Source organism: Benincasa hispida, chromosome 6 (assembly GCF_009727055.1).
Source record: "Benincasa hispida cultivar B227 chromosome 6, ASM972705v1, whole genome shotgun sequence".
NCBI classification, from domain to species: Eukaryota; Viridiplantae; Streptophyta; class Magnoliopsida; order Cucurbitales; family Cucurbitaceae; genus Benincasa; species Benincasa hispida.
The window spans coordinates 49,417,179-49,489,267 of NC_052354.1; the positions used below are offsets into that span (position 1 = coordinate 49,417,179).

Here is a 72,089-nt window from a genome sequence, read left to right on the forward strand (position 1 = left end):
GGCTACGCTTCTCGCCCTCATTGTGTTTTCTTTCGAATTTTGTTTCTTTTCCTTTAGAAGAAAATTTCACTGGAATTGCATGAATAACCATAGATTCTTTGGTGATCTTTTCCAGTGTCCTTGATTTCATTCTTGCCTTTTCTCACCTCAGGAACTAAAAAGGCCTTAGTTCCCCTATTGGCGATGCTCAACTCCATGTCATGGGTGCGAATCGTCAGCTCTTCGAATGTACGAGACTTTATCCCTTGCAGAATTAGAGTAGTTCCCAGTGCATGCCTTGTGTAACACCCGATCCTCCACATGATTACTTGGGTGGAGAGAAGAGCTTAGAGATCAACCTTGGAAGGGAAAAGCTTAACTAAGTACCTAAAACTATGCTACAGAGAAAGAAAAGTTTTTAAATGTTGAAGGCACAGTAGTTTGGAGTAAAAAATTTGGCTAAGTGTCCAAACTGTGCTATGAGAACAAGGGTTGGATTCATAGCGTAGGAGAGAATGGAGAATATTGGATGAGTTCAACACATAGTGTAGTAGAGAAAGTAGGTCATAGCATAATTGACTAAGTCATAACATGTTGGACGCATAGTAGGGCCATCCAAAGGAAGATTTTAGGCAACCTTTGGATGTTTAGGGGATATTCGAAGCTATGCTATGAGAGTATGCTATAAATCTTAGGAGTTATACTACAAACAAATGAGACTATGTAGTCAAAGCATGATGGGCGTATGGGGAAGCATGATGGGTGCATAGGGTATTCAAGGGAGAGATTTTGGCTAAATGTTGAACAACATAGGATAATACAAGTGGAGGAAAACCTAAAGAAATGAATATTGGACACATAAATGGGGTATTGGACACATGGTCACATAAATAGGTGCATGCTTCAGAAAAAGTAAGGCAAAGAGGACACATGCTATGCCTTTAAGTGTGAAGAAGAAAGCTATGCTTTGAGAATAAGATAGAAACCAAGGAAGAATGAAGAAAAGGAAGGTTGGATGCATAGGGCCAGGGTTGGCGCATAGGGGGCTTTGTGGATTCCATTTTGGGTCTATAAGTGATGGAATGAACACATGCGCAACGGAAGAAAAACGGATCTAAAGTACTCTAATTAGATTAATTATAAAGATAAGCATGCATGGAATCAAACAAGTAAAAGGGGAAAAGAATACAACCTTTGTAGTCTTTGAATCTTCTCCAAATCAGCTCCAATCTCCTCACGAACGGTTCGTAGACCATCACGAGAGTCTTCCCAACTATTCTCCGGCCTTAGAATAGGATGGTGGGATCCAGTGAGTGACTAATTTGGAGAGGAAAAAACTAAAACTTTGAGAGAAAATTGCAGTGAGATTATCACATAATCTCATCCAATTTCACTATGGCCAAGAGTTCTTCAAAAACATTGAACACTCTCTTTTAAAGACTATTACATGCAAATATGCAACTTTGAATTTGATGAGAATTTGACACTCAAAAATCTACTAACTCAAAGTGGGATTTAGTAAGACAGGTATTTTCAAATGAAGACAACATTTAGCCATGCAAAAGTTGGCATTTCCCACTCATAAATGTTGGATCCCTCCATTAACTTGGTCAAAGTTTGACTCTCGAAGTCCAAAGTCAACAAATTTGACTTTCAAAAGTCAAAAGTCAACTATTTGACTTCCATGGCATTTTTTACTTAGTCAACAAGTTGACTTTTAATTTAATTTTGACCAATTTCATCTAATTTCAAAATTAATTCTAATAATCAATTTTAAAATTAAATTAATATTAAATAATTAATTAAAAATTTTAATTAATTTAATTTAATATTAAATCCAACACTAATCCCAATTTATATGAATATCTATTCATAAACTTGATATTTAAATCTTATTTAAATATCTCATATTTTCTCTCTTTATGTTTAATTCACAATTAAACATTATGTTAAATATATCATTTGCTCCAAGTTTGTCATATTTTTTTAAGGTTTAGACCGATATGAGCTAGTAGGGGGACCTCATGGGCCTACAGATCATGGGCTCCAACGATTCGTAATTAACAGACTAAACTCTTTAACCTAATTAACCATCATTCGTTAACTACCAAGTCACTCCACTAAAGCCCAGTAGTTGCACTCCCTTCACTGTAGATATATTATATCCACTCGATATAACCATGATCATTAAGTCAACCTTTCACAAGTTGTTCGTAATAACGGTTGGGTCAAAAGTTGTTTTACCCTCGAGAGTACATCTTGCTCCTTCAGTCCCACTGATCCTTTAATGAGCAATTGGTTTGTGATCGAATCACTAAATCGAGTCCCTCTCAGGCCAGTGAGAGGATGGGGCCCCTTGTTCAAGACCCGAAGTTAGCACTTAAGGGAATAACCTCTCTACTATTCCTAAAAGTGGGTAGGAGTGAATTTCGTCTTGCACCCTATGTCCCTAGCTATCTACCCAATCTTACCCTTGAAATGGAGGCTTATTGAGTCAAAGCTGTTGAGCCAACCATCACCCATGCAAATCTAAGGATAATCTTGAATAAACAAGAGTTCATAGTTAGCTCAGGATTAAGGTCAAGTTACCTAGGTCATCGCTTTGAAATAGTCAGTCTTAAACAGTAAACATCGTTATAAAATAAGAGTGACTTAATTCTTGGTCCGATCTTATGCAAACTCATTGTATAGGATGCCTCCACTTCTTATGTCAATACATGAACAATATTAGGATCACTTCATTTGTAGCACTTTACAATAAATTGTAACAACTACAGAGTGGGCCGCATCCAATAGTGTTACCAGAATAAGGTACCTAGCCTTATTCGTATACTATAGACCATTTTGGCTATTTACTGAACTTGATCCACTCTTATGTCTCCACATAAAGTTCATGTACTCAAATAATAGGCATGGATCTTTTAGTTTATTGGATTTAGACTTTACAAGTGCAATTCACATATTCAATAACAGTTTTATTGAATAAACGTCAATACCATATTTATTAATAATAGAATATGTTTAATATTACAAACTGCGAGTTTTAGAACATACAACCCAACAATGAGGAGTAAGATGGAAGCACAAGATAAACTCTTAGAAAGAGTTACAGCAAGGAAGCCCAAGAACCTAGTTGGACACATACCTAGAAGGAAAAAGTGTAGAATGGGCACATACCCTAGTTATGAGCCAAAGGAAGAAGCTATGCTATGAGATGGGAGACAAGTTGGTAGCATATTTGGGGAATCATACGTCCAAAATAAGGAAGCCATGCGTTGACACACCACAAGGGCGCATAGGAGGAACTTGTTGGACGCATATAGAGTGGTTGATGAAGCAACCATGCACCCAATATAGATATCATACGTTGGTATGAGTATACTTGGAGAGCAAGGTCTGATTGACAACAAAATGGGGTACGTGACGCAACCAAGGAAGTTTTTGCCAAGCCAAGGATGAGGTGGACGCATAATAGGACATGCAAAGGCTCGAAATAAAATCTCAAAAGGTAGCATGTGTTGGACTATGCATAGTGAAGACACCTCAAGCTCACATGCAAGTAGGTGGTGGCATGGAAGTATGTAGTGGCTCAACGTGGTGAAGACACTCAAAAGGGGAGATGTCATGCGTTGATGGAAGCGACTCTCCGGTCGTTCCCTTTTTCTTATTTCACCTATTTTCCCTTGAAACCTGCATAGGAAGGGTGACGAGGACACTCTTGAGGGTTTATAAATACCCCGATAGAACTTTATTTCAGCTCACAACTCAAGTTCCCTCAAATGAGACTTAAAAGAAGAGAGTTGGTGAGAATTAGGGCTTCGGGGTGAGGCTATGTGTTGATGCCATGCATTGACTATAATACCATGCGATCAACTGAGTCTAAAGTGAGCTAAGAAGGTAGGCCATGCATCTAAGAGGATGGACCATATGCCCAACTGGTCTGTTGAGCCTACCATTCATCCAACTGATGCTCAAAAAGGCCATCATGCGTTCACAACTGTCCTGAGGCAACTTGAGGTATGTTTTCATGTTAGTTGGAGTTTAAATGCCAAGTTTAGGGCCAAGAAGGTATTCTAAGGTTATTATAGCCCTAAACACGAGTTTCTAAGCTAACATTGAGTTAGTGCAAGCCCGGGATTCTAGAAGAAACTAGGGGAAACTAGGGAACTTGTAGAAGAAAGGTGATCCCTACTAACGAACTGTGAGTGGTATTCTTTAAAGGATTCTTATGAGTTTTATAATTATAGATATATGTATAGCTTAGTAAGATGAGATGAGTACATGGCACAGGATAGTTAGAGGGTCGGAATACTTAGTTCCTGAGCCTATGGCATAAACGCACGAGATGATCAAGGGGTCGTTGGACCTAGTTCCTGAGCCTATAAAAAGAACCTCATATGGGTTGATCAAAGGACCGACGATTCTAGTTTCTGAGCCTATAGGAGGATAATCTATCCTCCTATGTGCACATAGTAATAAGATAAATCTGTTTAATTGTCTACCATGTGCGTAGGTTAAACAGGGAACGGGCTCATTCAAAATTAAGGTTTATGTAGTAACCTTGTTATGTGGATATGTGGTTTGAGCTTTTTGTCTCTTAGGGTTGAAAGAGATCCTGTAAGTTGTTTATCACTCACTGGGCTTCTTGAAGCTTTATTTCTTTTATGTTTTTCTCCTCAGGCAATGAAAGAGAGAAGTTCCAGAATGCTGCTAAGATTGGTCTGTCACACCATATCCACACTTCCGGACTTAAGTTTGTTATTATGAGTTCTTGTACATAAGAGTCTAGTATTGTTAAGTTTGAGTTGAGGGCTTTGCAAACTTTATATTGGTTGTAATAAAGTAAGTTAAGCTAAAGAGCGGTTGTTATATTTCGGTGGTTGTAAGTTTACTAAGCTAAACAGGTAAAAGATGGGCAGTAGGTATCACAAGAGGGTGGTATTTGCTATCCTCACACCTTCTTTCAGGTTTAAGAGGTAAGCTCAGGAGAGGGTGTGACACCTTGGGTGCACATCTTCAATGCAGATAATATAGTGAATCTATTTTTGTAATCCAAACTCAAAGCTTTCCATTGATTGATGTAGTCGATGACCGACTCTCCCTTCCGCTGTTTGGTACTTGTCAGCTCTATCATGCTGACAATACGCCTAGTGATATAAAAGTGTTGAGGAACTCTCTCTTTCCATCTGATCCCAGTTATCAATCACTTCTGGCTCTAGATTAGTATACTAATCAAAAGAATTTCCTTTCAAGGTACGAACAAACTACTTAACTAGCTGGTCTCCTCTGGTTCCTGCATTTTCGCAGGTTTCAATGAAGTGAGCAACATGTTATTTCAGATTGCCCTTTCTATCAAACAATGGAACTTTGGAGGTTGGTACCCAACTGGCATTCTCAGGTTTTTATTCTTTTGGTGTACGACATGGAGTACATAAAATAAGATTGTGACAGTCCTCCGCACTAAGCCCTTATGGAGTTTGTGATCATATTTTGGAGTTCTTAAACTGATAGGGAGGCGATAGAGCTGGATTGTTGTGGCTGACTTTCCTATAAAACAGTCTTTCCTTTGTCATTGGCTTTGGTAGTTGGAGTTTGACTCGTCTTAACAGTTTTTCGAGCCTGTATTTGATCTTTTAAGGCAGCGATTTCATGGTCTCATCCTCAAAAACTTTCATTAAAAGATTTATCTTCCTTTTCATCTCTCCCATGGCCGATTAACCTATTACGTAAGCCATCATGATAAACACTACATGAAAGTGTGATTCTTTCTTTGATCGATCAGAAGCAAGAGCAGAGTTATCAAACACGGGATTTTCTCTAATGATGATCCTCACTTTAGGAAATTTCATCAGTTGCTCCCATATTTTCTCCATGATGACAGAGACTTGTTCTTGCTCGCGCAGGATCCCTTTTGATTGATTTTGGGTGACAGGTCTCGTATAAGAGCCACTTGTAGTAGTTGGTTTTTGGATGCAACTTTCTTTGGTGTCATTTGTTGATTTTTTTTTATTTAGATAACGAGAGAGATATGAGAGGTAGAGATGTTCCACAGGATGTGCCAATTTGTTCGCACGAGGTTTCTGAACAAACTTGCTTCATAGAATTTGGATTTTCGTATTTGTATGAGTTTTAGTATTGAAGGAACCATGAAGCGAATGTGGAAGCGGGATCGTCCCAATTTTTATTTTCACATAATGAAAATTTACAGAACATATAATTATGCAAAGCCATAAATTTTACAGCATGCTTTTGAGAAAAAATGAATTAGGGAAGAAATACCACTTACCTTTAAAGAACAACTTCTTCACAAAATCCCTCCTCGATCTATCACGAACACTTCGATCTCCAAAAACTCAAATGACCACCACCAAGTGGAGCCTTCTGTATTCTCTTTTGGGTAGAGAATTGGCAAGAGGTGTGAGCTCTGCTTTTTTTTGGAAGAGGGGGGAGGAATTTGAGAGATAAAGAAAAAGTTTTTTTTTTTCCTTCTCTGTGTACTTGGGAGTTATTTCAGAGAAAACTCACAGGTAGACACTCTCTCCTGTGAAAAAGACAAAGAAAAAATAAAAAACCACTCTCATCCACTTTTTCCACACAATTGTTAGAGAGAAAAATAGGTCATAACTCCCTTAATTAATTTAATTCAAAATTAAATTAAATATAAATATATCAATATATATATATATATATATATATATATATATATGATAACTAACTTATTATATGTATATACAATTATATGTTATATTTAAATAATAACAACATTAACCTATAGTTTTTATATTGCATCAAATACAATATAACCTATACTTTTATTTCTCTCAATCATTCATGGTATTTAGTATAAATCACATTTATACTAAATTTAATTATATGAATCTCATCCATATTATTATTATCTTAATCATATTCAAATATTTAATTCCTCTCAAAATAAACTTTATGTTATAGTGTACCAAATACATTATATTAATTATATCACATATAATTAATTCTCCTAGTTAATTTGAACAGTTCAAACTAATCCAAAATTAATTCTCAATAATCAATGTTGAGCTATAGAGGGGACTTTATGGACCTATAGATTGAAGCTCCAATGGTACTTGAACAATTAATTAAACTCTTTTAATTAAATTATTTAACATCCATTAACTATCGGTCACTCCACTAAAGACCAACAACTACACTCTTCGCACTACAGATATATTTCTGTGTCCATTGGATATAATCAGTCAATAGTGTGATAACCCTCTACAAATTGCTCGTAAGTACAGCTGGGCCAAAATTACCGTTTTTCCCATGTAGTTACATCTAACTCCTTAAGTACCATTGATCCCTCTAATGAATAATAAGCCATAGTCTAACTATGACCAAATCTCTCTCGGGCCAAGAGAGGGTGTGGCCACATTGTTCAAGTCTCAAAATCAGCCTTTAAGGGAGCAATGTATCTACTTACCCCGACATCAGAGAAGAAGTGAATTTTGTTTTATGTAGCTGTGTTCCCAGTTCCCCAATCAGACGAATCCCCAAAATAGTTGGCATATTGAATTGGTGATTTGGCCACCCTCACCCATGCAAATCAAAAGACCGCCTTCATAGGCAGGAGCTCACAACTCACTCGAGATTCAGGTAATGTCACTTATGGTTATCTTGGTGAAATGTAAGTCTCTACTTTTAACGGCGTTATATAATAAGACTATTCATTTCATGGTCCGAGCTTATACAAACTCTTTGTATAGGAAACCATCGTTCACATGTCTCCACATGAATGATTATGATAAGATCATTTGTAGCACTTTACAACACTTGTAACATCTACAAAACGAATCGTATCCGTATTGACACCAGGATAAGGTACCTAGCCTTATCTATCTACTACTGATGTTTTAGGTTATCATTTAAACATGATCCACCTATATGGCTCTACATACATGTTTAAATTACATAAACTAACCTAGGAACTTTGTTTATTGGATTAAGTGTATGCTCATAAAATAAAAATTATTTTAATAATAACAATTTGTTTATATAGAGTTTACAAACTACAAGAATACAAGAGAGATATGGGACACCAATCCCAACAAGTATAGTAAGTACAATCTCTAATACATAATATCTTGATGCTTTCAAAATAAACTTTAATCTTTAAGCTGGTTTATTTTCTTGAACGATCGGCCTTTGGGCTTGTTGATCTTCTTGGCTAATCAGCCTTTAGGCTTGATGATTTTCTTGGATGATCGGTTTTAGGGCTTATTGATCTTCTTGGATGATCGGTCTTTGGGTTTGATGATCTTCTTGGATGATCGACCTTTGGGTTTGATGATCTTTTTGGAGGATTAGTGTCCGCATGAGGCTTCTGGAGAAATGTATTTCGTGGAGTTGAACTTGTGTTGATGTTGATGTTGATTTGATACTGATATGGTTCGAACTCTAGTACTTGATCCTTTGATTCTCTCTCGGTTGAATGTATATGCTTGATGTATGGAAGTGGAGCATGTGGATGTTCTCGAGTTGGAGTCTTGGAAGAATCCTTGTATCTTCAAAGGACATCAGTCTTCAAGTGTGGTCAGCTTCAGAAGTCAAGGAGTCTTCTGATTATAGAGAATTCTCTTTGGGCTCTCAGAAGTCTAATATTTCTGACCCCCACAAATGAAGAGAGCTCATTGTTGGGGTTGATGCCCTAAAGTCTCGTGTCCTGTCGTTTGTTAACAGTTTGTACGAACGCTTATGTTGTTAATATATGATATTTACTTCACATCTTGTATTATTGCTCATTTACTTGTTTTATTTGCTTTACCACAAACCAATAGACATAAAATCCCTAGTTATCTTTATGTGACTCAAGCATGTATGTGGTGACATACAAGTGGATCATGTCTTGAGTGATAACCAAAATGGTCTGTAGTATATAGACATAGGAGGGAAACCTTATCTTGGTAACGCTACGAATGCGACCCGCTTTGTGGAATGGTCACAAGTGTTGTGACTTGTCATAGATGGTCTGATCCTAATCATTCCTGTTGAAGACATGCGAGCAGGGACGTCCTATACAAAGAGTTTGTATAAGACCTGACCACGAAGTGTTAACGCTCGTTATACAACACCGTTCATGACAGAGACTTAACTTCACTAGGATGACCATAGATAACATGATCTCAATCCTGAATGAGTTAGAAACTCCTGCCATTGAGGGCGGTCCTTTGATTTGTGTGGGTGTGAGTGGCCAGTTCGCCGATTCAAACCTACCATTTTGGGGATTCCTCTAATTTGGAAGCTGGGAACTCAGCTACACAAGATGGAATTCACTCCTTCACCGAGGTAGGGGTAAGTAAGACAGATAGCTCCTTTAAGAGCTGATTCCAGGGCTTGAACGATGTGGCACCACACACCTTCTCTTGGCCCGAGAGGTGTTCACACATAGTTGGACTATGTTGTATTGTTCATTAGAGAAATCAATGGTACTTAAGGAGTGAGATGTAACTACAGGGGCATAACGGTAATTTGGCCCAGCTATACTTACGAGCATCTGTGAAGGATCATCGAAAAGAGTTGATAATATGGAAGATGCGATGAGTATGCGGTGAACGGGTTGAGAAGGGGTTCGGCTAACACTTCCTAGGATGCGTTCATGTTATGCGATCATACAACACACATACAATACCAAACCATCTCTTGACGTGAATGCTACGGCTTCTAATACTAGAACGCATGCGATATATGTGATGAGTCTATAGGACCTACACATAAGCCTCTATTCTCATCCATGTGATGACAAAATGACATACACACAAATAAGGCAACCATATTATATCATACCTATCTCTAGGCTGCATGCGATGCAAGTTGGCAAATAGAGCTTATCTCTAAGTCCTTATCTCTTGCTTATGCAGATCTAATCTTGATCTCTCGAGTATAGATTCTGACCTAGCTCTATCAAGTCTTAGATTCTTTCTTTACACTCTCCCTCGAGTAACTCTAATGGGGTGTTGGGCACAGCATAAAACAAGATAATCGAATGCGATGAAGATCCTAGGTCATGTTAGCTTAGTTCTTCTCAACCCATTCGATTAGTTTAACTACTCATGCGTGCTTTCAAGAGAATAAAAAGATGTAGATAAAGAACTTCCATTGTATAAATATAGAGTTAAAATACAAAATAACAATGCAAGATGAGAATAAAGAGCCTGGTAGCAATCTCTTGCTTCCCAAGGCTTTTACACTGTCTTTTCTACTCTGATCAAAAGATAGTCTCGCTCTCGCGAGAGTCGACCCTCTCTCTTCTTTTCCACACCTTCAGGATCTCTCTCAAGTTGCTCTGAGCGATCTTCTGGCGTCTCTTCCCTTCTCTTGCTCCGCCTTAAAACAAAAGAAAACTAAGAACAATGCTATTATAAGGGAAAATTCTCTAAGTGTTCGAACTTGCTGAACCAGCTTTTCTAAAGGTTGCCTTCGATATTTATAGAGCTTCGGGGTGAAAGGCAGCTTCTCTCTTATGATTGCACAGATGGGATGGCTTTAATTCTCTGATTGATGCAACGAATATTTGTCCCCGAAAAGCTGAGTGTACTTGTTATCGTTAACGGCTTGTCAACTTAATTCGGATTCGACCGTCATCAGCTTTCTATCCCATCGTGATTAATTATGTCTTTCACCCAGATGTGCCCACCAAGTTACGCCGGCTCTATGCGGCAATCCTTCTTGAACAGATGTTTGCGAGCATAAATCACCGAAAAGCCTTGCAGTAATGCTGCGCTCGACCATTGATTTATTGTGATTGCACCTTCCGCCTTGCGTCAACGCATATTCTGCATAAGAATACAAAAATTAACTGTTTCTATGCGATGAACGATGCGACCGCAATGTTATGAACTTAATGTTTTTTGGACGCAATCTAACATATTTTATCAACGCAAACCTTCATTGTTTAATAACTTAGCACTGTAATAACGTGCATTTCTGCCCATTATCACACCCCCAAATTTAAACAATACTTGTCCTCAAGCATAAGCTAAAGATTTCCTTTAAAAAGTCAACCACAAATCTCTTTTCCAAGATTTCTCAAGGATACTTCATTCAAATACTATACACCAAAATTTCCTTAAGTCTTATTCAAGTCTCTTCTTAAAATATTTCTAGGACCTAGGGACTGCAAGTTTAACATTCAAAAGGACTTTACTAGATTCCAGAACATCGCATGATTTATTTCAAAAAGAACTTTTTTCACTGGGGTGTTAAATGATCTTTATCCTTGCATATTTTTGACATTGTTATTTTTCTCTGACCTTGCGTTGATCCAAGTGCCTTGCCTTCGTTTTGGCTTGCCCCTAGGTTAATCATGCGGACATCCAACTACGAGCAAGGCGCTCTTTCTCAGACTAAACTCATACCTATTCAGCAGCGAAGTTGCAGTCATTTATTTATGCATTGATCCTGGCGACTTACTTTCATTTTAGCTTGCCCCCACGTGTGTCATGCGGACATCCAACTACGGGTAAGTGCCCTTCACAACTTAACTCTTATCAACATGGGTTTCCCCATTGCGTTGGCAGTGGAGTTGTTATTCTCAAAATTTTTCTCTTTTTTTTTTCATAAAGCTAAAATTAGCAAGATCAAAAATAAATACCTTACCCTCAAATTTGAAATGTGGCAATGTTTCCATTGCCAAAAGATTGAAAGAAGTCATGCGATGTTCTTAGAAAGCTTGGTAAAGGGTCAGTTTGAAAGAAAGCTAGCAGACCACTAACTTCTAGAAATATTTCATGAGGTGACTTTTCTAAGATTAAGTTGATTCTAGTATATACCAAAAAATAAAAGCATGTGTTTCATCATTGAAATCATAACTGACAAAGAGACAGTATGCGGTAACTTACTAAATTTATCGATGTTAAATGATTGCGGTAATCAAAGAGGATGCGGTGATAAAACTTTCAAAATTAAAATGCGATGCGATAGTGCAAAATTTGAAATAAACTCAAGGAAGAATACAACTCCCAAATTTGCGATATCACCCGCATTGTTTGTTGACACATCCTGCTTTGCGGTGATCTTCTTCTTTTGGATTGCGGTGACGGAATAAAGTAGTTGTGTCTTCATATAACGCCTCCACAATTGTTCGTCTCGATCGTTTGCAAGAAAAACATTGAGAGGGTCAAATATTAAAAAAACAAAGTTAACAAAATCGCTACACCACAATCATTTTTTTTTAAGATAGAGAACTGAAAATATAGTGAAATGAAAATACTAAGGAGTAGAGAAAAGTCGAAGATTTCATGATTCCAATGGGTACTTCATAAAACTTGCGTCCCTGATGAATTTCGATCGTTTGATAGTGCAAGGACCACCTACTTCTTTCTTATTCAGATTTTTTCAGTTCCATAGAGTCGACTTGGCGATGCCAGCCTTCTTCGTGATACACTTTTACTCGCTGCCCATTAAATTTGAATATGTTGGTTTTGTCATCATTAGATAATTTGACCGCGCCAAGCGGGAATACCTCTCTAACTATGAATGGTATGGACCAATGTGACTTTAATTTCCCAGGGAAGAGTCGTAGTCGTGAGTTAAATAGTAAGACCCTTTGCCCGACTTGGAGGTTCTTACCACATATGTGTTTATCGTACCAGCACTTTGCGCGCTCCTTGTAGATCTTTGCGTTCTCATATGCGTTAATCCTCCATTCCTCTAGCTCGACCAGTTGAAGTTTTCTCACTTCTTCTGCTTTCTTCAAGTCAAAGTTTAGCTTCTTCACCACCCATAGTGCTTTGTATTCCAGCTCCAGTGGCAAATGACATGCTTTACCAAATACCAATGCATACGGGGACATACCAATGGGTGTCTTATATGTAGTCCGGTATGCCCACAACGCATCGTCGAGCTTTGTTGCCCAATCCTTTCGCGAAGGCCTTACTACCTTCTCAAGTATTAGCTTAATCTCTCGATTGGACACTTCGATCTGACCATTCGTCTGTGGATGGTATGTGGTGGCCACTTTGTGGAGAGTGTTATATTTGCACAGATATTCCTTGACAGTATGATTGACAAAGTGGGACCCTTCATCACTTATTATGGCACGTGGGGTGCCGAAACGAGTGAAAATATTTTTCTTCAAGAATTTAGAGACTACCGCCGCATCGCTTGCGGTGCATATCACTGCTTCTACCCACTTGGATACGTAGTCGACGGCTAACAAAATATAAGTTTTACCATTCGATGGAAGGAATGGTCCCATGAAATCGATACCCCAGACCTCGAACAACTCTAGTTCCAAAATGGTGTTCATAGGCATCGCATGTTTCCATGAAATGTTACCTGTGCATTGGCACCGGTCACATTTCATCATGTAGTCAGCTGCATCCTTAAACAATGTTGGCCAATAGAATCCACTCTGCAAAACTTTAGCTACGGTGCGCTGTCCTCCAAAGTGCCCACCATATGGTGAGTCATGACATTGCAATAATATGTGTTGTTGAGCAGCATTCGGTACACATAATCGCAGAATCTGGTCTGCCCTCTTTTTATACAGTTTTGGCTCATCCCAAAAATATTATCTGCATTCATACTTGAGCCTCCTCTTTTGGTGGTCAGTATAATCCTCTGGAAATTGCTCGTAAACAAGATAATTTACCACATCTACGTACCATGGCAATTCTTCAATATGAAAAAGCTGCTCGTCTGGGAATGATCGCACTTCACTTTTGACTGATTGCGGTCAACTCTGGATTTTTCAATCTCGACAAATGATCCAACTTGGTTCTTCATCCTCTTGCAAACAATTTTTTCTATGTCAAATTCTGGAGGAGGAGAACCATCTGATCAACCTCGGCTTCACATCTTCTTTGTCATAAATATTTTATCGCCGAGTGATCAATGTGGATGAGTACTTTTGTTCCCAGCGAATACGCTCTAAATTTTCCAACGCAAAAATTACCGCAAGTAGCTCTTTTTCTATGGTGGTGTAGTTAGTTCTGAGCAGGATTAACATTCTTACTCGCATAAGATTGTTTTTCTCTTCTGTCTAGAGCTGCTCTCATCGCATACCGCTTGCATCGCACATTAATTCAAAAGGAAGTGTCCAATAAAGTGCGATTAACACGAGTGCGGTGTGTCAGTGCATTCATAATCCTGAATGCGTTGAGGCAATTGTCGTCAAAGTCAAATTTTCTGTCAGCCTCATCAACGCACTCAGCGGTCGTTTATTTTCGAAAAGTCCTTGACAAACGTCTGTAAAATCTGGCATGCCCAAGAAATTCTTATAGCCTTTACGCTTGTTGGAGTGAAAGTTTTCAATTAGTCTATTTTTGCTTTGTCCACTCCAACCTATCCCAAGATACCTTGTGCCCTACACAATGCCCTCCTTCACCACAAATGGCAATTTTTCCAATTAGAATCAAGGATTTGTTTCCTCACATCTTTCAGTATACTTCCTCCAGGTGGCAATACGACTTCGTATGTGTGCCCATAGACAGAGAATCGTCCATGAATATTTCAACAAAAGTCTCAAGATATTCTAAAAAGATGGCCATCATACACTTTGGAACTGTGCTCGGTGTATTGAGAGGTCGGAACGACAATGCACGAAAAAGCAAAAGTTCCATACGAACAGGTGAATGTGGTTTTGTCCTGATCTTCTGAAGCAATCATAATCTGGTTATACCTGACATACCCATCCAAAAAGCAGTAGAAGTCATTTTCGGCCAGACGATCCAGCATTTGGTCAATGAAAGGTAAAGGGAAACGATCTTTCTTCGTTGCCGCATTCAGCTTGCGGTAGTCCATGCAAATATGTCATCCGGTGATAGTCCTTTGCGGTATCAGCTCATCATTATCGTTGGGGACTACTATCATGCCGCCTTTTTTCGGCACGCACTGCACGAGGCTAACCCACATGCTGTCTGCTATCAGATAAATGATGCCCGCATCTAACCACTTGATTACCTCCTTTTTAACGACCTCTTTTATCGCAGGGTTGAATCTGCATTGATGTTCAATCGATGCCTTGTGGTTTTCTTCAAGACGAATTTGATGCATACAGTATGCGGGGTTAATTCCTCGAATGTCTGCGAGCGTCCAGCCAATCGCTCGCACATGTTTCCTCAGAATGCTCATCAACGAATTCTTTTGATCTTCATTAAGTTCAGAGGAAATAATTACTGGCAGCTTCTCATTCTGCCCCAAAAATGCATACTTTAAGTGGTTCAGCAAGGTCTTCAGTTCCATTATTGATGGTTCTTTTAAGAACGGTTGCTTTGTTTTTCTTTCTTCTTTTACTGTTGGCTCTTCTTCTTGGGTTGCGATCATCTCATCTTCCTTGTTTGTTTTTTTTTATGATCGCATTACATGCAGCAATGGATGCGCTTGCATCCTCTTCTTCATTCTCTTCGTCAAGATTTTTTTCTTCAATCAAATTCTGGTCATCGTTAGATTCATGCAGGTCTTCTTCATCGGGAAAATTCATGGCACGGATGATGTTGAACTTGAGCTTCTGTCCATTCACGCTCAAGGTGATCTCTCCTTTGTGCATATCAATCTAGGCACGACCTGTTGATAAAAATGGCCGCCCCAGTATATGGCACATCTTTGTCAGCTTCGTAATCTAAGACGATGAAGTCGGCTGGTAACATAAATTTGTCAATGGTGACCAGCACGTCCTTCACCTTCCCCTTGCACCAGAGATCTATCTGCTAGTTGGAGAGTCACGGTCTCGTGGGTGCAAATTGCCCCACATTCAGCTGCTTAAAGGTGACAGAGGCATCAAGTTGATGCTGGCTCCCAGGTCACACAATGCTTGCCCGATGTACAATCCTCCAATGGAGCAAGGTATAGTAAAACTCCCAGGATCGCTCACCTTTGGTGGGATTATTGATTTCGAACTCTGCGTCAAAGCCACCGTGGAAAACTTACCAGTGCCTCTTTTCTTGGTTACCATATCCTTCAGAAACTTTGCATAAGCAGGCATCTTCTCAATCGCTTCACTGAATGGAATATTAATATGCAAATGTTTTAACATAATCATAAAGCATTGGTATTGTACCTCGTCATTCTTTTTCTTTCTGAGTCTCTGTGGGAAAGGTGGCAACTGTACTCTCACGGTCCCCTTCACTGTTGGCCCTGAGGTGGACGCAACTTTTGGTTCTATTGCTTCTTTTTCTCCTTCTTCTTCTTGAGTCACTGCAATTTCAGGTTCCAAGGCAATAGAAGCAGTCCAGCTAGGCTTCTTCCTTTCTCACTCCACAAATTTTCCACTCCACAATGTCACGACTTGACATTGCTCTTTATCTGATCCCTCTGGGTTGCATGGGAATTCTGTTGAACTCGGCAGGGCCCCTTACGGTCTGTTCTTCAGCTCGCTCGTAATCTGACCCATCTGTAATTCCAAGTTGTGAATGGACGTCGCCTAGTTTTGAAGCACAGTTTCGTTCTTCTCGATATACTGCTGCAACAGACTTTCCAAGGAGGAAGATTTCGATGGTTGCGAACTACTGGTTTGACTGCTCGTCTGACCGTTATTTCACGGAAGAATCGGGGTGGCCCTTCTTTTTGCGCCACAGATTGGAAATTTTGCTGCTGATTCTTCCACGCAAAGTTGGGGTGGTTTCTCCAACCGGGGTTGTAGGTGTTAGAGAATGGATTATTTTTCACAAAATAAATAGACTGTGGGTTCTGTGGGCATTCTTCCATTGCGTGTCCGTCACTACAAGTCGCACACCTTGCGGTATTCTGATAAATTGCGTTTACTTGCCCACTATGCAGCGTTGGGCTGTTGATTGTGATTCCTTGAATTAGGTTCATCATTGTGGTCATCTGACTCTGAAGTGAAGCAATAGCACCATTGCTTGCATCGTTATCCTTTATTCTTAATCTCTTATTGCTCTTCTTTCAGTCCTCGTGATTTTTAAAGATGCGATCCAGAATGTCTTTAGCCTCATAATATGTTTTGTCTAGCAGACCACCAGTGGTTGCTGCATTGGCAGCGGTCTACGAAGTGAGATTTAAACTGTGATAAAATATTTCATTTGCAGGCAGTCTGGAAATCTGTTGTGTGGACAATCCCTGACCAGCCTCTTAAACCTCGCCCAGGCATCACTGAGCGATTCATCTATGTCTTGTTCAAAATTGGTTATTAGTTTCCTTCGTCTAGCATTCTCAGTAGGTGGGAAATATTTCTTCATAAACTTCTCTACGATCTGTTCCCAGGAAGTGATCTCTCCCGGCTCGAGGGAATACGCCCATTTTCTTACCTGATCACATAGAGAAAATGGAAACAGAGTTAGTCGAACTTCTTCGGTAGAGATATTCGGGAACACAAAAGTGTTGCAGATTTCTATAAAGCTACGGAGGTGGGCGTGCGGATCCTCACCATGCCGACCTCTGAATTGTCCTGCAGTCTGGATCATCTGCAGCATCATTAGTTTCATTTCGAATCGGCTTCCATCAAGGGCAGGCCTCATGATTCCTGGAGAGAAATCGTAGAGGTTTGGCGATGCATAGTTCTTAATGGGCCTATTACGATCGTTTGCCAGTAGGATTGGATTCTCCATGATGTTGTTTTCGTTTGGTGCTCCGTTTCCAGGCTGCTCCACCATATCGTCTTTATCTGGCTGTTGGTGGTGGTGGTTGTCTCTTAATCTCCTTCTGAACGTCCTCTCAATCTCCGGGTCATAATTCGCCAAAGATTGAGAGCTGTAAAGAAATCATATAAATTACCGTTAGCAAACTGATTTGCCGAAGTCCCCGGCAACGGCGCCAAAAACTTGATGCGTTATTTTATGAGGTGAAAATATGGAATGAGATGCGTTGATTGAATTGCGTTAAGCAACAAATTTTCTCAGTGTAATCCAAGTATAAACCTTACTGAGTTTCTTGGTAAGTCCAGGATCGAACTCAAGGACTTGGGAAAACGTTATGGGGTGGTAGTTTTCAGGAAGTCTTTGTGGTAACCGATAACTCAAATAGTTGTTTGGCGTTGTTGTTTGCGGTAATAAAATAAACGAATACGGTAGAGTTTCAAAAAGATTTGATAATACGGAAGATGTGATGAGTATGCGGTGAACGGGTTGAAAAGGGGTTCGGCTAACACTTCCTAGGATGCGTTCATGTTATGTGATCATGCAACACACATACAATAGCAAACAATCTCTCAATGCGAATGCTACAGCTTCTAATACTAGAACGCATGCGATATATGCGATGAGTCTATAGGACCTACACATAAACCTCTCTTCTTATCCATATGATGATAAAATGATACACAAATAAGGCGACCACATAATATCATACCTATCTCTAGGGTGCATGCGATGCAGGTTGGCAAATAGAGCTTATCTCTAAGTCCCTATCTCTTGCTTATGCAGATCTGATCTTGCTCTCTCGAGTCTAGATTCTAACTTAGCTCTCTCAAGTATTAGGTTCTTTCTTTAGACTCTCTCTTGAGTAGCTCTAAAGGAGTGTTGGACACAGCATAAAACAAGATAATCGCATGCGATGAAGATCCTAGGTCATGTTAGCTTAGTTCTTCTCAACCCATTCGATTAGTTTAACTACTCATGCGTGCTTTTAAGAGAATGAACAGATGTAGATAAAGAATTTCCATTGTATAAATATAGAGTTGAAATACAAAATAACAATGCAAGATGAGAATAAAGAGCCTGATAGCAATCTCTTGCTTCCCAAGGCTTTTACACTGTCTTTTCTACTCTGATCAAAAGATAGTCTCGCTCTCGCAAGAGTCAGCCCGCTCTCTGCTTTTTCACGCCTCCAGGTTCTCTCTCGAGTTGTCCTGAGCAATCTTCCGGCATCTCTTCCCTTCTCTCGCTCCGCCTTAAAACAAAAGAAAAACTAAGAACAAGGCTATTCTAAGGGAAAATTCTTTAAGTGTACGAACTTGCTGAACTAGCTTTTTTAATGGTTGCTTTCGATATTTATAGAGCATCGGGGTGAAAGGCGTCTTCTCTCTTATGATTGCACAGATGGGATGGCTTTATTTCTCTGACTAATGCGCCGAATATTTGTCACCGAAAAGCTGAGTGTACTTGTTATCGTTAGCGGCTTATCAACTTAATTCGAATTCGACCGTCATCAGCTTTCTATCCCATCGTGATTAATTATGCCTTTCACCCAAATGCGCCCACCAAGTTGCGCCGGCTCTATGCGGAAATCCTTCTTGAGCAGATGTTTGCGAGCACAAATCACTGCAAAGCCTTGCGGTAATGCTGCGCTCGACCATTGATTTCTAGTATGGCACTCTTTCCCTTGTTATTATCTTGTTCATAGCATGCCGATAATTAGTATTTGTTTGCATAACTGTTTGTATGAATGTATAATGTTGTATTTCGGTCACTGTGAAATCAGAGCGATCCGAACACGCTTATGGAACTCTTCGGTATGAGATCTTTCACTCCTCTATTTATAGAGTTCTCAGGTGGGCTTCGTGGGCTTCGTGGGCTTCGGCTTGGTTGGTCCATGGACTTGGTTTGGGCCTTATTTGACATTTTGATCAATTTATGCCTATTTTTGGGCTCAATTGGATTTTTAGCTCAAATAATAATATCAAATTTGACTGAATTAATTTGATTCAATCCAATGGTCATGAAGGAAACATATGGCATAATTGGAATTCGCTAATTTATGCTTTCGACTTTAATTTAGAACACATGTCAACTTCTAATTAGTCTCAAATTCAATTATTTGGAATTTTGTCATTAATTTAGTAAATGACGTGGTAATTTGCGATTGGTCCAAAATTTCTCATTCACCAAACTCATTTCTATTTATACTTTTGCTTTTATTACAGATAACAAAAATGGAATAAAAAAATAGTTAACAAAAATTAGTTGCAACTCTTTAACAGTTACTAACTGATTTTTTGTTTAATTTATTCTTGACATGTTCAACACTTAATTTTTTAAAAAAAAAACAAAAAAAAAACAAAATATTTATCAAACGGGACCTTGATATTTGAGATATTTTATTATTTGAAATTTGGAGTTTAAAACAAGTAGAAAAAAAATTCAAAAAACATAGAGTTGATAAAAGATTCAACTTGATTATTAAGCTCTAGAAACATTCATGTTGGTTATGAAACCTTAAAATGGTGAGGGTTTTGGTCCCTACTTTTAACATGTTATTAATAGAACCAATGGATTCATAATGTGACTACCTTCATATGAGTGGGTTTTTTTTTAGTTCAACGTATAAGAGTTGAAATTTAAGGTGTGTATGACTTAACCGATTGAGTTATATACACTGAAGTTGACATTTTCAAATGAGAGTTGTCAACCTGTAGCTAGTAGCTGAAAACAATCAAGTAGATCGTGTTGAATAAAATCAAGTCTAAATTGAAGACATGTCAATTTTTACTTTTTATGAATTAAGAAATTACAATCACTATCGAAAATCCTAGTTCCGACTCTCAAAGTTAGAACAAATAGATAGTTTTTGTACTAAAGATTTCAAGCCTTAGATTTGTTCCCTCAACAATCCTACTAACTCTTGAATGCTTGGAATAGACAGTGTTGTAATTTAGTTTCAAGAAAGTATTAATTTCACAGCTTATTTTTACAAAGGGAACAAAAATTTATTTTATTTTCTTTATTTCTTGAAAATGGCCATCCACCACAAAATTTGACTCATAATTGAAAGATGTGAGCATTTGAGAACATACCCTAAGGAAAAGTTTCGATCCCATCAATGCTTCAAATGGGCCATCATTGCAATTCTTGATAAAATGTCAAGAAAAAGCTTCCACAAAAAAGCTTGAGAGAGAGAGATCAGAGAGAGACTCATAATGTAACAAAAAGAATTCAACAAAAAAAATTTTAAAAAAATAAATAAATAAATAATAGAAAATTCATTATTGTCTGTTTGGCTTTGGCATAATATTCCTCCAATCTTTGGTAAGATTTTGATGTCAACGAGACATATATATATATATATATATTAAGATTTCAATTTTATACCAATGTTCCCCATATGAATATAGTTCGATGGTCAAAATTTTAAACTCGCTCTTCTATTGTTATGAGCATTATTCATCAATAGTTGATATATATTGAAGTTAGAAGTTTAAATTATTAAAGAATATCATAGATCGTGTGAATATGGAATTAAAGAAGAATAATTGAAAAATAATTGAAGTTGATATTGATGTCAATAAAATATTGACAATAGTGTTTAGTAATAATTTTAATTGGAGTTTCTTTTTAAGGACAATTGCAAATATAGACATTAGACCTAAAGTATTGACAGATATAACATAATGTAAAAAAAATTGCAAATATGACAAAATTTAAATAGTCTATCGCTTTTGGAGTTCTTCTTTTTTAGGGACAATTGCAAATATAGATATTAGACCCAAAATATTAGCATATATAACATAATATAAAAAAAATTGCAAATATGACCAAATTTAAATGGTCTATCAGTAATAGACCATATCACTAGTAAGAGTCTATCAATGATAGAAGTCTATCCGGATAGACTTGAGGGTCTATCAACGATAGAAGTCCATCGCGGATAGATTTGTCTAAATTTGCAATTTTTTTAAATGATGTTATACACTCGGTTATTATTCCTAAAAATGCTACCAATTGCAATTACTTTTTTTTAATCCATGTTTGAAAGTTTTATCGGGCTATTCCAAATATAATTCAAGCGGTTAAATAATATGCTATCAACTAAGATGTTAAAAATTTGAATTCTATCATCCCATATAGTATTTGAACTACAAAGGATCTTTTTAATAATTCATATGTATATGTATATACGTATGTACTTAAGAAAATGTGCTCACTATTTGATGTTAGAAAAGACACCATGTGAATATATTTACAAAATTTATAAAGAATATGGCGATAAAAATTAAAAATAATAAATCATAACCTAAGATAAAGTAGTGAGTGACTAAATTTAAAAATACAAAAGCACGTGGACTAAAAATGGGATAAAATCCAAAGTAGAGAGACAAATATGATATTTTATCCAAAAAAAAATTATTACCAAATTGGAAAAATCAACCTTAAAGTATGGTGGTAGTTACAATTATACCCTCAAACTTTCAATTATAAAAATGGAGTCCTTAAACTTGTACAAGTGATAAAATTTCACTTTTAAACTTACGTAATTGTAGAAATTATATATAAGTTTGAGAGTTTAAATTTTACCATTTGGGGTCCAATTTTTTAAGTCTTATAAGTTTTAGAGTTCAATTTTAATATTACGTAAATCTAAAGGCTTAAATTTTACCATTGAAAGTTTAAAGGTGTCATTGCAACTAACCCTGTTCTAAGAATTTTATAATTTGTTCAAAAAATTATTAAAATATTTATAGGTGGGCTCCATATTGAAATTTGAAAGAACTCTACTTGTGGAAGCTAAAAGTGTAAAAGGTAGACAAGCAAAAGAAGTTACTAGCAACCACAATGTTTCATATTTAAAGAGATATACCCTTCATATTTCAAACTATTGAAAATCAAATTAGCTTGAGATATAAGCAAAGGTTTATATTGGAAGACATATGACCCAAAAATGTGGGACAGTTAGACAAATAGAACAATTAAAAGGAAAGATATGTACCAAAGATATGGTAGAATTTGAATAAATCATCTATTCAAAACATGAACTATTATCATCTTCAACAAGTCAAGTTTATGTTCTTGAAAATAATAATTCAAATGGATAATATTAGTAAAATGCTAGGTCATGTCATGAGAATGATGATGATTTTATAAGTAACATTGCGTTAGGTTTAAATACCGGAGGTACAAGCCAAGACATCTAAGAAATTAAAATATTTTGATTGAGTTAATTGATTTTATGAGTTTGGTCAACTAGTGTTGGATTATTAGTTGTTTTATTTTAGAGCTTGGAGTTTAGGGTTTATTTTTATATAAGTTAAAATGTATTTAAATGTGATATTGTAGTGTGGCCAGTAGAGCAAATAAGCAACATGATATATTCCTAAAATCTAAATATTAATTGTCTCCCACTCTTAATTATTTTTATAATTGTATTAGGTTTCAACAATAAATAATTGTACATGATCGAACATATATCGATAAGGCAACTCGACAAAATGATAAGTATTTACTAACAGTCGAATATGAGGATCTAAGTTCAAAATGTATCAGCTAACTAGTAAACCATTTGAATTGATCTAAGGACACATTTATTGATTCGTAATGAAAATTGTCGCAATTGTAATATGTTTACATTCATTATCAATTGTAATGAACCTCGGTTGCAAAGAGAATGAGATTCTTTTGTTTGTGTTCGCTATATACCAATGCAATCATAATAAAAAATCTATATGTGATGTTTACTTCCATAGAGAAACGTAATGAGTAGGGTAAGTAATAAAAAGTTAGAAAAAAAAAAAAGAGTGTGGGTCACATGAAATAATCAAAGGTAATAAGATTGATGACCCTTCCTTCTATTACATTTGTTGATTACGGATTTCATAATGGGACCCATATTTCATTAGATTACAAAACAATAGTAGACAACAATAAACGTAATTAAATGTGATCCACTTTTCAAATTACCATTGATAGATTATGTTTACAAGAAAGTAAATATGGCTTAAATATGATAGATGAGTTGTTATGTGATAGGTAGAAACATATTATATATATGATGTACACACGAGTTTATAATGTATTTTCAAAAGAATTATAATTAAATTTTACTATTTTTTATCGCTATTATTTATAGATATTTTAAATTAATTAATAGACATAAATGATAAATACTGAAAGTAAGTATATAGTGAAAAATGAAGATTAAAAGTGTAAATAAAGCAAATTTTAAATTTCAACGATAAAACTGCAAAATTTTGAAACAGTAAAATTAAATTAAAATCATATTCAAAACTTAGGAACTATAAATATAACATTTTAAAGCATGGGAACTAAAAAAATGTATTTTTTTTTTTTCAAAAAAGAAATAAAAAATAAAACAAATTTTAGAACATAATTAGCAAATTCGGCTGTCATATGAAACGTGAAAAGTGGGCTTCTTTTATAAGAGCTGGCCCATCAGGACGAAGTCCACGTAGGCCTTTCGTTAACGCACGCCAACTAATTTCGGACAAACCGCACGTGATCACCACGTCTCTTTAATCTCTTCAATTAACCAACAAATCTCACACTTTTTTTCCATCTCTTTCCCCACTCTCTCTCGTGCGTGTTGCTTTCACTCGCCAATCCTTGGATTCTTAATTATTGGTCAGTGTTACTCACGCGCCTCTGTGTTGGTTTATTTTTTATTTAATTCATTCTCTGTTGCCAGCTGGAAAAGGAATATTTTGAGTCCGTCCCTGAATGTAAAGCCAAAACATTTCTATTTCCGTTTAAATAATTTCCCTTAATTGTTTTTAAATTTTACCCCAAAAAGAACCCTTATTTTTCCAATTTTTTATTTGTTATAACTATTAGTTGCTTCCTTTCTATTTTGATTTTTATAGTTTAAAAAATTGTCCTTTAATCCTTTAAATTTTTAAGAACGGTCTTAAATGAAAATTAAATCTTTATCTTGATCTCTCACCTCCGAATCTTATTCTATTTTGGTTTTTAAACTTTTAAAAACAATTGTTTAATCTCTGAATTTTTTTTAAAAAATATTTATTTTAGTCAATTCTATTGAGATTTTGTTAACTCTCTAATGAAATTGCATTTAGCATGTGTTGAACAAGGTGGAGGTGAACTAAAATGCTAACAACCAATGCGTCAAAATATTGAACAGCGAAAATCTTTAATACAATATGACTTTTGAGTTTTATATAAAATTATTTTACCACTTAATTCAAAATTAAAATCCTATATTTTTTTAGCATAACTAACTTATTTAACAATCTAATAATCTAAAAATACAAGGAATCTCATCATTTTGTTTAAGAATTAACATAATTTTAATTGCAAAGACCAAATTAAGAATTTTTTAAACGTTCGAGTATACGTTTTTAAAAGTTTAAAGACCATAATAAAACAAGTTTAAAGTCGAGGATCAAAATAAGATTTAACAAAGAGAAGTTATATTTAAATTTTTAAAGGAAAGAATCGGTGTTAGTTTTCTCTTCTTGTTGTTTAATATATCTATAATTTTAAATGTAGATGATTCTTTAATATGATTTCTCTTGTATCTTCTATTTTTCAAAATTAATTAGAGGTAAAAAAATAAGTATAAATATTGAAATGCATAGTTTTTTTCAGGAAAAAAAAAAAAAACCAAGAGAATTTTTTTTTCTATTTTTCAGTAAAATATATGTTTGAGACTTGGATACAAAATTCATGGATGAAAGGGTTTAAATCCTATTGCAATTATACTCTTTTATGGATCAAATTTTAGAGATTATATACCTAGAGAAAAAAAGAAAATTTTCGATCAATTTAAACATGATTCAAATAGATCGAAACTATTTGTTTAAAAAAAAATAGTATAAATGTATCCTTATCATCTCAGTTTTAATCATAATTTTTATATATATAATATAAACTTTTTAAAACTAACTCAAATTTAACTCAACTGTTAAAAGTCATATACTCTCAACTAAAAAATCAAATATTTAAATCCTCCACATCCGATGTTCCATCGATTGTTATAATAAAAAAGATTTTTTTTTTTTTTTTTTTAAAAAAAAAAGGACCATTAATTCATTTGCAAGCAATAATTGGTGTTTTAATTTAGCAAAAAAGAAAAGAAAAGAAAAAAGCTCTTTTTATAATTTTATAACTTTTAGTTTACATTGATTTTAAGGTTAATTGTTTGTACTTTTAAAATTTATTATTACCAATTTTTTTCTATTTATAATTTACCTAATGTCTTTACCATTGATTATAACCATCAAATATAACATATCCACACAAGACTACACACTTCAAAAACCATTCAAATTCATGTCTTTTAATCAATAGCCTCTTAAGAGACTCTCATATCATTAATTATAACAAAATTATATATCATATGTTTGACTTTCCACTTCCATATATCGCTTTTTATATTTTGAAATAATTGTTTTCTTAATTATTCAGGAGTAATTATTTTAAATGAAAAAATTGCTGAAAATATTTTTAAATATAGCAAAATTTTATTGTTTATAAGTAATAAACCGCGATAAATCTCTATCACCGAATAATAAACCGCGATAGACTTCTATCCCTTAGTGATAAAAGTCTATCGAATCTATCGTAGTCAAACACTAATAGACAATGTCATTTGCTATATTTGTAAATAGTTTTGCTCATTTTTATATCGTAAATGTGCTCATAACCCATTTTAATTGTTTAATAAATATTGAAAGTGCTTTTGTTAACTCTTGTACTTTCTAAGCATGGTTGAGTGAATAAATACACATTTTAAATTTAAAGATCATTAGTTTAATTTCCTATTTTCTACAATGGTTGAGTTAAAAAAAACCATAATAGACACAAATAGCAGTTTACCACAGTTTATCATAGTTTATTATAAATATACAATGAAAATTTGTTATATATATAAATATTTTTGTTCATTTTCCTATATTTAAAAATAGTCCGTGATTTTTAACTAATCAAAATTGATTTTAAAATTTGAACTTTTACAAACGTCAAAGCTGGTTATAGAAAAATATAAAATAATTTAGAATCTATTTTTTTTTCCAACAATCATTTGAAATGTGCTTTTAGTTGTTAACTAAAAATGATAGATACAAATAGTAGTCTATTGCACTATTACAGATAAACTATGATATTTTATTATTATTTATAAATATTTTCAGCAGTTTTGTCTTTATAAATATATCCTAAAAATCACTTCCAAACAAATTTTCAGAAAAAAAAAAAAAAAAAAAAGAAATACTTCCAAACATATCTTATTTTCGAAGGATCCAATAATTAAAGATATGAGAACTAAATTAAAATAGGAGAAGTAGAGGATCTTACTGACAAAAGTGGAACATTATAAAAATATGAGGAGTAAATTGAAAATAATAATAAAACACGAGGACTAGAATTGCAATTAAAATATTTTTATTTATTTTAATAATAGAGTGAGCATTGTATTTATTAAGGAATTGATACAATGTAATGTGTTAATGAAACGCATGCATTGTGATTCATATGTTGACCGAATAAATGTGGCTTCGTGCCTTCCAATTACACGCCCCCACTTATTCCCAAAAAAACATGGTCCCTCCTCTCCCTTTCTCTATTTTACGTTTTCCTTTTCTTTTTTTTTATTATCTTCTTTTTTTAAAATAAATATTTTTTTGCATATATTTATTCTATTTTATCTCCTATTATGATGACTAAATATATATTTTAGTCCTTAACGTTAATCTTATTTATTTTTTTAAAGCTTCTGTTTAGTTTGATTTCTGTTCAATTTTAGTTCAACGTATCTTCAATTATCTAAATTCAGTATATATATAAATATATATAATTAATATAAAAGTTTGTTAGGTGACAACGTATGATTTAATATTTGAGTGGACTAATTAAGTAGGTGCATCCAATTATTTTTTCTTTCATAATAAATCTTAGTTAAATTTAATAAAAAATCAAAATTAAATAATAATAATAATAATTTTCATAAGATATTACCATATTTCAAAATTTTATATAGAAAACGGTAACAATTCTCTTTTGTTGTTGTTGAGTAAATGAACTTAAACTTATGGAGATTTTTTAGAATTATTAATAATTACATTTGGACATTGAAATTTAAAAGATTAAAATTAACTTAAGGTTTGGTAGATATTGTTTTTAGATTTTAGTTTTTGAAAACTAAGCATGTAATTTTTTTATTTTTTTTTTATCTATTTCTTACTAATGTTTTCCAAAACTAAATTATTTTTTTTAAAAAAAAAGTAGTTTATAAAAGTCCGTGTTTGATTTTTAGAATTTGACTAAAAATTTAAACTTTTATATTTAAGAAATATGTAAATTATTATAAGAAATTGAAATAAAATATAATTAATTTTAAAAAATAAAAAATAAATAATGAGATGGTTACCGTAAAAAAAAAAAAAAAAAAAAAAAAGTTTAACCTCTCGTTGTCAATTGAGGTTAAAAGAACTAGTTGACATCAAAACTTATATGACATAATACTTTTTAAAATTTAAAAGGGAAAGAAAATCAAATAGAATAAAACTCAAAATTTCTACATATTTTCTGGTGGGCAGTTTATAAAGTTTTCACTGTTATGACATCTTATTCTAAAATTTTCTCACTTATTGAGTCTTATAATTTTTTCATAACTCATTGAAACATCGATCATCAATATAAATTTATTTATCGAAAGTTGGTTCGATCATATCAATTTTGCGTCAATCAAAAATCAAATCAAACTAATCAATTTTATAAAAAGAGATTCAAATTGATGACTATTAAAGAACAAAACAAATGCATTGATTTGTTATTTGATTCGATTTATTATTGGTTTGGTTTTCGATTTTTTATATTTTTTCCAAATTTTTATTTTTATTCCTATTTTTGTTCTAAATGACATTTTGCTATTTTCAAATTAAAATTGAGTCTATTTTTTTCCTTTTGTTTTTTTAGATTGAAATTGGATATTTTAATTTTTCTTCCACATTCCTAATTGGTTTTTTTTTCCTAAACAACAATTATATATGCACCATAATAATTAAATTACTAATAGGTATCTAATGTGGAGATTATTTGTAAGGGTATATATATATATGTGCTTGATTCAGTGATCCAGTTTTGCTTGATTTCTTCAATCAAATTCCGATATGAATCATTGTTTTCTTTTAATAACCAATATATCTAATTTTATATTAAAAAATAAACCAAACTAGTGAATCAGTTCTTTTTTTTTTGCACTCCCAAATGAAAAGAGATTAATACGAAACTTTCACCAACAAAAACTAAATTGAAAAACATAACTCTTAGGTCCCGTTTGATAATTCGTTTTTTATTTTTGTTTTTAAAAATTAAACCTATTTTTTTTTCATTTCTTACAATGATTTGCATTTTTTAATACAATGGTTGAATTCTTGACAAAAAACAAAAAAACAAAAAAACAAGTTTTTAAAAACTACTTTTTATAGTTTTCAAATTTTTGTTTGATTTTTCAAACAATTGATAAAAAGTAGATAATTAAAAAAAAAAAAACATTTAGAAGAGAAATAATGCCTATAAACTTAATTTAAAAAAAAAAAACAAAAAATAAAAAAAGGGCTCTTAGAGATTAAAATATACAAACTAAGCCTAATAATATTATGTGTTTGAAAATCTTATTTATTTATGTTTATGTCTTTGAAAACTGACTAGTATTCAACCATACAAAAAACAAACGAGTTTAATTTTTTATAAGTAATGTATTAAAAAAAGGCCAAATTCGTTCTCAATCTAAGACGGAAAGAATTTCTAGACACTATTAAACTTAAAAAAGAAAAAGGAAAAAAAAAAAAAAGGAAAAAGAATTTGGATGAAAATTTGTTCAACTTTGATGAAGAGTGAAGACCTTTAACTTAAAAAATTAAAAAATAATTAAAAAAAAAATTCTTCGGTTTGAGTCTTTATCGACGACATTAGATATTTTTTTGTAGGGTTCATTTTAAGATATTAAATGATGATAAAATAGTTAAAGAGTCTTTATCATAAATTTTCTAGATATTTATGTATACATTAATTTAAGGAACTGATGGAATGATTATATTTTAAGTTAATTTATGCATAAGCACAAATAGTAAAAGCTTGCTATCACGAGCTTAACTTAACGGTTAAACCATTTTTACTTTCTAAAAACGATTGTGTATTAGATTTTTCACCCTATATTTAATAATTTTAAAAAGATAGAAGTAAATAACAATTTGGTTAGCTCGTTAAAATGACTGAATTCAGGGTCAATATCTTATCCAATTGGATATTTTTTTAAAAAAAAAAAAAAAAAAATCCATTTTTTGGTCAAGAAAAATTTATATTATTTATTTTAATTTCTAAATTTTCATTATTGTTGGATAACAATTTTGGTTGAATTCATAATTATGGTTTTTACGAGAAATACTTAAATTCATAATCAAATTCTAAAACTAAAAATAAAATTTTAAAAGCGGACGACAGACCCACTCACGATCTACTAAAGGGCAAGTAGCTTGATTGGTTTTTTTTTTTTTTAATTTCAAAATTGGACTAGAAGTCTAACAAATCATAAAAATTTATGGATATAAATTGATAAAATTTGTTCAAATTTGAGGCTTAAATTGTAAACTAATAACTAGTAATTATATCGATTAAATCTCTAAAGGTTGAATCTATTTAAAACCAATTCCAAATCACCTCAACAAAATATTATTCTTTTTCTAAAATCTCATTGAAATAACAATGATATCACTACATAATTATTTTTTAAAACGTTAAGAAAAATAGAGAATAGAAGATAAATGAAAAAAAAAAAAGTCTGATGAATGAAACCTGCTATATTTATTTGATTGTAGCATTTTCCTATAACATTACAATAATCCTTACATTGAAAGAAGTTAATTCATCTTCGTCTCAGAGAATTATGCTTTAATAATTTCGTAACAAAAACCTAATAAAATATCTAAATTGATTAAACAAATTAGTTTTTTAATTCAAACACCTTCCACTTAAAAAGTTAAAATGTCGATTCATTTTCAAAGAATAACTTTATAAAAAACTCGAACGTTGATGAACAAAAGATCAAAAGTTTGAACGTTTACGAATCAAAATAGGATTAAAAAAAATAATTTAATTGTCTTTTTATTAGTTTATAGGATAAGATTTGATAATAGTGGAAGTGATTTTACATAACATAGGATATATAGAAAGAAAGGTAAGGGAATTTGCAACCTTGAACGTCTCTTTCTTTGTGTCTGTCTCAAAGGAAAAAAAGAAAAAGAAAAAGAAAAAGAAAAAAAAAGGGTTTCTTCATATCATGTGGATATGCCAGCTAAAAGGAAGGCTTTAGAGAGAGAGAGAAAAAAAACAATCCATGAGAGAGAAACTCATTTCTTTTACTTTTTTACCCCACAGTGCCAGTAGACTGGTCTCCAATAGACCAACATTTTTTTGACCTCCATTGTAATTATACTCTCTTTTCTTTTCTTTCCTCTTCTTCGGGTCGACATTGACGATTGAGTCTCCCGTTGTCCGAAGGTTTTGTTATTTTCCTACTAGTTTCCTTCTACGAAAGACCTATTTATGCTATGTCGTAAAAATAAAGATTTAAATTAGTAAGACTTCTTTAGATAACTATTTAGTTTTAAATTTTATATTTTTTAAAGTTAAATCTATAAACATCATTTTTTTCATATAATTTTAGTTTTTATAACATAGTGTTTTTAAAAAGATTGAATTAGTTAATTGTATTAGGTCTTAAAATAAACAAAAAAAATATTGACTAAATTGTTATAAAACTGAAAATATATAGATTAAATTGTTAAAAGTATAAAAACTAAATTACTACTTTGATGAAAGTTTCATGACCAAAAATTATTAATGGTTCACACCACTCTAGAAAAGGGACAATTTAGAAAGATTAAGTAAATCATAAAGCACTATAATGGGAAGGGAAAAAAAAACTATTCTGACCAAATTAAGGGACTACATTACAATAGCAATTTAATGTAAAAAGAAAAAAAAAACTATTGATTCAATATTGAGTATTTTCTGGGTGCTAAAGTGAGTGTAAGGTACTATTTACCGTTAAATTTAACCCCTTTGATTTGTACTCAGATTATTCCTTGTTCGTTCACTCCATTTTTTTGGCGCTTTTCCCCTTTTTTCTTCTTCTTTCTCCTTCTTTTTCTTTTGTTGATTTGTCTGAAGAAGAAGGAGGTGTGTTAATGTGTATTAGAGATTGACAGTGAAGCGAGTCTACTTTTTCTTTGTCTGCTTCTCTTCTCTGTCGCTTTTTCTTCATTATTTTTTACATCCCACATTCCGCAATTTTGTCTTTAATTTCAAACGTAACCCCCCAATTTCCCCATTCGTTATCGCTTGTTTGCTTTAAAGCAAAATCCATCCTCTTCAACCTCTAATCTCCGTGGGTTTTTGCTTAGACCCTTTTGAAATCCTTCCATTTCACCATGGCGGACGAACCCCAACTAGCAGATTTTCAAGCTTTTCTCTCAGATGGGGTTTCGTTTTCTTCAGTTTTCTTTCTGATTTGTTCGTTCGGGAGTGGATTTTGAAGCATTTCTGAGATGGGTTTTGTTGTTTGTCTTTGATCATCGCTGATTTAAACCCATTTGCCTTCTCTCTGTCTCACATTCCTCTGTTGCTTCTCTTTCTATTTTCTTAGTCGTTTTAGTTTGAAGCTCCTAACTCGGAAAATGAGGGATTTCCCATCTTGTTTTGGAGAAAATGGTGTACAAGTTGCTGATTTCTCTTCTTCAAATAATGGTAAGACTGCTCAAAACCTTGTCACTTGTGTTTATCAATGTCGATTACGAGGGCGTTCTTGTCTGATTAGTGTTACTTGGAGTAAAAATCTGATGGGTCAAGGGCTAAGTGTTGGCATTGATGATTCTTCAAATCATTGTCTCTGTAAGGTTGATATTAAGCCATGGTTGTTCTCTAAAAGAAGAGGGTCTAAAAGTTTAGAAGCTTATTCTTGTAAAATTGACATTTATTGGGACCTTTCTTCTGCAAAATTTGTATCTGGGCCTGAACCTCTGGAGGGTTATTATGTGGGAATTGTAGTGGATAAGCAAATGGTTCTTCTTCTTGGGGATTTAAGAAAAGAAGCTTTCAAAAAGTCCAATTCCTCCCCTGTGCCTTCTTCTGCTGTCTTCATTTCCAAGAAGGAGCACATTTTTGGGAAGAAGGTATTCTGTTCCAAAGCTCAGTTTTGTGACAATGGTCAGATTCATGATATTGCTATCGAGTGTGATACAAATGGCATCAGCGAACCGTGCCTGATTCTACGAGTCGATTCGAAGATGGTGTTGCAGGTGAAGAGGCTGCAATGGAAGTTCCGAGGGAATCACACCATCTTGGTTGAAGGGCTTGCAGTGGAAGTGTTTTGGGATGTTCATAGTTGGCTGTTTAGTTCATCACCAGGAAATGCTGTTTTTATGTTCAAAACATGTTTGTCTGCTGAAAAGTTGTGGGGAAATCAACCAGTTTGTGATCCTAATGCCTTGTCCTGGTCTTTCTCTCAGAGATTTTCAGACAGCAAATCACAAGGTCTTGGTTTCTCACTGATGTTATATGCCTGGAAGAATGAATAGAGTGGTTTGCAGATTATTCTTTTCTAATTTTTAACAAGAAAAAGAAACTCTTAGCGAGTGAGAGATTTTTATTATCCCTTTCCGCTTCGAATACATTCAATCCGATAAATGATCGTCAATTGTCTCCTCTTCCCTTTTCCCACCTTCTTGAGTAAACTGAGGCATTTGATTATATGAGAGAGGATTTTGTTATAGTTGGTTGTACATTCTTTCATCCAGTGTTTTATGCTTTGTTTGAACTTTATATTATTGTTGTCAAGTACATATCTAATATATGATCACTTATTTTAGCTTCTTGCTATTGAATTTGATCTTCCCAAATCATTACTTCTTAGATTTTCTCGGTCGATATAACCCAAGTCCCCCTTGATCACTCATAAACTTTGTTTCCACAGTTGAAATTTTAGAAAAGGAAAACAACCAGCTTCAACATTCAACTTTCTGTGCTAACATCGTTTGCTTTGCTGCTTTCAACGATTTCTTGGGCTTTTTCTTTTCTTTCTTTTGTTGTAGGAGCTTCTGCTGGCGCAGATAAGCAAGGACTTGCAGTTTGGTTAGTCATGCCAACTGTTGTAATTTATGCTTGCTTGTTCAGTGTGTTTAGGTTCACAACTTTTATAGCCATGGATGACCTCCAGAAATCCATGATTTTGTTGAAAGGTTGTACTTTCTCTGGAAAGTCCATCACCACACAAATCATCACATCGAATACGGTTTTTCGTGGATTGCTCGATGTAACTTTCTATAACTTTAGACTTGATCCTTTTGCCAGTTCTTTGGGTTCTCTTCGTCCACAAGTCTCAGGTAAGGCTTAAATCCATAAGTTAAATGTTCTTTTTGCTGTTTACATTACATTGTTGACGTTATTCTCAAACCTATGGAAGTTGTTTCTAAAAATTGTTTTATGATTTTATAATAGTTCAGTGAGAACTTGTTTTGTAGAAGAGTAGAAGTGTTTTCCTAGTTTCTATAAATATTTTCTTCAATTTTCTTGCGAAGTTGTTCTTTCCTCGAAATCACAAGTATGTTAATAGTTAATAACATTAACATACATTGCAGCCTTCCATGATGAAGCTGCCATCCGTTTCCGCTTGTGACCCATCTTTTCAACTGCCAGCTTGCTGTGCATATTTTAAGCTCGTCGATTGAAGTTTCCACATTGTTAAGTACTTGGGCAATTCATCCTTCCTTGTAAGTATTTTACGCATAGTATTATTACTCTTGTGAAGAAATTATGCTCTAACAGCAGTTCAAACTTTTTAAGTTTACCAGCGATCACTTAATATAGTATCGGAGCAAGAACTCTCGGCTTCAAACCTCTAGGACATCGTGATTAGTCCACACATGTAGGAGAGGTTGAAAGATATGCTCATAAGATCTTTGTTTAGTGGTAGTCTAACACATTCTACTGATTCTTTTTCCCTGCACTTTGGTGTTAAGGGGTTTTTTTGGTTGCTACACCAACACGGTTTCACCCAGTTTAGGATAAACAGCTCTAAACTCTATTTTAAAACAACCATTATACTTGTTGAAACCTGCAAGCTCGGGTTTCTCGTTTGATTCGAATGGGGTCGAATGTTCAAGGGTACATTGTATCTATGAGTGGTAATGGAATACCGGATATCTTTAGCTGAACGATTCAAAAACTTGAAGCATTCCATAATTTACAATGTTATTTCTATGTTGTTTCAGGTTTTTGATATATTTGAAATGCCTCGGGATGGTTAGTCGAGATGCACGTAAACTGACCTGAACACTCACGTATATATATTTGAAATGCTCAATTATGTAGTAAATTATTGTTATCATCGTGTTTTTGTTTGCCTTATGGGAATTTGAGTTCAGGATTCAGGCAAAGCAGTGGTGTAACTGTCTGATAGCAACAACTTACTGAGACTTGTTATGGGTTGAAGCAAAAATATTTTTAGAAGAGAGACAATGGAAGCTAAAGTTTGAGTAGAATACATCATATAAAATGGATTAAATAATAAGTTTAGTCCCTGAATTTTAAGGTCGTTGTTTGTGTCTATTTGGTCTCTGAACTTTCAAATGTGTCTAACAAGTTAGAAGGCTTTCAGTTTTGTGTCCACTATGTTTGGGAACCGTCAATTTTATGTCTAATAAGTCTTTAAAAAAATTAAATAAAACTAATTGATCTATTAGATATAAATTTATAATGGAACCCTAGGTTTACGATTTTATATCTAGTGGATCCATGAATTTTATAATTTGGAAGTTCATGATTAAATTTAATTTAACCTAAAAATTTCAATTATAATGAAGGGAAGGAACAAGAAATCTTATTTTACAGTTAGACTAACTTAAATAAATCTCTCTCATATAATATTTATGAGGATGTGTTTATGGTAAAGGAGTTATATATAGAACAATTATTATTTAGATGCGTTTGTAGTGAAAAAAAAAATGGTTATTCAATCTTTAAAGATTGTTTTAGAACTTTTCCATAAATATCAAATAAATGTCTATATCATTAGCATTTATAGTAGCTTTCCAACTCATATTTGTATGGACATATCAACATTTCAATAGGTCAATAAAATTGACATTGACATATGTGTTGGAAAAAACCTCTCATTTCTACTCAAGAAAAAGAAAGGCAATAAAATTGAAAACACAATAATTTATGTGGAAAATTCTCAATTCGGAGTTATGTGAAAAATTCGTATAACCACATCGAACAATTCTCTCTCGATCCCAATTACAATAACACTTTCTCAAAGATTTTATAATAATCACACTCTTTTCCCACTCTCAAACTAAGTAATGCGTAAAAGTGAATTTAACTAGAGTTGATACACTTAAGCTTAGAGTACTTCTAACCAGGACAATTGAAAACCAAAGGCATAGACTCGCTTGAAGCCTATGACTTTCCTAAGTCTTTTCAACGAAGGACAAACCTATGACTTTTCTAAATTTTTTCAATATAGGACAAACTCATCACTTTTTAAAATCTTTTAGATGTTGAACAATGCGCTTCTAATATTTTGTCAAAAATCCAACCAGATGAGAGGAGTTGACATTTCATTATATGATAAAGAAATAATATAAATAAAAAATATCAATAAAATTTCACTAATATGAAAATAATATTAATTACAAGAATTTGTAACTAAATTTCAAAAGGGTGTGATGTGTGTTAATGTAATTTTTTTTTAATGAATTTCTTGAATTTTATAATTTTTTATAGAAATATTCATTTTCTCCCTATCTTTTCTTAAAAAATTGAGATTGTGATCTAAACATTTTTTTTTATCAACATTGACATTTAGAAACTCTCTCGAACCTAAGTCAAGCATGAATGATGTGCTTTTCCCAAGGTGCGTTCATGCTGTAAATCGAATTCATTACAAATTTTATATGGATTCATGCTGTAAAATAAAAATAAAATAAAATAAAGTTTACATAATATACCCTTCAATTTTAGAACATTTTATTTATCTCTAATATATTAAAAGGGGTTATATGAGAAAAATCTTTCTCTCCTTATTTTGCCCTTCAATTTTTGTTAAATGCCCATTATACCTTTTTCATTAATTATTCGTGTTTTTCTCTCTCTCTCTTTTTTTTTTTTTAGATTATTGTTTTCAACAAATTAGCCTCCTACGGCATCACATGAGTGGAAGAGTATAGAGAGAAGCGAAGGAAAATGTTTTGAGCATAGCTCAACTACCATTTATAATTAAAAACAATTTTATTTGTATTCTTTAGAGCTTTTGTTGATATTTTTAACTTTTCTTTTCCAATTTTATACTGTTCAGACAAATATAATAACTAGAAAAAAATTATATCACTTTGTCTTGAGAATATGTAATTTAATTTTAATTTCGCATAATAACTAAATATTTTTTTAAATAAATAATAATCACTTCTTTTCATATCGACTATAGAATTCTCTTAATGTATCCCTTCACATAAAAGCTAAAATTTGAATAAACACATCCCTTACAAATGGTACACAACTTTTCACATACTAATTATATATTTTTAAAGAATAAATACAAGCTTTCCTGTTTTCTTTGGTCCCATCTCCATTTAAGACTGTCATGATATAAAGAATTGCAGAATGATAATTGAAGTTTTCATTATTCGTAAAAAAATATTAGATCGTGTCAAAGTGAAACCTAGATAAATTATTATCCATTAACCATGATATTTAAATTTTGACATGATTTTTATCTTCATATTTAAATTTTGAATTATTATATCCATTAACCATTATGAAGTTTAAATTTTAGTACAACATTGATTATTAGATTTATTTCCAACATTAACGAATATTTAGGTTATTCTCAAATTTAAATTTTGATTTCGTAGGAAATTTAGCTTCGTTTTCTTTATTTTTTAAGGAGACAAATGAGATAAATTAAAATAAGCAAAAATAAAATAAGAATTAGGTCGATAGACAAGGAATGGAAGTGGGTTTGAATGAGGAAAATGGGAGAAGACCGAAGGTGAAAGTAAATGATAAGGTTTAAAAGGGTGTATTATTAACAATGACAATTATTTTGGATTTAGAAATATAGCAGTTGAATTCAATCAAAGAGCGACAACACTTTTTAATTTTCAATTTGCAGGGAATTATATAAAGTGTTATTTTAAAATTTAATGTTGAGCATGTAGTTTTTGTTAGTACTTGAAAGTTTATATTGTTATTATTTCATTAGTTTCAATTAAATCTTGATTAGATTTCTATAGTTTCAACTTATTTAAAATCTTATATATCTTATTTATTTGTTGGAACCAAAATTTTTACATGTATTTAATATGTTTATTCATTATATTAGGAGAATTACCCATAAAAACTATCCCATGAACAACATATCAATTTTGATACTCAAGAGATTCAAAACAAAGGTATTAGTATCATATGTATCTCTAAGCTTGAATTACACAAACATGCCAACAAAACCAATATTCATCAAAGATATTATTCTTGAATTAATTGACGATTTATATTGTTATTCCATCACCTTTTAATTTCATGTAAAAAATTTACAGCTTATACTACTCCCATCAAAAGTATATTGACTCAAAATTTATGTCACCATCAAAATTTACGTCCCAAGTGTTCCAAATATCTTCAAATAGTGCAACTTATATTTATTGCGAATTAATATAAAATAATATATATATATATTATATATATAATATATATATATATATATTATATATATTAATATAGTTTTGACTATCAACCATTTTATTATTTTTAATCTTTATGTTAGATATTTATTACTTAACTTAATAAAATTTATATTAGTTTGTTATTGAATTTCACTAATAAATATCATATTCTAAAGATCTTTAGACACGTATTTTATCGCTTGTGTACTTAAATTTTGGGAAGACTAATTTTAACTTTTGAGTTTTGAAATTTGTTAAAAAAAACTCTCGAGCTTTGAAATTGATTAAAACTATATTTTAAGTTAAAATAATTATAGAAGATCAAGATTTGGTTTACCATTTATTTCATTTAAAAAATATGGTTTAAAAAAATTATTTATACAATCAATTTTCACAATTCAACCGACCATATCAATTCATGTGAATGATAGTAAACAATGCCACATATACCTTCCAAAATTTTCGCATTAGTCATCTAACCAATTTTCATCTTATTTTAACCAAGACAAAAATATCCGTCAATATGTCAATATATCCGTAAATCGAAGGGTTTGATATCGGTATTAAATATCCATAAAAATCTTCGTCTTTTTATCAATACTTGTTAAAGAAAAAAAAATGCCATTTATATTAGTCCAACATGAACAAAAATGCTAATAACAATATCCATAACTTAGTTTGGAAGTAAACTCAACTTAATTATGAATCTAAATAAATTTTAAAATTGTAATTTACAAAAACATTTGTCGATTATAATATTTTGTCAAGATATTCGTTGATACTATAAAATTGACAAATTGATATCAATATCGACATTAATATTTTAATCTTTGATTTAAAAAAACACTTTACAAGTGTATTTTTTTAAAAATGAATTTGAAAGTTGGAAAAAATTTCAAAATTTCAAAATTAGAAGTATAATTGAAAATTACTTCAAAGTTGAAAGATATTTGGTATAATTTAACTAAAAAGAAAAATGCTTTCAAAATGAACCTATCTCAACCCTAATGATCAAGTACTCATTTCCTCAAAGTTTGAAAATAAAACTTCAAATCTACGTACTTAGATCTCATATTGGAATTAGCTAATCCAATTGGCAAAAGCAAAAGCAAAAGCAACAAAAAGGGTATAATAAAAAGAAATTGAAAAAAAGAACATGAACATGATGAGATGGAAAATCCACCAAATTGAACAAATATACGGACACCCTTTGATGAGACCCACAAAACCAAAATCCAAAAAACCCAAAACCCAAAAGAAAAAATCGAATCCGACCCGTTTTCCAGAAGTGCGATCCAAGTCAAATTCTTCTCTCTTCTCTCTCTCTTCACTCAATCGCCGCTACTAGATCCAAAGAGCCGGCCGGCGACGGAACTGGGCCGAGACCGTGGGTGCTTTAACTCCAATTTCTTTGTAATTCTCAATCCGAATTTCTCGGCCACTCTCTGAATTTCGCGAAGATGGTGAGTAAAGCAGAGGAGGCCGAGTTGAACAGACTCGAAACCCAGGTCGATAATGGTGGTGGAGGAGCTTGGGAGTATCTTTGCCTCGTTAGGAAGCTCAAGGTTCGCCGTTCTCATAAGGTCTTAAACTATGGATTATTGATCTTGAATGATTCCAGAAAGCGATCCGGTCTTGGCCAAGAAGGTGAGTTTTAGTCTGTTTGTTGATTCTTCGATCTGGGTTTGAATGATCTTTTGAAGTTTCGCTTGCTTTGTAATGTTTGGATTTTGGATGAATCAATTTGGTTTGAATCATTGTCAAGTAGATTTGACTTAATTGAGGCCTTTTCATATAATTAAGCTTTGCACTGCCATGCATGCTTTGTTTATTTGAGTTTGAATTCAGTGGTGGAGCTTTTTGCATTATGCACTGTGATTTTGGTTTGGATTTCTGTATCATGATTACTGCTTAATTGCTGATTGTAATATAAAAATTAGCAGGACAAAAGATAGCAACAGCTTTAAAGAAAAGAGCAACTGTAAATTTATGCATTTCTCATTAAATCTTTGGATGAGTAACTGTGTTTTATGGTTGAATAGTTTATTAGAAGAAACCTTATATGTGAGTTTTTCTTCATCATGTTCTTCAAATTTTTGGCTCTCACACCTTATGGCTGATGTACGTGGGGTAGTTGGTCCAGGGAGGAAAATTGTCAGAATTAGCCCCCAAAAGTTTCCATCTTTCACAACTAGTACCCTTTTTGAAAATTTGTTGAATAGTTTTTCTAGATCCATCTCGGCCGAGATCGACTACAGTGATTTCGATAAAAAGTTCATCTTTTCATTCATTTCGAAAGTTTTGGGCTTTTCGATGAAATCTCACTGTTAATCTTGCCTGAGATTCTATATATTTGAGTTTTCTCGGTAAAATCTCCCACATATTAACACCAAGATTCTATATTTCCCAAATCTTTTTTTTTTTTTTTTTTGACAAAATTTGATCTTTCCCAAAATTTAAAAATTAGTGCAATCACCTGAGATCCATCTCGAAAAATTTGGAAATTTAGATCATTGTGGAACCAGAAATTGGGTGAAAGATTTGAAAATTATGTAAGTTTTGGTAAAGATAATCGAAATTGGAGAAAATTTCAAAATATATAAGATTTGGTATAAGATTTGAAAAAATTAGTAGAATGTTGGTATTGATCGTGGGCGAGATTTCACCGAGAAAGTCCAAAAGAATCGATAAGATGAAAAAGTTAATTTTTTATCGAAATCTTGGTGGTTGATCTCGATCGAGATGATCGAAAAAAACTATTTCAACGAATTTTCTAAAAGGGTTCTAGTTCTGAAAAATAGAAACATTTAAAGGTTCTTTATGACAATTTTCCCGTTCAGGGAGCAAATAGAACTTATTTTACATATGCATTTTCACTTATGTATTGTGGAAAAATTATAGAGCTCCAGGAATTATTTTCTTAAAGGTAGGAAAAGACATGAACTTCTTTTGAAACAAAAGTGAGACCACCTTCTCTCTCTTACCCCCCTTTTGTTACTTTCGTATTGTATGGTAGAAGATCTGTTATTAAAGATCTTTCTTTCTCATCGATTCAAAATTTTTGGAAACATGTTCTAATTATATATTGCTTGGTGTAGAATGGACCCTGTACGAACAGGTAGCTATTGCAGCACTGGACTGCCAAGCTATAGATGTTGCGAAGGTGCAATTTACACTTCTTTGGTTACTACTCCAATTGCAGATTGGTTGAGCTCATTTTAGTCTAGTCATTTGATGACTCTTGGTTTTGAGAATTTCTCGCCTTGGACTGATGTAATGCCTTACACTCTGCAATATTTTGTAGGATTGCATAGAGGTTCTTCAGAAGAAATTTCCACAGAGTAAAAGAGTTGGTACGTTAAAAATAAATTATCATTTCTTTCCCACACTTGTATTATTGTATGATTTTGTAATTGAGGTTGACCCTCTATTTGTCTTCATTTCTGATAATTAAACTTCCCATAACATATGAAAATACTATTCAGGTTCGTCTTAAGGCTTCTTCCTCTCTGCAAGCATTTTGTAGATTATTCTATTCAAGATCTTTGTTGGAATTTGAATGCTTTTTGTTAAAAGATAGAAAATAAAGAACACTAGATTTACGTAAAAAACCCTAGAACAGGGAGAAAAACCACAATAGAGAGTCTCTTTTTATTATTTTTAACACACAATGAAAGTTACAATAGAAGTCATATTTATAGGCTCTCGCAAGCCCTAAAATAAAAAAGGAAATAAACCTAGGGTAAAGTAAAATACTAAAATACCCTTGAGGCTATAAACTATCAACAAAACCCCTTATTTCCAACACTCCCCCTCAAGTTGAGGCATAGATGTCAATCAGACCCAACTTACTAACACATGAGTCAAAACTTTGCCTGAGTAACCCTTTGGCGAGAACATCAGCAACTTGTTGACTAGATGGAATAGATGGAATATAGATATTGCCATTGTCCAGTTTCCCTTTTATAAAGTGTCTGTCAATCCCCACATATTTCGTTCTATCATGTTGTATAGGATTATTGGCTATGCTTATAGCCGCTTTATTATCACAATAAAGCTTCATAGGTAGAAACTGTCTTGGTGTAGATCAGACAGAACTTTCTTCAACCAGATTTCTTCATAGATTCTCAAACTCATAGCTTTGTATTTAGCTTCAGCACTGCTTCTAGCAACAACACTTTTCTTCTTACTTCTCCAAGTAACTAGGTTACCCCACACAAAAGTTCAATACCTAGAGGTATACTTTCTGTCAATAACTGATCTTGCCCAATTAGAGTCGGTATAAGCTTCAATGCATTTCCTGTCAATTTTTCTGAACATCAGACCTTTACCTGATGAGCTTTTCAAATATCTCAGAATCCGATTCACAGCTTCCATATGTTTTTTGTTGGGTGCCTGCATAAACTGACTAACATTGACAACATAGGAAATATCTAGTCTAGTGTGAGACAAGTAAATCAGCTTTCCCACTAGACGCTGATACCTCTCTTTATCAACAGGAACTTTGTCAGCAGAATCTCCCAGTTTCACATTGAATTCAATAGGAGTGTCAGCAGGTCTACATCCAGTCATACCTGTTTCTTTTAACAGGTCAAAGGTGTATTTTCGTTGTGAGACAGAGATCCCTTCCCTTGATCTTGCCACCTTCACTCCAAGGGAAAACTCTAGATTCCTTAGATCTTTGATCTTAAACTCATCAGCCATTTTCTTTTTCAATCTAATGTTCTCAGCATCATCATCTCTTGACAAGATAATATCATCAAAACAACAATTTTCCCAGATACTAATCTTTTTGTAAACAACGTGTGATCAGAGTGTCCCTGAGTGAAACCTTGGGACTTAACAAAGGTAGTAAACCTGTCGAACCACACTCTTGGGGATTGTTTAAAAAAGAACCCAGACTGTGTTTAACTTCGCTATAGGGGTGAAAGTCTCAGAATAATCTTTCCCATAAGTTTGAGTAAACCTTTTTGCTACAAGTCTGGCCTTATACTTATCTAGAGTTCCATCTGATTTATACTTCAGAATGAATACCCACTTGCACCCAACTGTTTTATGCCCTTTAGGAAAAGCAACAAGGTCCCACATATTATTCTTTTCAAGAGCTCTCATTTCTTCCACGACTGCAGTCTTCCACTCAGGAATTTCCATTGCAATATGTAAGTTTTTCGATATTGTTACTGTATCAAGGCTGGTAGTGAACGCACTCAGGAATTTCCATTGCTATATGTAAGTTTTTCGATATTGTTACTGTATCAAGGCTGGTAGTGAACGCCCTGAACTCAGAAGACAGATTACTGTAAGACATACAACTATACATGGGGTACTTGGTGCAGGATCTGGTGCCCTTTCTCAATGCCATGGGCATGTCAAGTCAAGGATATCATAATCCTCTGATTTGTCTGATTCCTCATCTTTAATGGGATTTTGATTACATTTTCCAACATGATGAAGAATTTCAGCCTCTCGTGTTTCTGTCGAAGTCTCATCACTACTTGCAACCTTGTTATTCTTTGGAACTAGCATATCATTCCCGTCATTCTCAGCCAAATCAACAATATCATCCTCAACACACAAGTTAGTATTATCAGGGCCAGTAGTACCTTGAGCTTGCATTGGTTCATATTCATGCACCGGAGTCGGCGGAGCAATAGGGGACACCATTTCCTTTCTAAGATTCTTCTTATAGTAGGTTATCCAAGGAACTTGTTTAGTGGGTACGGTGTCATGGACACTCAAGATGGGTTTAGGAAGGAGTTCAGGAAGGTCAATAGGGATTGAAGATGCGGACCAATTAGTCTCTTCACTAGTACTCTCCCCCTAAAGATGACTAACAGGAAAAAAAAGTTTATCCTCAAGGAACGTTACATCCATGGAGATGAAGCATTTTCGGGAAGAAGAGTGGAAGCATTTATAACCTCGTTGGTGGTGAAGGGGATACCTAATGAAGACACATTTCTGAGCACGAGGGATAAACTTAGTTTGGTTTGGGGTATGACTATGGACAAAGGCAGTGCACCTAAAAACTCGAAAAGGAATATCATGAATAAGCCACGTGGTAGGGTATGACTCCTTGAGACATTCAAGAGGGGTTTGGAGTTGGAGGACACATAAAGACATTTGATTAATAAGATGAACTGCAGTCAGAATTGCATCCCCCCCATAAGTAAGATGGAAGTGAAGTAGGCAGCATGAGAGACCGTGCAACCTCAAGAAGGTGACGATTTTCCTTTCAACCACCCTATTCTGTTGAGGTGTATAGGCACACGAGCTTTGGTGGACAATGCCTTTAGAATACAGAAAATCACGAAGAGTATTATTAAAGAACTCACGACCATTATCACTACAAAGAATAGCAATTTTGGTGTTGAACCGAGTCTCAACAATAGTGTAAAATTGTTGAAATACCGATGAAACCTCAAATTTATCAGTGATGAGAAAAACCCATGTAAGACGGGTATGATCATCAATAAAGGTCACAAACCACCGTTTCCCCGAAGAGGTGGTAATACTCGAGGGACCCTAAACATCACTATGAATAAGGGTGAAGGGTTGAGAAGGTTTGTAAGGTTGAGATGGAAAGGTGACCCTATGCTGTTTTGCACGAATGCACACATCACAAGATAGAGAAGAGATATCAACTTTATTGAATAAATGAGGAAATAAATATTTCATATATTTGAAATTTGGATGACCAAGGCGAAAATGCCACAACATACAATCTTTTTCTGAAGTTGAAAAATAAGAAGACAACAAACTAGTCCTATAACAAGACCTAAAGGAAGCATCATCATCAAAGAAATAGAGTCCCCTATTGTGTCGGGCAGCCAATCGTCTTCCCCGAGTTCAAGTCCTAAAAGAAAACATTATCTAGTGAGAAGGCAACATGACAATTCAAATCTCTAGTTATCTTACTAATAGATAGTAAATTGTTAGATATTTTGGGTACATGCAGCACATTCTGTAAAGTTAAACCATCAAAAGGAGAAATATGACCCTTGCCCACAATAGGAGCAAAGGACCCATCTGCGATCCGAATCTTTTCATTACTAGCACTCAAAAGATATGATAGAAAATTATTAGAAGATCCAGTCAAATGATCTGTAGCTCCTGAATCAATTATCCATGGTTTCTTACCATCAATGCTGAGGAGATTTAAGGATTGAGAGGTACCTGATTGAGCAACAGCCCCAAAGGAAGAGACACCAAGGTCATTTTGGCATTTCACCTGAGGTTGTGACTGGGGGGCTCTTGCAGATTCATTCATAAGAGCCCCACTAGGATTGGGCCTGTCATTTGGAGGACGTTTTCTGCCATTCGGTGGTTATCATGTAACTTCCAACACTAATCTTTCATATGCCAGGGTTTCTTGCAATGTTCACACACCGGGGTCTGTTTCCCATTTTGCTTGTCACTATCAGAACCAAATAATTTTGCATTAAAAGAAGCAAAGTCAGTAGCAGATATAGTCGTGATGTTCATAGCACTGGCTCTGTTTTCCTCTAGACGAACCTCAAAGAATACTTCCATAAGAGAAGGTATAGGCCTCCGTCCCAGTATTTGACCTCGTACTGCATCAAACTTGGAGTTCAAACCAGCTAGGAAATCATAGACACGATCGACTTCCTCAATCTTGGAATACTGAATACCTTCACAAGGGCAATCCCAAATAATTTCACGACACAGGTCCATTTCCTGCCAGATTAAGGACAATTTGTTAAAGTATCAAGTGACATCCATCGTCCCCTGTTTGCGTTCGTGAGCATGTTTACGCAGAGTGTAAAGACGAGACACATTCTGCCTCTTAGAATATAATTTCTGAACTGCATCCTAGATATCTCGAGCAGTTGTAGCATACAACAACAATTTCCCTATTTGAGGTTCCATATTATTAATCAACAGTGATCGAAACAGGGAGTCTTCTCCTTTCCAAATGCACTCCTGAGGATCCTTTGGCCTAAGTCTTGGTATCTCACCAGTTAGATACCCAAACTTGTGATGCCCCTCAAGAGTCATTTTAATGGATTGAGACCAGGAGAAATAATTTTGGTCATTCAACTTTTTTTCTGCAATTAACCCTATAGAATTTTCCATAGATCTAGAAAAATAGTTTGCAGTAATTAAAGCAGGGAAAGAGGTTATCAGATTCTTTGAATACATCGGTAGATCGGAAGGAATATCATAATTCACTATACTAGAATTTAAGTTTGTGGAAATGCCTAGGGCTAGCTCAAGAGCAGTGATTTGTTGTTGAAAACTTGCCTGAAGATTTGCCAACTGTTGTTGAGCTATTATCGGAGATAAACCAATCAAACCTTGATGTTCATAACTATGCGGCTCATGATGAGGAAGGCCCGACGACTGCAGATAGGTTGCTTGCGGCTAAAAGGGAAAGGAGCCAGGGATTCTCGGTGTTGCCGTGGCAGGGGATTTACCTCTGTGGTAGGCGGACAACTCACCAATCTTGGCTTCAAGGTGTAGGTTTCAGCTACTGGCAATGAGGCTGGAGGGATAGGCAGCGGTAGCTCCCGATAACAAGGGAGGAGCGCCAACGACATTGTGAAAAAGGGCTGACGCTAGGGTTTCCATCAAAGGGTTGTGCTAGCGCTAGAGTTGGACGGATATCAAGGACTAAAGATACCGATTAACCGCGGCTTGGACAGCAGTATCAGCGGTGGCGGCAGTGGTCAGAGGCCCCATCGGCAGCTGCGGTGGAAGTGGGGCTGGTGCAGAACTAAGATTATCTTGCATCGGGTGGTTTTCATCGATGACGGCTAGGGTTTCGTCACCACGCTCTGATACCATGTTAAAAGATGAAAAATAGAGAACATTAGGTTTACGTGGAAAACCCTAGGACAGGGAGAAAAAACCAAGATATAGAGTCTTTTTTTTATTATTATTATTTTTAACACATAATTAAAGTTACAATAGAAGTCATATTTATAGGCTCTAGCAAGTCCTAAAATAAAAAAGGAAATAAACCTAAGGTAAAGTAAAATACTAAAATACTCTTAGGGCTATAAACTATCAACAAAACCCCTTAATTCTAACACTTTTATATTTTCTGCTTAATTTCTCTTGTATTGTCTCTTGTTTTGTTTGCTCTCTTTTTTGGTTTCATCGTAATTTGAGTATTAGTCTCTTGTCATTATTTAAATAAAAAGTTTTTTTTAAAAAAAAAATTATAATAAATAAACAAATATACAAACCTATGGTGACCCTAATGGTGGAGCGAAGGTGATTGAGCTGCTGAGCCATGGATTGAAAACCACTCGAGTGGCTGGCCAATTCACCTTTGATAAATATGCCACAATGTGGCAACTTCTTTTTTATTACCCAATGTTGTAGGGTCAAGTAAAGTTCTATAGCTTTGCATCAGTGAACTGAGAGAGGTTATGTATTTTTTAGGTTTAAATTCTTAATTGCAGCAAGTTCAATAGGATGACGTATTTGAAATTAAAAAACTTGTAAAAAAGGGAGAAAGGTTGTTCATCTGCGCCCTTAAAACCATGTTAAGGCAATGAATGGAATTCAAGACAATAATGAATTAGGTCCTTATGCTTTTAAGTCTTATCATCTGAAAAAACCACTTTCGCTGGTTATACCTCATACTGGATAATATAATTAAGCTACGGATGTTATATATACCATTTATATATGTGACTTTAAGGGGATGATTTCTCTCTATTCATTTTGTCCTCTTCTATTTTTGAATCATTTATTATAATTGCTGTCTTTTTCAGTTCATTCATGGTTAGATGTATGGCTGATCTATGGTATATGTTATCTTAGTTCTGTGATTCATATTCTAATTTCATGGTTTACCTCCTTGTTATATTTATCATTCCCTTCATCACTCATCATTCCATTTGTACACAAGTTTATTAAATCCAATAATATATAAAGCATGGGCATGAGCTTGTGATAAGAACACAACGTGGTTGTGATGACATGTCATTTTGTAAAGAAATGGGACATATAGACGCATCAAGGCTTGCTTACCAAAATACATATTTTGCAGGGGCTCTTAGGTTGAAAAGTTCCATTTTGAAGCTGGAATAGTAAAATTCATACGCTTGAAGATGTAATGTCTTAGAAGGGTTTATAAAAGAAATTTCAACCCAAATTAGCTTATTTCTAAAATTTTTAATATTTCATGGTGAAAAAAATTGTAAAATTGACATGCTCATTCAAAATCACTGGATTTACTAGACCATCTTGCTTATCATTTAAAGTTCATTAGTGTTTCTAAAATGTTTTGAGTCACATCCATTGTCTTGTTGATTATCACTAGGCTACTGTTAGAAGCTGTTGGAACTTAAAGGCTGGTGTTTTGTCTTTAAAGCTGAATTGAGAAGGAACTAAAGGATGGATTGGTGGATGGATGGGTTTAGTTTAGCGATGGATGTGCTGGAAATTTTCAATTTGAGGCAAGGGAGGGATGTATAGTGGTGGCTTTAGGAGCAACCTGGCTATTTTCATCTAATTTCTTTATTCTACTTCTAGGATCCTGTAGTAGTAGTAGTAGCTTTGGGATCCATCCTTAACCTGTCTCTTATACACATCTAGATGTGTATAAGAGACAGGTATAGTGGTGGCTTTAGGAGCAACCTGGCTATTTTCATCTAATTTCTTTATTCTACTTCTAGGATCCTGTAGTAGTAGTAGTAGCTTTGGGATCCATCCTTAACTGGGTGTTATGCAAGTCTATTTGAAGGGGAAATGTTCAACTCCTAAGAAGGTATAGGTTTTTCTTTTGGTGTCTAAGTTTGGATGGCATAAATACTTGGTGAAAAAATTCAGAAGAAATCTGACGAGTGATGTGGAACCTTTCCGCAGTCTGGTGTGTCACGCGCAAGAGGAATGGGGAATAAACCAATCACTTATTCTTGTTTTGTTGTATTGGAGTCAAATCATGGGGACCCCTTCGACTATTATCTTTTTCCTGACTGAACTGCTTGTCCTCGTGGAAAATGATTTCACTTAACGTACCATTGTGTTTCCAAATTCCAAGGGAATTTTTTGGTAGACACTCTACAATTGCATTTCATAGGATCTAACTACAATCTGTGGCAGTAATTATATTTGCAACTTTACGAATTCCTGGAACTCAGTATCCAGTCTCAACCGGCTTTTCTCATCATGAATGGAATTTCTGTTGATTAGCATCAGCCACTTGCATATTGTTGAAACGATAAGATTCTGGGTATATGAATATTATAAGCACTTTGATGGATTATGGGGTTGCCTTGTCACAGGGAGGCTAGAGGCTATGTTGCTTGAAGCAAAGGGATTGTGGGCTGAGGCAGAAAAAGCTTACGCTAGTCTTCTAGAAGAAAATCCATGTGACCAAGTAATTATTTTAGCTGTTCTTTGTGAAGTGATATTTATATATTTTTAATTTTTCTATTATATTTTCACGAGCAATTTTGATTTAATGGTGGTATTCTATTATGAGTTTAATCACTTGATATATATGGTAAACTAAACATATAATTATATAAGCCTTTCGGATATTTTATTTTCCTTCCTTACACTTGAACAGATAGTACATAAAAGGAGGGTTGCTCTGGCTAAAGCACAAGGCAATATTGCTGGGGCTATTGAAGGGCTTAACAAATATCTTGAAACGTGAGCAGATTTTTGCATGCCTCTTATTTGAAAAGCTTAAAAAGGTGTCTTTCAGATTTTTTACTACTCTACCAAAGTCATGGCTGGATTTTTTTTTCCTCCCTTTATCATAGATTTATGGCTGATCATGATGCCTGGAGAGAACTGGCTGAACTATATATCTCTCTCCAAATGTGAGTAATTTCCCTTTTCAAGTTCCTTTCTATCAATCAGTACTTGTCCAAATTGTCTTAGAGTTCCTTATTGAGAAGTTTGTATTTTGTATCTGTATCTTAGGTACAAGCAAGCAGTTTTTTGCTATGAGGAGCTTATACTATCTCAGCCCACAGTTCCTCTGTTTCACTTAGCTTATGCAGATGTAAGTGGCTCTTTAACCTTGATGGCTCATATCTTCCATTTCTTTAATTGTAATATTTTTGGGGAGTTTATTGTGGGAAAGCATGTTGGAAGAGCCTATATTTGGGAAAGGTATATAAAGTTTGCAAATACTTTGTTAGAGTTTCATGTTGGAGTTGGCTGCTTGGGTCCGTTGTGAGATCACATGATTGCCAAATTATGCCTTTCTCCTCCTGCCATCTCATTTGTCAAAAGCTGACTTTCTCTAACATCTATGATAACCATGTTATTCTCCTGAGTCATTTCTTCTCCACCATGCTATCTTTAGTTCCTAGGTAGATTTCTTGCTTTGAGGAGTTTTTGCTGCACAATAAAGCATTTTTAGGTAGTACCTCGTTGATTGTTGCAAGATGCTTTTGTTTTCTTGTGCTAATTGATTGTTTTTATAAGAACAACTTTCATTGCAAAAAAGGAAGGAAAGAAAGAAAGAATACATGGACATACAAAAATCAGGCCCACAAAAAAGGGGGACTCCCTGTATAAGAAGGAAATCAACTAATTGATAATCACTTATTAAGATAAGATGCAATAACTAATTGAGCTTTGTTTAAATAATTTTTTTGTCCAGAATTTGAGAGTAACCTGATGGGGAACACGGAATAGTCTCCCCTTATATGGTTTGTAGTGTATTTTTATCGATTTATTTTGCGTTTAATTTTAATAAGCTTTTATTCCGACAAAAGAAAGTACAAAATGAGGGGGGCTAAAAGAAATACCCAATCGAAGTAATAAACCATTTATTTTGTAGTACAATAGGAGTAGGGGGATTCAAGCAGAGACCTCTTGGTCGCTAACACGTCCATATGTCAGTTGAGCTATACTAGCTTATTTTTTATACAATAGCTACTCGTTTGTAATGAAAGGATAATTACGAAACACTGGGGGGGGGGAGGGGAGGACAGCTAGAGAGAGACATGGAAGTGAATTAACACTCCAAACATCTCATAGGACCTCTCAGCATCTCTTAAGATTTTCTTGTTTCTTTCAAGTGATGCATTCCACAAATAGTAAAATAGTGAGAAAGTTGTTTCCCCAAGAACCTGACGGCTAAGAGAAACCTCCAAGAAGTATTCCTTTGGGGACATCTGATAAATAGAAACCTCCAAAAAGCACATAATCTAGATCCTTCGTTGCTGCTTATACGATGCACGCCATTGGGCCCAGAACAATGTAATCTTTGACAGATTCCATGGTGCTTATCCTCCCCCAGGTGGACACCAACCAAGGTAAAATCTTCATTTTCTTTGGAATTGTAGCCTTCAAGAGTGGGATTAGGTGGGGGATGTGCGGGTTGGGATGAAACATTTAACAGGCAAAACTGAAAGGAAGATGAGGCTAAAAGTCCAAGTGTTCATCGATATTTGGGGAAAGGCAAACTCATTGTAATACCAAAAGAAGTGTAGACAAATCTTAGAAGTTATAACTCACAATCACAAATAGGTCTTCTAAAATGGAAATAGAAATATTGGATAAACTCTTCTGTTGAAATTGAGAAATAGTGAGGAAATAAGATTGTAAATTTATCCAAAAACCTTCCTAAAACAAATCCAATGCCACCAAGAATTTCATGATGTTTCTAAAGCTAGGGAGACAATGAAAAGTGGCTCAGATGCACCTGGAGACACCACAGTCGTGACCTACCTTGCAGACTGAGCCATATTTGCTCACAATAACGAAAAGAGTCAGACAAAAATGTGATTGCTAGTAGTCCATAACCAAGACAGCCAACTTCCCAATACTCCTTGCCTTAACTCCTTGGACATGGACACGATCCTCATGTCTGCTAGGCCACCTCGCAGAAGGTTTCTCATGGGTCTTTCCAGAGTTTTGGACACAGAGAATTTTAAAGAAAGGAAGAAAATATATAGAATTCCCACTAAAGAATGATTGGACAAGTTAACCTTCCATTGCTAGAGAATAAGGGTCTTAGGATATGATCCAACAGAAGTGTTAAACAAGTCAGAAGGTGAGAACCCCTTACAACAGGACAGAAGTGTCATCTTTCCGGCTTGCAAGCCTCACAATTGATACAAACTAGAAGGCATTTCAAAGACTTGAAAGATCTCATCACTGTTAATGTGATTTTTGGGCTTTGTTGTATGCAGCTAAAGTTGCATGTGAATTAGTCAGAGTGCTTTTTTATTTTTATCTTTGTTTCTCTTGTAAATCTGTTGTCTGTAAACCAAAGAGTTTAATGACAAAATCAATGCTTTCACGTTTGGTTTAGAGCACCTTGAAGTTGTGCCATAGCAAGGTAAGTAATTTAGGTATTAGATGGTGTGATAGTGGAGTTGGCCACCTTTTGATATTTACTGACGTTGTAGGCTGTGTGTTTGAATTGTTTGGGTTTGGTACCGTATAGGCCAAAGAAAATGCCTTTTTTTGCAAGTTAATCGAACGAAATTTAAGTTGGACGCCTGATCCAGTTTCATCCTGAGGAGCATCCAAGGAGGTGGCCCTGATATTGAGGATTTGGAATGCTTGGAGATTCTCTCCAAGGTTTTAAGCTCTACATGGAAAATTTGAAAATTGAAACTCATTTTCTCATGGGGTTAGTCTTAGGGTGGGTGAATCATTTTAATGGGGTGGGCCGTAACTGGAGCCCCTACGCCCCAATTATTTGGGGGAAAAAAAAAACACGTGGAGAAAGGAGCTCTCATTTGTTATGGTGTTGCTTATCGATATACCTTGCTCAAACTTGCCTTCTCTAGTTTTGATTTTCATGTTGGAAATTCTAGAAACTGTCCTTGTTTTCGGGCAAAAATGAAGTCTTAGTTAAACTTTGTTGCTTGTTTTGGCCAAAAATGAAGTCTTAGTTAAACTTTGTTTTACCCTTTTCTTTAACTTTGCTTCAAGTAATCACTCGAAACATTCTTGTATACAGGTACTTTACACATTAGGCGGCCTAGAAAACCTTCAGACAGCAAAGAAATACTACGCATCTACTATAGACTTGACTGGGGGCAAAAATACAAGAGCCCTGTTTGGCATTTGCTTGGTAAGCACTCTCTGGCAATCTTCTGCATATAGCAATTTTTTATATTCATTATAACCATCCATTTGATGCACATTTCTCTGTAATGGAGTATATGCTTCGTTTTTCGCTTAATATCTCAATTCATGTGCTTTTTCTATGTGAAGACTTTGTCAGCTTTTATCATAAAACTGAGTTAAATTCTAACAATGAATGTTTCTTGTCCATATAGTTTCACTCATTTCATTGTAGTCATTATTCTCTTTATCGTATCGATTTGGTCCTCTCATTATTTATCTAAAAGATAGCAACAAAACCCGACATGGCGCATCCTAGACGTTGACGCGATACCACTTTAGCTTTTCATACGCATGATACATATAACATATCAAGGTGTCATTCCACAGGGTGCCATGTGAGGATTGAAATGAAATAATGAAAGTCCAAAGAACCAGACCAGAATTATAATTCAACAAAAACAAGAAACAAAAAGTGGTTTGCCTAGAGTTCCTCGCATTCTGTGTTTGTTAGAACTGATTTCTTTTTTTCTTTTTCTTTTGTTAACCAGTGTACATCTGCCATTGCACAACTGACGAGAGGTCGAAACAAGGAAGACAAGGAGGGTCCAGAGCTGCAGTCTTTAGCAGCAACAGCCTTGGAAAAAGATTACAAGCAAAGAGCTCCACAGAAGCTTTGTCTACTTTCTTCTGTATTGAAGGGCTTGAAGGTCTCCCCATAACTTTTCCTCTTTTGGACTCGAGCCTCTCTCTTTCTTTCACTTCCTTTCTTTAGGATGGAGTGGTGGCAGGTGGCTAAATTAGTAATTTAGCAACTGATAGTTGATATTAATTCATTTCCTTGTGATTTTTCCCTAAGAAGATTTTTTTTTTCTGTTTCCACAAAGTCCTAAATATGAGAAATGATGTATTTTTTTTAGCCTAATTCAAGGATGACAGCTACAAATAGATATAAGAAAAACATCTTATTCTTCTTTCACTATAATTTGCAGATGACGAAAGAAAAACAAGATCCTTCTTTCTAGTTATAGAATTATAGAATTCTATATCACATGCTTTTATAATCATTGAAATGTATTGTTGGTAATGTAAGTGGAATAATGAAGCTACCTTTTCTCTTCTTCAATAAAAATAAAATCTTTGGTAAGAATGTACTCAAATTCCATTCTGTATCTTTTGAAAATAGGTCTTTCTTACTCTCATGCTCCTTTCCTCTTTAGGACAGTTTAAAGGGTGTGAGAGAAGATAAGAAATATTAAAGGCAAACTGCAAAAACCATCATGAAGTATTAGTTATAATTATACCTTTATAACTTTCAATTGTATAAATTATACCTTCAAACTTCTAGAAGGATTGAAATTGGATCTTCAAACTCATAATATTAGTAGAAATTGAACCATTAAATGATAGAAATTGAATGCTCAAAACTTACACTGTTACAATTTCTACAATTATGCAAGTTTGAAGGTCTAATTTTAACATTGATATAAGTTTGAGGGTTCAATTTTTACGATGGTAAGTTTGAGGATATAATTATAACTCACATTATGTCTTAGGAATAGTTTTTGTAATTTGTCCAAATACAAATTATTTGGAAACTTCAAATGGAAGAATTTGACCAAAGAAACTGAGGGGGTAAGTTTCACACCTTCTTTTAGTGATAATTTAGACAGTTTTCAGAGGGAAAAGAAGGGAGATTTGGTAAAGAAAATGACAAGTTATCTTTTTAGTTGTTGAGGATGTGTGTGTGTGTGGTTATATATATATTATATATATATATATATTTATATATTTCAAAGTACAATAATCTCCCATTTGATCCAAAATTGACATTTTAACTCTTTGAATATTAAATTGTGGTTTTAAAAAAATATATAAATTCATTCTTTGGATTTCAATATTTGTGTTTTGTTTTCCTATTTTTATGTTTTTTCAAACCTATGTGATATTGTATCATATCAAGAAGTTTATTGGTTAAATCCACAAACAATTTGTCAATTCAAAATTTTGTTACTTCTCAATAATGACAAATTCATGTGGGAGAGGTTCTAATACAAGCTTTAACCCTTTATTTCTGCATTAATATAAGTTATTTTTTTAGTATAACAAATTGAGACATGAAAATTTGAATTTCTAACATCAAAAGAGTAAATATCAATAGCTTTACTGATAAAAATTTACCTCCTCGACCACGAGGTTAGAAGTTTGAATCACTCCATAATTTTAACCAAAATTGTTTTTGATTGAATACTCAACTATTACCATGTCACTTTTTTAATTAAAAAATCAAATATAACTATCCATCATCATAGATTAATGGTTAAAATATTTTTTTTTTCCAAAATCGAAGGTTCTATCGTACGCTTCCACATTTATTGAATTAAAAAAATATAATTGCTATAAGGATCTTTTCATCGTTGCAACATTAACCGCTAAATATAATTATGCAACAAAATTGATGGAAGTTATGGGACAAATTGGGGCAAGATTTGTGTAATTAAAAAGTACCCAAAAAAAAATTGGGGACCCTTTGATAATAATTCATAACACTTTAATTTTTCTTTTAGAACCTTTTAGTTTAGGTCATATGATATCACAAACACGTGAGAAAAATAAGTCAATGGTTAATTATAACTTAAAATTTTGTATTTATAAAATAAAGTTAATTTAATAAATGCAAAAAGGAAACAAAGCGTGTTGATTGATAGGTTATGTTTGACATGTGATTTGTGGATAGCACCATCCATTTTTCTCTTAATTGCTCCCCCACAAACCTTCAATTTTCCATTTTTAAGATTTAGTTTGATAACAACCTTCGATCTATTTGATAATGTTTTATTTTCAAAATTAAATTGATTAAGATATTTTTTTCATCATTATTTTTTCGATATTCTATTTTGAAATTTATGTTTATTAATAAGTTCTTTGTTTTTAACCTTCAATCAATTTTTCAATTTAAAAAAATAAAAAATAAAAGTACCCAATTTAATTTTTTATCTTTTTTTTTTTAACTTTACCTTTCAAGAGTTTGTTGAAAAGGTAAAAACAAATTTTTGGCTTTTAAGATTTCTATTAAATACAACCACAAAAAAAATATCGAAGTTTAAGAATATTTAAAAGATGCAATAAGTTAAATATACAAAACATATATTAGTTAGATATAGAAGTTTAAGAATTAAAATAAATTTGAGCTAATCTAAGTCTAGATTGTGTATCTCTTCCAAAGATAAAGGTAAAATTTTCACCTAAATTATTGAATTTAAAATAGAAAAAAAAAAAAGGAAGAAAACTAATATTGATTTAAACATAATCTAAAACATGTTTTTTTTTTTTTGAAATAATGTTTTGTTTTCTTTACCACTTTAGTTTTGTGATCTTTTATTTACTTCTTCATTGTCCCTACTTTTTTGTTTGGACAGATCACATTCCTTGAATATAGGCTTTCATTTTTCTTTTTCATGATAGAAATATTGCAATCCCCTTTTGGGTGGCAAAAAAAATTGAGTGAGAAAGAGACCCACATTTCCCAAATATAATGGCTATCTAGGACAACAACAAAATATTTCTTACTTACCAAATAAATGTTGATTATATTTGCAATGGCAAAAAAAAAAAAAAACATTGATGACCCATGACAACAAAAAACAATAATAATAGTAAAATAAAATAATAGCTCAATTAGTTAAACGTCTTTGGATCATCTCTCTTTTATTTATTTACTTATTTTGAAGATAATACAATCAATATAGGGGAAAATAGATATGATTACATCACAAGACACAGACATAATAATCTGTTAAGAGAAAAGAGTAGAAAGAAGGAAAAATGCATGCTCCTCCAATTAGTCGTAAGAGAATGCATCGGAACAGTTTGATAGCGACGAACATGAGAGAAAGAGACAACTCTCATATCACTACTCAATACCTTAGCTTCAGCCTCATCAATGATGAAAGAGACCTCAAAAATTGTGACCTAAGCTCATTTAATTTTAGGTCAGATTCCTTAATATTGTTCCATGTACTCAAGGGCTCATGTCAATTACAAATGTTATTAGTGCATAAGCATAAATCGACTCTTTCTTTCTATATATATATATATATTTATTGCCAAGAAATTTTGTATGTCAAAGCAAGAGAGAGAAAGACCAATAGCTGGCTTTTTGTCATGAAACGCATGAAAACAAACTCATCAACTTCAAGGGGTACACTACACATTATGTCAAACCATTAATGTTCCCTTTTCACAATAATTCACATAGACAAACGGAATTAAGGGGTCATGAGTTCAATCGATTTTGATCAAGTATGTAGGATTTAATATCCTATGAATTTTTTTGACATCCAAATATTATAGAGTCACATGGATTATCTTGTAAAATTAATCGAGGTGCACGTAAGTTGGTCCAGACACTCACATATATTTAAAAAAAATGTTCTTCCAAACTAATTTTTTTAAGGAGAGAAATATGAAAAAAAAAAAAAACAATTTTAGATAGGATTAATTATTAAATATGTTAAAGAATATGTCAACGTTGAAACATTCCTAATAATTATCAAACTATTATGTTTTTGTTTCTACGTAGTTTTCAATAATATGTGGAAGGATGATTTACAACTTTTTAATCTCTTAATTAAAGATCACCATGGTTAAATTGACTTTTTGAGTATCTATTTTTATTTTGAAAAATAATGTAGAAACATTTTCTAAAATATAGTCACATTAAATTATAGTTTTCCAAACGTAGAGACAAATAAAATTATGTAACTCAAAATCGAGTCAAAAGTATCCTTAATTAAAAGATCTAAATTCTGAAAGTATTCATTATAAAATGAGAAAAAAAAAAAAAAAAAGACAAATCTTACTCGATTCTCTATTGATGCACCAAAACGAGTGAAAATTGAAAAATCACAAAAATTAATAAACAAATAAAATTTTGTCCAATCAATTACCTTGAAATAAAAAAAATACATATATTTTTATATGATCGAAATATTCGATTTTAATCGGTTTGAAAATTTTTGTGAGAAGATTGATTGTTTTGATTTTTCGAGCATCTAATTTTAATATGAATTTTAACTTGAAATTGAATTGATCACCTCTAACATAAGATAATAGGTTTATTTATCTTCGTACATTTTAATTCTTTCTTTTGATTTGACATATGTGATGTGTAATGACTAAAATTGCAAATATATATATATATATAGTATGCAAACAATCAAAGTGGAAACAAAATCCATTTTTGTAGAGAGGATTTCTCACATTTTGAATGTATTGTGTACAACAAATAATTTCTTTCCCCTCTTTCACTAAAACAACTGAAATTGTCCCATCAATGGTATCAAGTAGAAGAAAGTTTGATATTAATTTTTCTATCACAATCCTTGACTCAAATTTTAAAAATTATTCATAAAGAAAATATCACATCGACTAATATGCGAATTTATAAGGACTAATCGATACAATGGAACATTTAAAGGTTAAATAAGTTAAATAATTTACAATGAGTTATATAAGATCAAATTGTTACTTATTAATCTAATAAACTCATGTCTTTGATATGTAAATAATAATGTTAATGATGTGAATTTGTGACATTTTATAAAATAAGATATATATATATATATATAAAAGTCAAAATATTATTTTTTAAAATTCATTTCATTTTAATTTATATACTTTCAAATGATCAAATGTAGCCTTATGTTTACCAAAATTTAAAATTAGCTCCCATTGCTAATTTGAAGTTATTTTAATCAAACTTTATAAAATAGTAATAAAAAGTTTCGTTAAAGAAAAAAAGATATTATGTCAATAATATATTTTTAGAAAAATTAAAATAAATACTAATATAAACTTTTTTTTCAATATATATATTAACCACAAACCAAAAGATAAACGAATTCTCAAAATACTTGAACATAATTTTTTAAGAAAAAAAAATACATATAACAACAAAAGAAAACTAGACACGAGAAAAGTCCTTAAGTAAAATAGATGACACATTATCTAGAAATCAATCATCCCAAAAAAAAATTCTTTTTAACTCCTATCATGTAAAGAGATACTATAAAAAAAAAAATAACGAAGAAACCAAGACCTTCACCGTTGTAAGGGCACGAGCAACCTAAACCTATTTTAACCGATATATATATATATATATAATAATTAATAAGTAAATGGAGAAGAATTTTTTAGAAAGAAGAATAAGGAAAGGAGGGTGGAAGAAAATGAATAAGGCAATCCAGGGTGTGGAACAGCATATCTCAGTCACCAAACATGCCCCTTCCAGTGGGACCCACTCACCCAATAGCTGATCTGACGAAATACATCCAATCCCAGGCAGCTTGTTTTTTGTCTTCTTCTTTCTCCTAAAATAATATTACCCTTTTCTTTTTCTTTTTCTTTTTTTAGGAAAAAAAAAACAAGATGAAAAATATTATATTTTTATATTATTAAGAATGGAGTTTAATTTCTATTCGATTCCTAAATTTTAATATGTTATAAGTTGTAGAATTTTGAATTTTGTTTCAATTTGAACAATATAACTTTACGATTTCCATTTTTAACATTGATTTTTTTCACTAAATATTCATTTTCAATATGTGATGTTAATGACTATTACTTAATTTAAACTAATCAAATTAATTTTCAATAATTTTTTTTATCATTATTAAAATTAGTTTTTAAAATTCACATCATAATTAAATGAAAGATTCATCTGTAGAATTTGTAGTGCAAATAAAAATTAGACTCAAAAGTTGTTTTTTATTTTCCCCTAAAAATAAAGTAAAATAATTAAAAATTTAAAACTTAAATATTCTTTTGTAAAATGAGAGCGTCAGAGTCAGAGATATTAAGGCGCGTGACTCAAGCTGGTTGACTGCAGATCAAGGAGAGGTGGTGGGACCCACCCCTCTCATATGAATTGTTCGATTAAATTACGAATATACATTTCATTTTTTTATTAAATATTCACATGAAATTTCTAACAAGTCAAATATTTGATTCTTCGCTTTATATATATTAAAAAAAATAGAATTTAAAATTCTAAAAATTTTTAGTAGGCCTTTAACTTTTAATCTTAGGCCTAATAAATTAATAAATCATTGAACTTTTATGTAATTTAATGAGTTTCTAAATTTTAATTTTTTTATTTTATAGGACTTGGTTAAAAGTATATTTAAAAATGATGAATCTATAAACATAAAATTAAAATAGTTATTTCTAATAAATTCATTAAATTTATACCAAAGAAAGTTACAAATTAACGAATTATTGTAATATTTTAAACATTTAAAAGCCTAGTAGGCATAATATTAGTAGTTAAAAAATTTATTAGATACTTTTTAAACCTCATAATCTATTAATAAAAAAACATCAAAATTCAAAAGTTAAATTTATAATTTAACCAAATTATTTTTAGTTTAAATGTCATCTTTATTTATGTATTTCAATATTTATCTATTTTCATATTTGTACTTTTAAAACATCTATGATAATTTTTATATTTCTAGGTTTGGATCTACTACAACACTTTTTACGTCCAAAATGTTTGTTATAGTCTTTGTACTTTCTAAAAATATAAACATTTGAGCTCTCGTTTACAAAATTAGAATAAAAATTATAAACAAACGACTAAAAGCTATTTAATGTAAAATCTTTTTAAGAGCTCAACAAAATATAGAAAAGATGTTCAACCCTCTAATCTTTTTAGTCGATGTTATACACAATGTTAATTATTTTATTTTTATAAGTACTCTGTTTTGTATAAAGCTACCGAAAATATTTTGCATAAATTTATTAAACCTAATAATATATTAAAATTTGTGATTGAAAGTTATTTTCACTTTAAAATAGCAGCCACTAAACAAATATTTTGACAATACAAGGATGAAAATATGTTATACTATGTCTAGAGTAGTACCATTATTTTATGGGACCTTTTTAGATATAAAAAATATATGTTTAATAATATTTATACTTTATAGGAAAAAAAAAAATTTAAAAATATTTTTTAGATTTTTCTATTTATAAGAATTTTCCTTATTTTATTATCCATGGAATATTAAAAAAAAACAATTAGGTGTTGTGTTTGAGACGCTAAGTTGAGATATGATCTCTGAAGTTCATATGTATGTGGAGTTCATATGTTGTTTAGGGTGCAGAGTTATTTTATTTGAGTTCATATGTTCGTATTTGGGGTGTAGAGTTGAATTCATATGTCAAGGGTATCTAACATCGTTTTTTAAACTCTTCACAATATACTTTTATGATTACTATTTTTGTTTTGAAAATTTTTTCTTCAATAATTCTACTATTTTTAACTAACTATGATTTGCAAACCCTTTTTGATTAAATATGAATTGCAATTATTTTATTTTATTTTTTAAAGTTGGTCTTCTTTCTCTTATTTATTTTTTTAATGAACAATAATTAATTAACCACATTTCTTTCATGAATATGGTTAAATAAAATGAGAAGCCAAAGAGAAATCAAAACTTTTGATTCCTAATTTTTCAGCATGAATTTCATCTTCATCATCTTCTTACTCCTTTTCTTCTTCTTCCTATTTTTACTATGTATTTTTCCTCCGTCATGATATTTTTTTTAGTTTAATCTCTCCCCATCATTTTAACAACCAGTGTAATGTCACCACGTTTCTTAAACAGTTCCACTTTTAATTTTTCCAAATTTAGAGGATTGTCAAAGAATAAATATCAAAATTTCACTAATTTTTGCTAGAAAATGTTCCAAAAAACAAATAGGGGATTTTCAAAAATAGAATAATAAGGGAAACTATTTACACAAAATAACAAAATTTTAATCTTGTTTGATAGAGGTTGATAGAGGCTGGTAGAAGTATATCAGTGTCTAACAGTGATAGAACTGATAGAAATGTATCATTGATAGACATTGATAAAAGTCAATTTTTTTTTTGCTATTTCTGTAAATAGACATTTTTTTTTACCTATGAAAATTTTCCAAACAAATATCTATCTTATGGTTTTTTGTTTCTATTTTTGTTTTGTTTTTATTTTTGTTTATCTTTTCTTAACTTTTTGTTTTACCATTCAACTACATACATACTTTTCCAAATTCTTAAAAACTCATTTGATATGTGAATTTAATTTTAAAAAAATATATTTTACAATTTTTACATATAAATATTGCATTTAACGTAAATAAAATACTATTATCTATATAATAAATATCCTTATAGCATACTTTAACAGTCATGGTCAACAATGAGTCAATTCAATTCACGTTGATGAGCCAAATAATCTCTTAAATTTAATCCAAAACCTTTAGATAAGGAAATACATAAATAAATATATATATATTTGTTATTGTCATAGATCCCAATGGTGTTTATATTTGTGCGTGCCATGCTCACTTGATTTTCGTGAAATAAATAATATTAATAATTGTAAATTTAAAAGTAGCTTTGTAAAACTATTTATGTTGTTAGTGATAAGTCGCTAATTTTATATTCTTATTAAAAGAAAAATAGTACGTGGTATGGGTTTCAAAATATGACATCAAATAAGATGGTGCAGCATGGGTTGTTTCTGAGTTTGTATATATTTTTTTAAGTAAATAAGCTAATCTAAATGAATTATGTTGTTTTTACATTTCTTTTTTAGTTATCTATTTATGTAATTGTGCTGTGTTTTTGTTAATCTAAATGTTTTTGAGTGAGGATTTCAAAGCGATTTGAAAGGTTGGATGGGGTAACATCGGTTTAGTTTAATTCCTAAAAATTAAACCGTTAGTAAAACAGTAATTGACATGTATTTATTTATTTGAAGTTGAAGGTTCAAATTTTTATATTCTATAATTTAAAATCATTTTTTATTAAAAAAATTATTTGAAAAACGTGTACTTGTTCATGTGTTGTGCAAGCTGTACGTGCGTATGTATGATTATAATTCTATTATTATTTAAATAAATCGAGCAAAGATTAATGAAAAACCTAATGACCTTTTTAACAAAGGTTCTAAATCCATTCATACAGTTTTAGTAGTAAAAATATCTTTTTGGTTCTTAGATTTTGACTTTAGTTTCTATTTGGTACATAAATTTCAAAATGTTACACTTTTAGTCATTGAGTTTTAAGTTTTATTGTAATTTAGTCATTAGGTTTCAAAATGTTGCAACTTAAAATCCTTGAGATGATTTTGTTTTTTGTTCTGTTTTTGTTTTTGTTTTTGTTTTTTTTTTCATTTTAATTCATAAGTTTCAAGATTTATACTTTTGAACATCGGATTTTTAGTAAGTACCAATTTTTAGTCTTTAAGATTAATATCTTTTGATTAATTTAAAATAATTATGAAACAAAATTTCAGATTTTATTTTGAAATTTTTACTAAACAACCACTTTTAATCTTTGACATTAATGTCTTTTGATTAATTTAAATATGAAAAATAGCGAAGCTTAATTAATCATTATTTTTTAATTCATTTAAATTAATTAATAGATATTAATATACTTAAGACATAAGTATAGTGATGAAACCTATAGACCAAATTGAAACAAAACTCAAATAAGAGTAAAAGTGTAACATTTTGGAATCTAAAGACCAAATAAAAATTAGATCTAAAATTAGGGAACAAAAATATACTTTTTCCATTTTAATACTATATTCTACATTAAAAAAAATTGAAAATGAAAAACTGAATATAGTTTAATAATTAATACATTCATGCAAAAATTTTAAAAGATAAAATATAATGAAGGGGTTCGAAGAAGTCTATCTTTTATGTAACCTTATACACATCTACTCGTGATGTTAAAAGTTTCATTTACTCTATATCATTTGACATGTAAGCTATATACGAGCCAACGTCATAATTGTGTCTTAAAAGTAATATTGATTTATTAAAAATCTATCATCTTGGAAAAATTAATCCATAACACAAACACTTGTAGTTGAAGTTTATATAAATTAAGTGTTTGTTTAGAATACATTTTCAAGTATTTCATTTTAAAAATAAGTCATTTCAAAATAAATTGAAGCGTTTGACAATCACTTAAAATGGTTTTTCGAGTATATTTTAATCTCTTTTTATTAAAAATATTTAAATGAAAATGGGTTTTAAAAAAAATTGAGAATTTAGATTTGAAATGTAAAATTAATAAAAAGAAAAAGGGGAAAAGAGAGAGAAGAGTGTGTGATGGAAATGGAAGAATGAGATAATAAAGGAAATCTTGGACTGAACTATCACATGCAATGTTTCTATACATTTATTACTTTTATATGTCTTTTTCTGCTTTTTATGTCTATTTTTCCCTCTCCCATTCTTGCTTATTCAACATAAATCCTTATTATTATTATTATTATTATTTTTTTTTTGGCAAATCCAAACATGAATTTGGAATATATATATATATTCTTTTTTCTTTTTAAGAAAATCTACTTTATTAGAATTAAACTACTTAGGATAGTTGGATTGAAGATCCGTTGACTTCATTTACTTGGCTAACATTTCTAGGGGCTAAATTACAAAATAAATAAATAAAAGAAAAAAATTCATGAATTCTGTCCTTTATTTAAAAACATTCGACAAATGGTAAAAATTACCCCTAGAATATGATGATACATGATAATTATAATCATACTCTCAAACTTTTAATTGTAAACATCGAGTTGGACCGTCGAATTTGATTACAATTTCTACAATTATATTAGTTTAAGAGTGAAAATTTTAACACTTAAATAAGTTTGAGGATTTATTTTTATAATTGAAAGTTCGAGCGTGTAATTGCAAATAACATCATATTTTTAGGAGTGATTTTTGCCATTTGTCCAAAATATTTTTGTTCTTTTAAAAGTTGTAATATTTATTGTTTGATTTTTCTTAGATATTTCAAAACTACTATTGAAGTAGAATTTGGTGAAAATGTTCGAAGAAAATTGAGATTAAACCCCACTATACCTTTTAAAGTTGTCGCCATTTCAGTTCTCTTTTTTTATATAAGAAAAGTATAATAATTTTGAAATATTTATAAAAAGCGAATTATTATAACAATCGCAAGTTTAACATATTTCCTGTATAGATTGTTGTTCGATTTTTTATAAATAAAACTTAAAAAGAGAGGGAAAAAAAACCGAGAAGTCACATCACAAATACAAACATTAAGATTTAAATCCATACATGAAAAAATAAATAAATAAAGATGCTTTAACTTAGCTTGTGGGTATGTAATTTGAGATGTTAGCTTCAAATAATAGTATAATTTACTACAATCCATTATAATTAAATTCACAAAATAGAGGCAAGGTTAACAAAACTTAAACTACTTTTTTTTTTAAAAAAAAACCATTATCTCAAAATATTTAAATCTTTTATCAAATACTAGTGCTAATACGAGAATTAATTGACATATATTATCTCCTTTGAATTCAAATTTTCATACCTTATTTATCGTAAATAAACTAAAAAACCGAAATACTATTAATTGTCTTGTGGAATCATTCCCTAATCATGTAGTATTGAAATTCTTTTCCCATCTTCCAATTATCTTCTTATACTTAAATGACATAACAAAATAACATATATATAAGGAGAGGTCCCATCTAAAGTTTAAATTCTGCCCCCACACATTTGTACCTTTAAAAAGTGATTAATTAATACACATATTCTTAATATATGAAAAGAAAAAAAAAAAATACTAGAAGGGATATTGTTATAGACTTAGTCTAGAACAAGACATCTGTAACATTTGCTTAATTGATTAATTATAATTTCACACCATTATTTATTTTTGTTACTTCAAGATAACTATAAACAACTTGATTAGTGAAAAATATATCACAAGATTAAGCAAAATTCACACTTTTCAAGCTTAATTATATCTACTATTTCAATTGTCACATGTATATTTAATTGAATTGAATTTTCTTAGGCAAAAAATGAATATAATGGATTATATTCTCAATATCCCTTTACTTTATTATAGAAAAACATCAATTAATTGTCACTCACAAATTTAGCATAAAGTTTTTGGCTTTTGATTGAAAATTTGTTGGAAAATGTGTTCAAATGGTATGTTTTCTTTTGCTAATTATTCTCATCTTTTTTTGTTGCTTTCATGATTCCCTACCTAGATTCTCAAATCACACCCTAAAGAAAAAAATAATAATAAAAAGATTAAATGCAAAATAAATTGAGAAAAAAAAAAGTGAAATTTTTTCTAAAGGGAAATATAAGGAGGAAGAAGAAGAAGAAAAAGCTGACAAATTAACATATTAAATGGCTCACAAGTATTCCATTGCTGCTGTTGTTTTCATAGCACAAACTTGGAAAAAAAAAATTGTCATGATTTTCACTTTGACCCTTCTAATTTTTATCTCTTACTATGAAATGATCACTTTCTTCTATTTCCGCTATAGAAATTTGTTCAAACTTCACCTACTTCTTGAAGTCTCTAACTTGCTTGTCTCCTCTATTCCCTCTCTATTCCCTCTTGTGTGTGGAACTTGGTATCATAATCATTTCTTTAAAATCTTGTCTTTGTAATGTAGTTTGTCATTTGATTTATTATTATTATCATTATTTTTTTTATAAAATAAACTTCATTAAAAGCAATAAATAACCCCACACAAAAAAAAATCCTCATTCAACTAGGATAAACGATATCTCAATAAGCATCACAACTTTCATCCTTTCAAGAAGTAGCTTGGAGATAGAAAAAAAGTTCACAACTAGAGATGTCCAATTTTTCCGTAGAAACAGGACCCGCGAGACCTTTTCCCAAATGGAGCGGGGATTCCTCGATTAGGCCGAAAAGGAATGGGAAAAAAATTTCACGTAAGCTAAATGGGGATGGGTTTTCCATTCCCCATCCCCTCCCGGCTAGCCTCTATTTATTTATTTAGTATAATTATCTAATGTTATATTATTATTATTTTTATATAAATATTACATTTAAATTTTAAGTTTGATTGTTTATTGGTCAAGATAATTAATATGTTTAAATTAAATATTTAAATTTAGATTATATATATGTGAATAATTTGATTTATATTTGTTTATTTCTATCAAAAAGTTGATTAGTTTTTTTAAACTAGAGTCATCTATCTTTAAATTCAAATTATTAGGTAAAACTAACTATAATAAAAATTTAGTGATAGAGTTAATTATTTAATTAAAATTTTCTCACATTAATAATTTAAATTAATTGATTTTTTTAAAAAAAAAACTAACGGAAAAAAAAATCTCTGCTGGGAACCCGATCCCCGCCTTGCCCTATGAACATCTCTATTCACAACAGTATGCGCCAAAGAATGGGTGACAAAATTACAAGAACGATTACAATAACCAAAAGAAACCTTGCTAAAAAGCTTGACAAGCACAACAATGGTATCTACCACATTCTTTGTTTACGAGAGATTAGTGTATAGATCGTTTAGGGCCCAAATGATATCAGTTGAGTTAGACACCACCAAGAGAGGTCGACACCTCTCTTCTCAATTGGAGAAGGGAATAAAGGCCAACCCAAACAACCTCCCCTTCCAAAGGCTTGATAGGCCACCCCTATTAAATCTTGTGATTTGATCTATTTTAGTTTAGGTATTCTTAAATGGTTAATTTTTAGGAAATATATCAATTCACACTTCTAAACTTTAGAAATTGTATAAATTTAAACTCTATACAAGTGTATCAATTTAAACCTAAATTTTTATCAGAAAGATATCAATTTATACTCCTAAATCTTAGATATTGTATCAATTTAAATTCTTGAACTAATAAGTGATTTAATTTAAACCCTGTTTTTGAAAGTGTATCAATTTACACTTTCCATCACATTCTGTTTAGGAAAACTTAGTGTGAAACTTATAATTGTATCAATTAAACCCTTGAACTTTTATAAATGAATCAATTTAGACATTTAGTTTGAATTTTCATTTGAGAATCGTCCATTTTGTAAGACCATCATTTGAAGAAGTCAACACATGTTTGAGAATGAATGCATGAATGATTTTCAAAGGAAATAGTAACAGAAGATTTAAATTGATTGACTTATGACAATAATGAATTTAATTGACTCGAATAATAAATTACACACTATTGGCGGAAGAAAATCTAAAAGATGGTGTAAAGTGATACACTTACAAAAGTTCAAGATTTAATCAATATAATCCTCAAAATTTTGGGTATAAATTTTATTTGCCATCATTTTTTATTTAGTAGACTTTAAAAGTTAACTTCCAACCCACAATGAGGGAAATTTTTAAAGATTTCTAAAAAACTACGAGAATTAAAATATAGTAAGCTCCTAAATTTAATTTTTCAATTTACTATTAATTTCAAATTAAACTTTAAAAGTTGGGTTCCCAAAAATTTGCTTTAACGCCTTTTAAGGTTATTTTTTAGTTCAACAACTCTGGAGTGAGGTGGAACCATCAACATTAAATATTATAATTAATATCTTAATCACTATGTTTAGATTGAGGATCTATTAAAAGTTTCAATACGAATGAAGAAAAATAGCGATAGAATGCAATGAAATGGAAAATTGGGAACCATAATTCAAATAAGTGAACATCTCCCCCTTAAAAGAAATTTCGTCCTTGAAATTTACCTGATATGTCATTTGAAAAGTTGAGTGGTTTGGGCATATTGGGAGCTAAACAAACTAGATTGGTTTGATTCCAGTTACGATAGAAAATTGGCTTGATCGACCTGGTTTGATTCAGATTCTCACACTCTTAGTTTCAATGTTGTGTTTAATAGATTTCTGCATCATCAATTTTGTCTCTAAATGGTTAAAAAATACTTATCAATTCAACCAACTCAGTGGATAAGACAAATAATATTATTTAAAACTACGTAGTTTTGATACTAGAGAAGTTTAAAAACCTATAAAGACGTAAAATTGGGATTTTAAAACTTGAATGAACACTTTTAAAATAAAAATATTTATTTGGGAGTGTAAAGATTTACTAAATATATTTTGAAGTTGTAAATATGAATGAAACAAGTTTATAAATTTATTAAGAAGGGATTATTTAAAAATATTCAGTACTATCTTATAATAATTACTCCTATTAAACACACTACTCAAAAAATTGAAGTATCAAACTAGTAATTGAACTATTTATTTTTCTTTTGCACTGCCAACTTATCTTTTTGTCTCCAAAATACCCACTGGGCCACTTTCTTAGTCTCTTTCTACAATTGTATTGATTGTTTCACCCTCACCCCCATGAGTTCTACTTCTCATCTTTCTCTACATTGCTTCTCTTAGTGTTGATTTTCCCCATCTAAAACTTTAGTTTACACTTTGCTCTCACAAACCACATTATTATTTCACATTGACCCACCATCCCAAAATCTCTCTCCATTAGCTCCCTTTCACTTTGACCCATCATTTCCACCTCTCCCTCGAGAATTTTAGTAATCCCATTAAATACTTATGGCATCTCTCTCTAAATTTGTATATTATTGTCCCATTTCTCTCTCTAAAACAGTGTTAATTTCAGCTTTTCTTAAAGATTTTGTCATCTAGCTTTCTTTAAATCCACACCCACATCCTCATTTCTCTCAACCGAGAGCCAAAAAAGAAAGTAATTTTTTTAATTTGTTGTTGCAGTTGCAGTTTTTCTTTGTCCCCTTTGGAGCTGCTGGTTAAAGTTTCTTACTTTCTTTCTTTCTGAACTTTGAACAAAAATCCCAACAATGGAGAAAGCCCTTCACTATCTTCTTCCTCTTCAGCTGCAGCTTCTGTTTGTCTTCCTTTTGCTTCGAAAACGGTGTCGTTCCTTGTCTCCTTTGTAACTCTCATAACCCTGTTTTTGTTTCTTCTTTCTTCTACCACATTTGCCTCAATCTCTTGGATCCACATTTCTACTTCTACTTTCAGGTACTTCTCTTTCTTTTTCTCTCTCTTTTTCTTGTGGTGTATTGGATCTTTTTGGGGTTTTAACATTGCAATGGAAAATGGGGTTTCTAAATTTTGGGGGTTTTCTTTTTTACTAGAAGATTTGTGTTTGAGATGAAATGAAGTTTTTTTCCTGCTCTCTCTCTCTCTCTCTCCCTTTTTTTGGCTGAATCTTGTAAATTTGGTTGATTGGGGTTAGTGACAATGTGTTATTTTAGCTTTGTTTAAAGATAAGAAGCAGGTGTTATGAAGGTAAATTTGAGTGAAATCCTTATGATTCAATGTGGTCTGTTGGATAATATCTCTGTTTCTTTGCATTTTAGAAGATTCCAGCTTTTTATCCTTTGAAATATTGTTTATGCTTTGAAAAAGCATAAAACAGATTGAGTAGCTTCTTAAAGTAGATTTTGATACTATGGTGAAATTATGCTATTTTTTTTAAAATTATTATTATTATTATTTTTGTTTGCTCAGAGGAAGGGAATTATTAATCTGTCCAGATGGAGCAATATGAAATATTGGAGCAAATAGGAAAGGGATCCTTTGGTTCTGCTCTTCTTGTGAGACATAAGCATGAAAAGAAGAAGTAAGAAAATACAGTTCAAGGTTTTTTTTTTTTTTTTTGAATCTTATTTTTATATTGTTCTTGCTAATTTCCTCTGTTTAAAACTTCTACTTTGTGTAACACAGAAGTATTGTAGGTGCATTGCTTTGGTTTTAATTATTTTGACCTTTATGTATTAAGGTATGTGTTGAAAAAGATTCGCCTCGCTCGTCAGACCGATAGGTCCCGTAGATCTGCACACCAAGAGGTTGGTGTTTTTTACTCCGACATTTTTCTCGAGTCTTTAATACCCTGTCTGGTTATGTTGTTAGGTTATAATGCTGTTTCAGTCTGATTTATAACTTGTTTATCTTCTACTACAACCGCGTCGGGGTGCTTTACAATGTGTTTAGATTCTCCGCTACTACCATAATCATCCTTTTGTGCTTCATGACTTGTTTAGATTCTCTTCCACTACCACAACCATTTTGGTTTGTTATATAACTTGCTTAGATTGTCTTCAATTACCTTAACTGTTCCGGTGTGCTTTATTCGGTAAAGCTTGAGGAATGCTTTTATAAAACAACCAGTGACCAAAATGAACATTAGAATTTCTTACGCTTTATGTGGACTTTGGGAAAGTACTTCATTATCTGAGAACTTTTACTGAATCGAGAGCTGAGCATAGATCATCCGTGATTGGTCACATTGCAGATTACGTTAGCAACATTGCTGTCATTTCCAAACTAAAATAATTTCCTTTTTTCTTGTAGATGGAGCTCATTTCTAAACTACGAAATCCATTTATTGTGGAGTATAAAGATTCATGGGTCGAGAAGGTAGATCGAGCCTTAATGTCTATAGGTTATAACTAATGCTGTTTAATGTTGCTAATACACTTGAGACATGTACAGTTTAACAACGTAAATGGTAGATTAAGATGGTTAACAATAAACTTCCCCTTATTATTAAATTATCCTTTCTTACCATTTATCTCTAGTTCATTCTTTGCATCAGTATGGTCTAATTTCGTCTTTTATTTCTTTGTCGACAGGGCTGCTATGTGTGCATTATTATAGGTTATTGCGAAGGAGGGGACATGTAAGTACTTTTCTAGACCTATCTTTATCAGGTTGATCATTTTATTTTGTATTAGTTCTCCATTTAGTCTACATTGATTCAAATTGTACAGGGCTGAAGCGATAAAAAAAGCTAACAGCATTCATTTCCCCGAAGAGGTTGTTAATTTTTTTTAAATTTTATTCTATGAGCATTGTAAAACTTCACCGTTTATTCTTTTATATCTTATTTGTCTTTCATTTCCT

General features: G+C 32.3%; 3 protein-coding genes across 6 annotated transcripts in view; all 3 read left to right on the top strand.

Annotated features, from left to right (window-relative positions):
* The first annotated feature begins 31,707 nt into the window (after window positions 1-31,707).
* LOC120080436 lies at window positions 31,708-35,252 on the top strand. Of its 2 annotated transcripts, XM_039035092.1 has the most exons (3): window positions 31,708-33,973; window positions 34,229-34,360; window positions 34,862-35,252. In XM_039035092.1, exon 1 carries the CDS (start codon window positions 32,270-32,272, stop codon window positions 33,167-33,169), a length of 900 nt encoding a protein of 299 aa, XP_038891020.1. In that variant the 5' UTR covers window positions 31,708-32,269; the 3' UTR covers window positions 33,170-33,973; window positions 34,229-34,360; window positions 34,862-35,252. The 2 variants fall into 2 exon arrangements, with proteins under 2 accessions (XP_038891020.1, XP_038891019.1); XM_039035091.1 differs by lacking the exon at window positions 34,862-35,252 and having other exon boundaries at window positions 34,229-34,815.
* Window positions 35,253-39,541: 4,289 nt separating this feature from the next.
* On the top strand, window positions 39,542-54,311 carry LOC120079837 (ER membrane protein complex subunit 2). Its single transcript, XM_039034263.1, has 9 exons — window positions 39,542-39,961; window positions 41,413-41,477; window positions 41,619-41,667; window positions 49,573-49,667; window positions 49,860-49,945; window positions 50,059-50,118; window positions 50,222-50,303; window positions 53,226-53,339; window positions 53,884-54,311. Exons 1-9 carry the CDS (start codon window positions 39,775-39,777, stop codon window positions 54,052-54,054), a joined length of 909 nt encoding a protein of 302 aa, XP_038890191.1. The 5' UTR covers window positions 39,542-39,774; the 3' UTR covers window positions 54,055-54,311.
* Window positions 54,312-69,609: 15,298 nt separating this feature from the next.
* Window positions 69,610-72,089, top strand: part of LOC120080121 (serine/threonine-protein kinase Nek2-like) — a 6,713-nt gene continuing 4,233 nt past the window's right edge. Inside the window, exons 1-6 of one of the 3 annotated variants that reach the window (XM_039034686.1) lie at window positions 69,610-70,202; window positions 70,695-70,806; window positions 70,966-71,032; window positions 71,538-71,603; window positions 71,819-71,865; window positions 71,957-72,002. In XM_039034686.1, coding sequence (XP_038890614.1) covers window positions 70,721-70,806; window positions 70,966-71,032; window positions 71,538-71,603; window positions 71,819-71,865; window positions 71,957-72,002 — 312 coding nt within the window. In that variant the 5' untranslated portion in view covers window positions 69,610-70,202; window positions 70,695-70,720. The remainder of the gene's footprint in view (window positions 70,203-70,694; window positions 70,807-70,965; window positions 71,033-71,537; window positions 71,604-71,818; window positions 71,866-71,956; window positions 72,003-72,089) is intronic. The other 2 variants (XM_039034684.1, XM_039034685.1) reach the window with 2 other exon arrangements.

Excerpts from the sequence above, each read along its gene's own strand:
- LOC120080436 (XM_039035092.1), top strand. The coding sequence starts at position 32,270 with ATGAGGGATTTCCCATCTTGTTTTGGAGAAAATGGTGTACAAGTTGCT.
- LOC120079837 (XM_039034263.1), top strand. The coding sequence starts at position 39,775 with ATGGTGAGTAAAGCAGAGGAGGCCGAGTTGAACAGACTCGAAACCCAG. Across the intron at positions 39,962-41,412 it reads ATCCGGTCTTGGCCAAGAAG|AATGGACCCTGTACGAACAG; the intron begins GTGAGTTTTAGT and ends TGCTTGGTGTAG. Across the intron at positions 41,668-49,572 it reads TCCACAGAGTAAAAGAGTTG|GGAGGCTAGAGGCTATGTTG; the intron begins GTACGTTAAAAA and ends GCCTTGTCACAG.